Below are 72089 nucleotides of genomic sequence, written 5' to 3' on the forward strand. Positions count from 1 at the left end.
CAAATAAGTTGCAAATTCCTTCCACTCATTATTATTTTCCTTTTCACTTTTTAAATACAGATCAAGAGTCCTGGTCTGATTTTTATAATGAGTTTGTCGACAACAAATACAAGAATAATTTGGCCTTTAACCTTAAATCACCTTAAACTTCGTAATTTCTTGCTCAAAGTTTTCTGTACTACAATGTTGTACATTCTCTTCCACATTTCCTTCTATTAATGTATCAATTTCTGCACTGTCTTCCTCAGGACCAAAGTAACTAACCTGATTTTCATCACAAACGTTCATTACATCTGATACAGACCCACGCAAAAGAGCACTGTTTAACTTTTTTCATTAGTGCTGGACTTTTTGCATTATGCAATCTTCTGACTAATTTCCTCATTTGAGTATGATGTACTGCTAACATCCTGAAATGGTGAAAAACACTTTGACATACTTTTCTAGAAAGATAAGCCAGAGAATGACCTTGCAAACCAGTATTTTCTCTCACTCTGCAAGGGTCTAGTCCTTGCAACATCTTAATCTTTTGTTTAACACTTTTCTTAGTATAGTTACGTAAGAAATTGCGTGAAAAATCAATAGATTCCTGCCGTAAACTACAAATACTACTGCAATTCCAAGTGTACACTGGAGCTTTAGGATGTCTTCCTAAAACTTCATCAGCTAACACCTCTTCTGCATTTCTAGGAATTTTTTTCTCTTTCTCAATAGGACAACCATTTCTAACCTCATAAGCACGACCACTAGTGTCAACTGCATGCAACAAATCATTACTCTGAAAATAACTCTCTTCGTTATAAAAAGGCTCAGAACTTGGACTATGTTTCCATTCACCCAAAAAACCCTCCGAAAAATTACTTCTGTTAATTACTCTTCTCCACTTACTTTTGGCCTTCATTAAATGGATTGGCTTATCTAGTGATCGAATTCTATTGATTACTAAAATAAACAACTTTTTTTCAATTCGAAAGCTTTCTCAACTATATTTTCTATACCTTTCTTCTTCTGATAAAATGCTGTTTTTTTTTTACATTTCTTCACTTCCTTGATCAAATTCGACACAACTCTATTATAAAACATTATTTTTCTAATTTCCTGAAATTGATTCTTCCTCCTTCTACTATACACTGTTTTTTACAAGATGATTTCCCGTGGTTGTTCTCTTTTCTCTTGTTTTTCTTTTTTAGTTGCAGATACACTATTTGTATTTTTGACATTGTGCACAATACTCATAGTGTTTGATAAGTTCTTCAAAAAAATCTTCGTTCTCTTACCAGGACTTTTTTTCTTTTTGTTCACACATTGTTGTTCAGGTAAAATTTGTGGATGACTTCTCTTTAAATAATAAGCTTTATTATGTTGTTTCCTCTTTTCACTTTTTGAAGGCATGATACATTTCTTTCAGTGTTGATAAATAGAATCTGTTATAAAAAATATATATAACATTATAAAAATAAATATATGAAATATACTATTTGATCACTAAATAAATACAAAGTAAACTCACTAATTATAAAAAACAACTGTGTAACTGATAACAGAAATGCATATAAACTGAATAAATCTTTTAAGAACTACATCTCAAAGAAGAATACCTTAATGAATTTATCAGAAGTTCAACTTTTCAGCAGTGAATGGATTAGTATATGCTACTAAATGCATCACTAGAACAGTACAAGGGGAAACACATGCTATAACAGCGGAACTGAAGGTATAAAAGACAAGTTTACAGGTGCAAAAAAGACTGCATGCAAAGTGTATAGAGGTTTGAAGCAGTCCATGGCCTAAGGCCTACTTCAATGCAATGGGCACTGAATACATAATTAGAGTTCTGTAAGGAGATTCCCTGACTGAATGTATAAGTGCTTCAGTGTTAGTACAGTGAATGGATTACCACAGACTACTAAATTGGTCACTACTGTACTACAAAAACAGTCACAAAGTGTTTGGGGGAAGTATAAGCAAACAGAGTGGAGAATTGAAGATATAAAGCACAAGTGTACAGGTTAATAGAAGAATACATATACACTGCATAGAGGTTTGAAACAGTCCATGGCCTAAGGCCTACATCAGTACTTGAGTACTGACTAAATTATTACTGTTGTGTAAGGAGAGTACCTGACTAAATTCATAAGTGCTTGAGTTCTAGTGCACTAAAAAAATTTACCACAGACTGCTAAATGGTTCACTATAATAGTGCAAGAACAGTCACAGGGTGTTTGATGGAAGTATAAGGATACGGAATGGAGAATTGAAGATGTGAAACAGAAGAGTGCACATGGATACAAAAATGCATATATACTGGATAAGGAATTTAAGCAGTTCATCTGCTAAGGCCTACTTCACTGCATCAATACTTGAGTACTGACTAAAAGATTACACTTTTGTAAGGAGAGTGCCTGACTGAATTTATAAGTGCTTCAGTGTATGAGGACAGATGAGCAGTATGAGGAAACAGGGAAGAATATGAAGGAGAGAGGAGTGAGAATGAAGAAAAAGAGAGGAGTATAAGAACAAACGGTGTGTATAAGGAGACAGGGAAGCATATGAAGGAGAGAGGAGTGAGAATGAAGAAAGAGAGAGGAGTATAAGAACACACAGGTGTGTATAAGGAGACAGGGATGTGTATGAGGAAAGAGGGAGGAGTATCAGAAAATAGGGGGGAGTATGATGAGAGGACGGAGTATGAGGAAGGGGGACAAATGAGGAGAGAGGGTAGAGTAAAGAGGGGGAAATATGAGGACAGGAGTGAGTATGAGGAGAAAGAGAGGAGAATAAAGAGACAGGGGGAATATCAGGACAGATGGGGAGTATAAGGAGAGAGTAGCAGAGTGTGAGGAGAGACAGAAGAGTATTTGGAAAGAGGAGCGAGTATGAGGACAAAGGGGAAGTAGAAGCAAAGAGGAGTGTGTATGAGGAGAAAGCAACCAGTATGAGTAGAGAGGGAGGAGAATGAGGAGAAAAGAGAAATATAAGGAAAGAGGGGGTGTATGAGGAGAGAGAGGTATATGAGGAGAAGGGGGAGTATGAGGAGAGAGGGAAGAGTAAGATGATAGAGCGGGAAGGATGAAAAGAGCCGGGAGTATGATTTGAGATGAGGGAGTATCAGTAGAGAGGAAGGAGTATAAGGACAGAAAGGGGAAGTGTGAGAAGAGTGAGGGTAGTATGAGGAGAGAGAGAAGGAGTATGAAGACAGAGGGGGTACTATGTGTAAAGAGAAACAAGTATGAGGAGAAAAGAGGAGTATAAGGAGATAGGTGTCTGTATAAGCAGAGAGGGGGGGGAGTATGAGAAGAGAGGGGGAGAATGTGGAAAAAGGACTATAACAAGAGAGGGGGTGTATGAGGACAGAGGGACTACTATGTGAAGAGTGGGAGGATTATGTGAAGAGTGGGAGGATGAGGAGTGAAGGGGGTATGAAGAGAGAGGAAGGAATATGACTAGAGGGAGAAATATGAGGAAGGGGAGAGTATGAGGAAATGGGGAGTATAAGGGGAGAGGGTGAGTATAAGGAGAGGGGAGAGTATAAGAAGAGAGGGGGGATTATGAGGAGAAAGGTGGGAGTATGAGGAGAGAAGGGGGTATAAGGAGAGAGGGGGAAGTATGAGACAAAGGAAAATATGAAGAGAGGGGGGAGTATAAGGAGACACTGCAGTATGAGGGGAGAAGGGGAGTATGAAGTGAGTAGAGAGTATGAAGAGAGAAGGGGGAATATGACGAGAGAGGTGGGAGTATGAGGAGAGAAGGGATAGTATAAGAATACAGAGAGAGAGTGTGAAGAGAGAGGGGGCAGTATGACAAGAGAGAGAAGGAGTATGAAGAGAGAAGGAGGAATATGTGAAAAGAGGCGCAAGTATGAGGACAAAAAAGGAGCATAAGGAAAGAGGGGTGTGTATAAGGAGAAAGAGGAGAGTATCAGAAGAGAGGAGGGAGAATGTGGGGAAAAGGGGAGCATAAGGAGAAAAGGGGCCTATAAGGACAGAGGGTACAGTATGAGGACAAAGGGAGGAGTATAAACAGATGGGGGTTATGAAGAGTGAAAGTGGTATGAGGACAGAGAGGGGGATTATGACGAGAGGAGGAAATATAAGGAGAGGGGGGAGTATGAAGAGGCGGGAGTATGAGGAGAGTGGTGCAGAGTGTATGCAAGGAGAGAGGGAGGAGTAAGAGGAGAGAGCAGGGAGTATGAAGGGAAAGGGGAAGTATGAAGAGAGACGTGGGAAAATGAGGAGAGAGGAGGAATATGAGAAGACACAGGGAATATGAAAACAAAGAAGGAGTATGAGGACAGAGGAGAATATAAGAAAAAGGGGGTAGTATGAGGAGAGAGGGAGGACTAAGAGGAGAGAGGGGGAATATGAAGACAGGGGGGAGTATAAGGACAAGGGAGAGTATGAGAAGAGAGAGGTGAGAATGAGGAAAGAGGGGGAATATCAGGAGAGAGTGGGGAGTATAAGGAAAGAGAGGGGGGTGTAAGGAGAGAGGGGGAGTATAAGAAGAGAGAGAGGAGTATGAGAAGACAAGAGGGAGTATGTGCAAAGAGGTGCACGCATAAGAAGAAAGGGAGTATAAGGAGAGAGGAGTATGTATGAGGAGAGAGGAGGGAATATGAAGGAGAGAGAGAAGAATGTAGAGAAAAGAAGAATATAAGAGGAGAGTGAGTGTATAAGGAGAGAAGGGGTAGTATGAGGAAACAGTAAGAAGTATGAGGAGCGGGGTGAATATGAAGACAGGGGGGAATATGAAGAGTAGAGGGAATATGGAAAAAGAGGGGCAAATATGACGAGAAAAGAGGAGTATAAGGAGAGAGTAGTGTGTATGAGGAGAGAAGGGAGAGTATGAGAACAGAGGAGGGAGAATGTGGAGAAAGGGGGAGTATAAGAAAAGAGGGGGTGTATTAGAAGACAAAGGTACTATGAGGAGACAGGAAGAAGTTTGAGGAGATGAAGGAGTATGAAGAGTGAAGGAGGTATGAGGAGAGAGGTGGAAGTATGAGGAGACAAGAAAGAGTATGAGGAGAGAGAGAGGTAGTGTGAAGAGAGAGGGGAACTATAATGAGAAAGGGGTGTGATGAGGAGATAGGGGAGAGTATGACAAGAGAGGGGGGAGAATATGGAAAAAGGGGTGAATATAATTCCTTAATGTTCACAGACACACAGTGTGATATTAGACAAAACAATATGAGACCTGCATGTTACCAAAACACATTTACTACTGTAAAACGGTTAAGTGACTACACACATTCCATGTTTATAACTACTACATTTCAGTGAACAACCCTGACTCATTTTGCAAATACATATGCAATTTACTACATTATTTTTGCCAACATTACATCAAAAAAGTGACATAATAGAACAACAAAGACGCTAAAGGGGCTTGTAAATCTGCCCAAGAGTGTATGAAGGGAGAGAGGGAGGAGTAAGATGAGAGAGCAGGGAGTATGAACAGAAAGAGGAAATATGAAGAGACAAGGGGGAAATGAGGAGAGAGGAGGAATATGAGGAGAGATAGGGGAATATGAGAAGAGAAGATGGATGTGCAAAGAGGGGTGAGTATAAGAAGAAAGGGGGAGTATAAGAAGAGATCAGTATGTATCAGGAGAGAGGAGGGAATATCAAGAGAGAGAGAGAAGAATGTGGATAAAAGAGGAATACAAGGGGAGAGTGAATGTATAAGGAGAGAGGGGGTAGTATGAGGAGACAGTAAGAAGTATGAGGAGGGGGTGAATATGAAGACAGGGGGGAATATGAAGAGTAGAGGGAGTATGGAAAAAGAGGGGCAAGTATGAGGAGAAAAGAGGAGTATAACAAGAGAGGAGTGTGTATGAGAAGAGAAGGGAAAGTAGGAGAACAGAGGAGGGAGAATGTGGAGAAAGGGGGAGTATAAGAAAAGAGGGGGTGTATTAGGAGACAAAGGGTACTATGAGGAGACAGGAAGAAGTATAAAGAGATAAAGGAGTATGAAGAGTGAAGGAGGTATGAAGAGAGAGGTGGAAGTATGAGGAGAGAAGAAAGAGTATGAGGAGAGAGAGAGGGAGTGTGAATACAGAGGGGAACTATAATGAGAAAGGGGTGTGTATGAGGAGAGAGAGGGGAGTATGAGGAGAGAGGGGGAGAATATGGAAAAAGGGGTGAATATAAATCCTTAATGTACACAGACGCACAGTGTGATTCTTCACAAAAAAATATGAGGCCAAGCATTTTACCAAAACACATTTACTACTGTAAAACGGTTAAGGGACTGCACACATTCCATGTTTATAACTACTACATTTCAGTGAACAACCCTGACTCATTTTGCAAATACATATGCAATTTACTACATTATTTTTGCTAACATTACATAAAAAAAAGTGACACAATAGAACAACAAAGACGTGCAAGAGGCTTGTAAATCTTCCCCAGAGTGTATGAAGGGAGAGAGGGAGGAGTAAGAGGAGAGAGCAGGGAGTATGAACACAAAGAGGAAGTATGAAGAGAGAGGGGGAAAATGAGGAGAGAGGAGGAATATGAGGAGACACAGGGAAATATGAACACAAAGAAGGGGAGTATGAGGACAGAGGAGAATATAAGAAACAGGGGGTAGTATGAGGAGAGAGGGAAGAGTAAGAGGAAAGAGGGGGAGTATGACAGGAGAGGGTGGAGAATATGGAAAAAGGGGCAAATATAATTCCTTAATGTACACAGACGCACAGTGTGATATTAGACAAAAAAATATGAGACCAAGCATTTTACTAAAACACATTTACTACTCTAAAACGGTTAAGCGACTGCACACATTCCATGTACATACCTACTACATTTCAGTGGACAATACTGACTAATTTTGCAAATACATATGCAATTTACTGAATTATTTTTGCCAACATTACATCAAAAAAGTTACACAATACAACAACAAAAAGGCACAAGTGGCTTGTAAATCTGCACAAACGTGTATGCAGCAGTGTATGTATACTGACTGGAAAATGGTAGATTTAGAACACAAACCTAATTCTAAACAAGCAACACTATTAACTACACTACAACTGAAGAAGTGACTGCACACATTCTACATTTTTCGGTACTGCACTTTATTGCACAAAGGTGACTCATTAAACACATTAACTTACCAAATGATTTTATCACATATTTATTCTCAAATTCTCTTTGTTCTCTGAAGGCAGAGAGGCCTCTGCCTAGTCCAAACCAGTTCTGGTCAGTCCTGGAGCACTTTGTTGACAAGACTCCTTTCCTTTCACAGTGTAGGCCAGGGACATCAGACACCAGAGGAGGTGGAGCCAGCATTGTGGAGGGAAGGCACAGCCCTATTCAGGTCCCAGGTGCAACTCCTCCCATCTATCTACATGCATTTCTCTCTATTCAGTCTTGTGCTGGCTCACCCTGTCTCCTGGAATCCCCCAGCCCCTGCCACTCAAACTCCAGACAAGGAATACACAACCTTGCAGAGGCAGGCTTGCATAGTTAGGCAAGAAAATACCTACTTTCTAAAAGTGGTACTTTCAAACGCAGAATGTTTACACCAACTTCACTAAAAGATGATTTTTATCATTTTGAGTTCAGGCATAATGTATTCGAATTTCTACCATGTTGCCTGAGTCAGTTAGGATTATAAGATGTAATAATCACACTGCCCATTCTGGCCTATGGGGAACAGATATTCCTTGCAGTAGTGAAAAATTAAAATGGTTGTAATTCACTATTAGGACATGCCACACACACTAGGGCATGCCATACCTTAGCCTTACAATGCACCCTACCCTTGGGCCTACCTTAGGGGTGTCTGATATGAAGAAAAGGGAAGCTTTGGGACTGGCAAGTGGGTGCACTTGCCAAGTCGACATGACAGTCACAGACTGCACAAAGGCTCTGCAATGGCAGGTCTGAGACACACTTTACAAGCTGCTTCTGTGGGTGGCACAAGCAGTGCTGCAAGCCCACCAGCAGCATTTCATGTACAATCCCTGGGCACCCATGGTGCACTGTACTAGGGTTTGACAGGTACATCAAATAACCCAATCATGGAGTCACTAATCAGTACATCAATTTAGCATAGGAAGCACTTGTACTGTGGGACTGAATCGCTGTGGCACAGTGCCCAAAGCATCTAACCAGCAAAACAGATCAAAAAAAGAGGAGGCAATCAGAAAAAAGGGAAGGGAGACTCACCCCAATGATACCAGGTCTAACAGCGTGTCTGAATGATTTGAGTACTCCTAGTAGCTAACAACATGAAAAACACAATTAAAACATAATCACATTTCTAATCACAAGAGTTGCAATTATAGACCTTTGCACCTTCAGGCCACAATACCTGCAGCCATAGATTTAACCCCTAGAGCACGCAAAACTTCCAGCTGTTCCAGGAGAAGTTCCAGCCTTGGGAGTGTTTAGAATTCATGAGGAAATCCTAGGGAAATTAGTCTTTTTAAGTCCCACACATCTTAGGGTGGGAACTCCTCAAGCATTTTTTGAGGGGAGGCTCCCAGCTCCTGCAGGAACCCCTTCTCTTTCTGAGCTTGTTGGTGGTGACCCCCACATCCTGGAACCATCACAAAGGGGAGAAACAGTGCAAAAGTAGACAAACCCCACAGGGCAATATGGGGGGCTCACTCTCAGCTTGAATATCGTATTAGAGGCTTTTCCACTGTGATGGGGAGAGAATCTGCACTCTTCTATGCCATGCGGCTTCACACAGCAGTGTTCCTTTGATTTGAAAGTGCCCAGTCCCACCGGAGCACCCTCATAGTCCTCATAGTCCTAAATATTGGGGGCAAATGTGGAATCCCACCCCTCACTGTCCCACTGTCTACCATGCGGCCCACACCTCTGAGTACGGGTGCAGAGCTGACAGCTTACTTTTCCCTCTCTCTGTACTCCTGCGGGCAGGGTGCAATCTTTAGTGGTGGCTTCCCTGGCATTGGAAAGTAGCAACAATTCTAACTTTATCCCTGGTACAAGAGCACCCCTCAAATAACACGCAAGGTTAGCCATGGAAGTATTACACCATGAAGAGTTATCTCCCTCCAAACAAAGGAGTATTCCAAAAGAAGTTCCATAGTTGTGCAGACTAGCAAAATTCTCTTTGTGTTTGTGCATGCACCTATACGGAAAGGAAAGAAACCATGGAGCATATTTATATAGCTTTCACACAGTGCAGTGAAGTGCAATGAGCCACCTTGCTGACCTGCGTAAAAGGGATAGGGCAAGAATGTGCTGTATTTAATACAATGAAATGTATCCCTTTTCTTTGCTTGCACTGACACCATTTTGGCTACTTAGCACCAATGCAGGCACCCTTGCACCTTGGTTGGAAGCAGGATTGCTTTTTATGCAGAAAGGAGTCAAATACTGCACAAAACAATCCCCTGAGGTATTTTCCTTTTTCTATCTGTGTTGAAAATGCAGCACACATAGAAAGAGGAAGTAAGAAGGAGAAATACATATATTTCTCCTTGTTACACCTCCTCTAGGGAGGCGTAGCATTTTAATGCATTTGCAGGTTTACCAGAATTGGTAAATCTGGGAATGCTCCAAAGTCCATAGGTGGATGCGTGGTTAACACCCACGCTCCATTCACTGAATACCTCCCTGAGCCACAGTAACACAACGCTGCAATTTGTGCTGTGTTGTGTTACACTAGATTTATCAAGCCATGCAGTGCCACACCAGGTGGGCGCATTGCTAGATAAATCTAACGTAAGTGGGTTTTTTTTCCCGTAACTTTTTATTATAATAAAAGAAACATATAAAAACCAGACATGGCAATACAACAGTAGTACATCAGTCGGGCGAGTGCTCAAGGAGGACGGGAGATACACAGCAGTATGATACAGTAGTTGTTGTACACAGATGAGGGGGCAGGAAGCAGGAAACACAAATCAAGAACAAAATACGCTATATTATACCAAGAATGTTGGGTCAGGGAGACGGGGGGGGACTCGAGATCCCTGTGAGAGGGAACGTACATATATCTCCCCGGTACGAGTTCCATTGATTCCAAATTTTCTCTCTAAACATGCACCAGTCCATGTTCTCTTTCCAGGCCGCCACAGTGGGAGGCCTTTGGGATCCCCAAAGCTGTGCAATGTCTCTCTTAGCAATCATATTACCAAGGGACGTCCATCGTTACTGTGACACATCATGGTCATTTGGCCCCCATACATTCAGCAAACATCGTCGGGCCTCTGGCAACATCACAACACCTGTTACGTCATTCATCACCTCATGTACACAGTTCCAGAAAAGCACCATCACAGGACATTCCCATATTATGTGGAGAAAGGTACCAAGCAGACCACAACCACGCCTACACAAGCCATCCGTCGAATAGCCCATATGGATCAGGCGGGGGCCGGTAACATAAATCCGATGAAGGATTTTGAGCTGGACCAGGCGGAGACGGGCCGGGATTGCGACCTCCCTGGGAGAGGAGACCGCAGATTGCCAGTCCTCGTCGTCTAATTTAATACCATCCGCAGTCCAAGTCGCCCTGAGGCGCTCAAGCAAGCCCGAGCGATCATTGATCATCTTTTTGTAGATCAAAGAAATAGTGCTATCCGGCACATGACCATCTAATATACGATCTTCGAGGGGGGAGGATTCCGGAATGTCCTGCCCACTGGGAAAGCCGATTTCAACGCGTGGCGGACTTGAGCATAGCAGACGAATTCCCTATCACTTAGCTTGTATTCCGCCTGTAGTTCTGTGAAAGTCTTTATCCTGCCTTTAACCCAGAGATCACGCACTTTACTGATGCCAATCATGTCCCATTTCTCGAACCCTTTCGTTCTCCACAGGCAACCCAGTCTCGCAGAGGCGTAGAGCGGAGTCGCGCGGGTCAATCGATCCCTCCAGCCCATGGCCGCGGTCGCACTATGCCACACTCGTACAGCTATCCCCGTGGGGCTCGAAAGCTGCAAGCGAGAGGATCCAGAATAGAGCGCTCTGTTATAGTCACCTCCCGGTAACAGCCATCTATCCATTTCAAACGCTGGATTCAATGCTGGGCCATACATCCCGTGGTTAATTGCAGCAAGCTGGGAAGCCCAATAATACCGCCTGATATCCGGAATTGCTATACCACCGTCATACCAGGGAAGCGTTAACTTTGGGAGAGCGATACGCGAATGCCTCCCCCAATATCAATTGCCTCTGTAAGGATTCTACCTCTCGGAAGTACCTCGACGGAATCACATCAAATGTATTCTGGAGTGCATATAAAAACCTTGGTAAGGACATCATTTTAAAGAGAGCCGCTTACCCTAGTGGAGACAACGGTAATTTACGCCAACTCACTACGTCCGATCGTAAACGTTGAAGCGGGGGAAGTAGATTACGCTCGTAGCGGACCGCAGGGTCCAATGTTATAAAAATACCCAGATATTTAAAACCAGACTGCGACACCTGGATAGGACAGCCACGTGGTAGAAGGGGGATGCCACCAGCAAGCACGTATATATGAGACTTGGTCCAGTTAATAACGGGGCCAGAGTTTTTACGGAACGAGTTAAGCACATCGAACAATACATTTAACGATTTTTGAGGCGACGTGAGGTACAACAAAATATCGTCCGCATACAACGAAATGCGGTCCTCAAAGTTCGGAGTCCAGCGTATACCGCTCATCGAGGGCTCCCATCGTAGCCAGGCAGCAAGAGGTTCCAGAGCGAGGGCAAAGAGAAGCGGAGACATAGGGCAACCTTGCCGCGTGCCTCTCCCAAGAACAAAGGGCTCGGAGACCCGGCCATTTACCACAACCTGTGCCAGTGGTTTCTCATACAGAAGTTTTACCCAACTAATAAATCCAGCGCCAAAACCAAATTTTGCAAGTGCGGCCCGTAGATACGGCCATTCGATTGTATCAAAGGCCATCGTGGCATCCAGGGACACCAAGATGGCCGCTTCACGCAGTGACGCAGCCCTCGCGAGAACACCATGTAAGCGCCGCAAATTCAAGGCTGTGTTACAATTTGGGATGAAGCCCGACTGATCCGGATGGATCAGCTCACTGACCACTTTTATCAGGCGGTTTGCGAGCAGCTTAGCAAGAATTTTGGGTTCAGCATTTAGGAGTGAGATAGGCCTGTAGGATGTAGAGCGGTCCTGTGGCTTCCCCTCCTTATGGATCACCACAATGGTCGCAAGACGCTGATCACGAGAAAGGGAGCCAGTTTCCCGCGCAGCCAAAAACATATCTCGGAGATATGGCGTTAGCGTGTCAGGGCGCAGCTTATACAATTCGATGGGAAGACCATTAGGGCCCAGAGCCTTTCCGGAGCAAAGAGAGCGCACTGCGAGAGCTACCTCATCAATTGAGGGTGCCACATCCAACCAGTCCCTATCGGACTCAGACAAACAAGGCAACGCAATATCCCTCAGCAACAAGTGAGAATCCTCCTCGGGCCTATCAGATACCGGAGAGTAAACTCCTCGGAAATAATCTGCAAAGCATTCAACAATGTCAACCGGGTCAGTCACTCGCACACCATCAGATCTCTCAATCACTGGAATCACACGGCTTGCCCTCTCCCTCCTATCTAGCCAAGCAATCAATTTCCCCGCCTTATCGCCCACATCATACAATCGTCCCTGCTGTTCCCTACTCATCATCTTAGCTGAGTCGGTAATCAAATTCTTATATTCGAGTTGCTTGAGACTGAGGACGTGAAGCGTGTCTCGGGTACCATTCCGCTCCAAGGCACTCTCCAACTCAGTAATTCCAGTCTCAAGACGGACAACTGCCTCATTTCTACTTTTCTTAGGACACCCAATTAACGACAATGCTTGTCCCCGGATGACCGTCTTAAACGCCTCCCACAACGAAACAGGCAAAGACACTGACCCCACATTTTCTGCAAAGTACAAATCCAACGATTTAATCAGTTCAGTACAGGTTTTGGGGTTATGGAGATACCATGGGTTAATCGGGGCCACCCTCCCTTCAGCGCCTATCTTCATATTGATTTGAAACCATAGAGGGGAGTGGTCCGATACACCCCAAGCTGGATGTCTAATCTCCCCAATTGACGAGGACTGGGCCGCCGGTATCAGGATATAATCCAACCTAGAAAGACTACCATGTGCGCCTGAGTGCAAAGTGTATTGCGCCTGGTCTGGATTCATCAACCTCCAACAATCCACGAGCCCCAACGCTTCTATAAAGTTGCCCAACCAAGATTGTGCGCTCAGTTGGTCTCTGGGGGGATAGCGATCCTCCCTCCCGGAGACAACTGAATTAAAGTCACCACCCAGTATCAGGACACCATCTGGGAGACCCAAAACAACTCGACCCAAGTCTGCAAATGTAGTGGTTTGTAAGCCAGGGGGGATGTATACCGATATCAGTGAGACAGTTTTCCCCTCCCACCTGCCTGTGAGTGCAACATATCGCCCCCTAGCGTCCAGAACTATGTTATCGATCACCAGGGGAAGAGAAGACCTGACCAAAATACCCACCCCTCTAGAACTGGAGGTGAACCCAGAATGAGCAGCAAGACGATATCCCCGCCTGTTCAGAGCGTAGCAAGCATTTCCAACCAAATTAGTCTCTTGCAGTAGCACAACATCGGGGGAAAGGCGTCGCAACATCTGCAAGACCACCTCCCGCTTTATCCGGTCTCCCAACCCATTCACATTCCAGCACAATAGTTATAACCCCCTACCCACCATTCAAACCCATGATGGTCTCCCACCTCATAGCAAGCACCACACCAAAGTCCAAAGTCAGAATAGTTTGTTGCCTTGAAGAAAAAAGAAAATGAAACGTTCCCAACATACTTACCCCCCTCCCCCCACTATACCCCAGCACAACTCACCCCACCCTGCACCCCTGCGTAGCCTCAAAAGCCATCTCAACTTGCAGTGTGCCTGTCGCCCTAGCAAAAAACTAATCTACACAAAGAAACCCAGAGGAGGAAAGGGTCTCTCTGTCCCCGCCACCTCCGGGAATGTACTCAAAAGCAGACGATCACAGAAGGTAACAAGCCACAGTTGTCCATTGTGTTCATTGTCTGGGACTCGGGTGCCATTGTCATTCTTGTTCCAATAGTCCCCCTTCAGCACCACCTGTTTGGTCCTCACGATCACGACGGGCAGGCAACGTATCCATCCAGTCACTCACTCCCTCCGGGCGATCAAAGAAGAGTGTCCGATCCTCATACTCCACACGCAGCCGGGCAGGGAACAGCATCGCATACTTCAAGTCCATATCCCTGAGGCGCCTTTTCACCCCCTGAAATCCCATCCTTTGCTCCTGGGCGGACTGGGAAAAATCCAGATAAAAGTTCACTGTGGTGTTTTCGAACTGCGTAGGTCCACTCGACCGCGCAGCCTGCAAAATGGCGTCCCGGTCTCTGAAATTAAAAATTCTGGCGATGATCGACCGCGGGGGGAAACCTGGCTTCGCTTGTCCTCCCGGCACTCTATGTGCGCGCTCCACCGCAAAGAATTTACTCAGTCCCTTGGGGGCGAGGTGATTGAGGATGAGATCCTCGACACGTAGATCGGTGGACAGTGATCCGGAGTTCTCCGGGACCCCAATAATACGCACGTTATTGTGCCGTGCACGGCCCTCAAAATACTCCAGACGACGAGCAAAGAAGTCGTTGGCGGATCTCAAGTTGCGTACCTCCGTTTGCAAGTCAGACATGTCCATCGTGAGGCTGGAGGTCTTCAAATCTAGAGATTTGACCTTCTCATTTGTCTTCGCCAAATCTGTTCTGATAAGATTAACGTCGATGGCCACCGTGTCTAGCTTCAGGGCCAAGGCCTCATATTGCTGGCCAATAGATGTCTTGATGCCAGCAATGGCGCCCATGATGTCTTGTAACGTTACATCCGCCGACACAGTAGGGTCATCAGCCGCCTCCTCCCGGACCTCCGGTATGCCACCGGGGGATCCTTTAGGATGGATGTAACGGGCCATAACATTCGTTTGGGATGCACCTCCTCGGAAGGTGGTCTTGACTTTCCGTTTGTCACCCTCGGGCTTGCCTGTCATGGCGGACTGGGTGCCCCGGAGGGGCGCCCGAGATCTGGTCCAAATGGTTCCTCAAAAGTCACCCACGGGATCAGCAAAGGCAGATAAAAGCCAAAGTAATATCACAGCCAAGCACTCGCCGGCCCCAGGTCCAAGCGATGAGCACTGGAGTCAGCTGTGCCCAGTGTCTGTCTCGGTGAGGAGGAACGCCAGACAGCAGAAACAAAACCGAAAGTGAATTCGGGCCGTGGTCTGGACCCCTTTAGCTGGTGTTGTTGAATTACTGCCCGGGTACAGCCGCGACTCAAGGCCCAGGTAGCTCCATGGGGTAGGCCACAAAAGTGCAGGACGGCGTATCTCAGGAACCCAAAGTCCAAATCGATTCCTGAAAGCAGCTAGTACATCAGCTGGGCTGTGCCCTCAATAACCCATCTTCGGAATCAGGATATTATACAGGATAGATGCGGGAGGCGGCGAGGGTCTCGGGAGCCCTGTGCTCACGCGGCCATCTCGGATGCGCGCGAAGCTCCTCCTTCTCTAACTTAAGAGTTGCTTTGCTCGTGCGCCCTATTGTGTGGCGTAAGGATGACACAACTCTTCAATAAATATGTCCTCAAGCTTCCCGTAAAAAATGTTTACCTGGGGGCAGAGCTAGCTCACAACCAAGATGGCTGCTTGAGCCTGGTGCTCCATTACGTCGTAAAACAATCCTCAAATTATCCTGCAGTATTTACAAGTATCTGCACACCACGCTGTAGGAACAGCCAGCGGAAGGAGAGCGGGAGCAACGGAGCCGTTTGGGTCTGAAATCCGATGAGCACAGCTGAACACACTGCGTGTAGTAGTGGAGCGGCTCGCAGGCCGCTAATCCCCGGACTAGAGTGCCGCCAGGAGCGGGTCTGCATCGCCTGACGTGCGGCTGCCAGCCGAAACTCGTAATGTGCGCTATGGGAGGTCTCGGTGCAGAGAGACACTGTGCGGTAAGAAGTAGACTCACGTCTTACTGCGTAGTGCGAGTACGGCGGCCACGTGAGTTGGAAACTTGGAGACCAGGCTGCCAGACCTATATGAAAGGTCAGTGCTGAGGACACAGCAGTGGAGGTGATTTGAAGGAGTAAAGCGCTCGGACACATGGGCACAAGAGGAGAAGATTAAGGCGGAGTGATGTGCCTACACCCCGCCAAAAGAGAGCAAAGAAATTCCCACTCACAGTTAAACAGCACAGGGGTGTTTGGGGCACACGGAACGCTCGAACTAGCAGCTCGGAGAATAGAAAGTAGGGAAGGAAGGCCAACATCGTTGAGTGCAGAGAGGCGGAGAGCAAGAACACAGGCATTGCACCACGGTGTGGTAGACCCACAGGCAGCATATCTCCTGGACGCCCCATAGCCCAGAAGGTGCCTTCGTGCTGGTGGAGGGGGGCAATTAAGGGCAACCAACGTGACTGTGTAGGACTGGGACCAGTCAAGCTGAGCCCTGCTGAACAGGGGGAACACCATACAGAGTGACCCTACTCACTGTGAACAGGCGTGGCAGCAGCGGTGTAAACGCATGGATAGCGTTTGCGCTGAGAAAGCATCAAGAAGAGGTAACTGGGATTGTGACCCCCCTGCGGAAGGAACTGCCTAATCATCACAATGGGACGGGGCGATTAAACGCAAACCAAGTTGTCATTTGAGCAGAAGCGATCAAAATCACATGACGCCACTATGAGTGAGGACACAAGGGTGCAGGCCCCAACGAGCGACGACTCTGACTTGGACATACGCAGCATGCTCAAGTCGATGGGAAAAAGGCTGCACAGTGGCATCACCTACCTGGGCACAAAAATAGACGCCCTTTCTTAAAGAATAGATAGAATGGCAGACCGTCTTGATAAGCATGCGGAAAGACTAGATATGTCCGAAAGACGACTAACAGAGGTTGAAGAATCGTATACCTCTCTAGATGCGGACCACAAACAACTCGGGAAGGTCTAGAAAGCACTGCAGGACAAGACGGAAGATTTAGAGGTGCATTTATGTCGCTGTAACTTAAGAATCACAGGCCTGCCGGAATCTACCCACACTGGGAATATGGAGCACTTTGTGGAGAAGCTGTTGGTCACATTACCAGGAGATGGAGTCTTCTCTACGATGTTCATGGTGGAGCGGGCTCACAATTCCTCGGGTCCCAGACCGCCCCCGGGTGCCCCTCCATGGCCAATAATTGCGAAATTGCTTAACTATCGAGACAGGGATACAGCGCTCCGTATAGCATGAGAGTAGAAAGTCCTTACGAAGGCTCTGAGATATCGTTATGCCCAGATTTCACCATTCGTGTGCAGGAAGTACGCAGACATTTTGTCCCTTTAAAGAAGCAGCTTCGGGAACTAGGTCTAGATTATGCCATGCTGTACTCAGCAAAACTCAGAGTTAACAGACAAGGACGATCACACATTTTTACAGATCCCAAAGCATTACAGCAGGCACTCAAAGGTTGGTCTAATAAACAGCGCAGGAGTCCGGAGAGACAGCCACAGGACGAAGCAGCTGGGGGCTTGTTGGATGATCAAGACTGATGCAGAGAAATGGGGCAGGCAGGTACAGCGGAAGAGAAAATATCCCTCTTCGCGGACGATGTCTTTTTGTACATCACACGCCCGGACACTACAATCCCAGCACTGTTTTCGCAACTGGCCCGCTACGGGGACCGAGCAGGCTACCAGTTAAACTGGCATAAATCGATTCTCTACGATCCCCAGGGAGGGGAGGGATGGCCCACTTTGCCTGACAGGTTGCAGACGACGAGGGAAGGTTTTGTGGACCTCGGTATATTTGTAACAAACGACAGTGCCATTTCCTATGACAGGAATATTAGGAGAATACTGACTAACTTTACAGAGGACGCGACACGATGGAAACTACTTCCCCTCACTATGCTGGGTCGGGCAGCGATGTTTAAGATGATATCGCTCCCTAGATTCCTGTACGCCTTCCAAAATGAATATTTCCCCCTACAGCGTCGAATTTTTATAGACATACACGGGGAACTGAGGGCCTTTTTGTGGCTGGGGAAAAAACCCCGGGTGGCGCTGACGACTTTACAATGACACCAATATAATGGAGGAATTTCGCTGCCCAACATAGAAGCATACTACTGGGCGGAACATCTGGTGTCCGTAAACGAATGGATTCATGCCCCGGCCACCCATCCCACATACGCGTTAGAGAGACACACCATGGAGAAACACACATGCATATATTACCTGTATGGGAGCAGGGGGAGAGACAGACTGATTCCAGCCACGAGAGCCACATTGGGGGCCTGGACGAGGGCAACAAAAGCTATGGGGTGGGAGAGAAAGCCGACGAAACAAACACCATTATGGCACTGCACATGGTTGAGAGGGATCAGTAAATTGAAAGGTTTTCAGAGTTGGGATGCCATTGGAATATCCACACTGGGAATTTGATAAAGAAGGGGAGCGGCACTAAGAAAGGAATTTGGGCTACACCGCACGCAATATTTTAGATAAACGCAGCTAAGACACACCTGGAGGGCGGAGAGGGCTTTGGCAGAGGCGCTCCCAGAATATGCTCCTTTGGGGGGCCGCCTGCTGCAAGAACAGATCACTGGTAGGGCGGTGTCCCTAACATATAGAACCTTGATGAATAATATGCCGGAGGGGTTAAGAAACCTCAGGGCCAACTGGGAGCGGGAGGTGGGGGAAATGGATGAGGTAGATTGGGGCACGGTCTTAATGCCCCAGAGGGAGGTGGCAATTAAGTCCTGTTTAAGGCTTATCCAATATAATGTCCTTCACAGGACCTACTTTGATAGAGTGCGACTGCATAGGATCTGGAGGGCTACTGATCCACGCTGCTTGCGCTGTGGACACAAAAGGGGAGACTTCTATCACACCATCTGGTTCTGCCCGGAAATTCAGAGTTTTTGGAGAGAGGTGTTGAAAGAGCTGGGTGAGGTGTTAGGGATTACCCTCCAGTTAGACCCCAAATTGGTCCTCCTAGGCATGACGAATGACGTGGATCTGGCCCGCCCACTGCTGATTTTCCTGGTACTGGCATTAGTGATGGCCAAGAGGGATGCCGCCAGGAAATGAGGGGCACCCGAGCTGCCGCAATTAGAGGATTGGAGGAGGGGTTTGGATCTATATATGGCTGCCGAAAGAGTCACTTACAAGGCGAGAGGATGCCCCAAGAAGTTTGGTAAGGTCTGGGTCAAATGGCGCCACTATCATGGTCTTGATGGAGGGATTTGATCTGGGCGGAATGCACGGGTACATGGACCTAATGGATCAGGAGAGGGATAGAGAACACAGAAATGCATTAGTAAGGTCTGGGGAGAGTGTTCTGTTCATATTCGAGGGCAACGAGGACTGTGTCTTGGTTTTAGAGGTAGTGGGGGGTGGGCAGGGGGCTGAGGGAAAGGGTATGCTGATCGAGAATGACATGCTTGTTTTGTGGTTTGCTATGGAAAAAGTCAATAAAAATATATTTAAAAAAGACTGATGTAGAGAGACAGTGTATTCAAGATGAGTAAGGGGGGTGAGGACGGGGGACTGGGGTCGGGTGTGTGTTAGGCCACCCACAGTATGCTTTGCCGGAACTGTTAATCTAAAGAGCGCCCTTGGTCTACAATGCCAAGTAATGAAGGTCAATTTATATGGACTTAGTAGAGTTGGACTTCAGTTACCGTCAGAACAGTCCGACCCAAGCGAATGATGAGACAGGGATGAGGGGGTTGTGAGGCAATGTGTCAGGCCCCTTGAGAAGGGGAACAGAAAGAGGGAATGGAGGAAAGTAACAATATATTGACAGGGCCTGTTCAGTGGTAAATACTGTAAACTGTTGTGGACGACATACATGGGACCGGGTAGCGGAGAGAGAGCGAAGGTCAGTGATAGTGTTTGGTATGTGGAGCTACCGCCGCCCATGAGTGCCATGCACAACTGTAAAGACATGGGAGGGAGCACACAGGGTCTGCACGCGACCAAGTTGGGGGAGGTCAGATGTGGGTGGGGGGAGGGTCAGGAGGGGAGGCGTTTCTTGGTCACAGGTTGTAGGGGTGGTATGTTTTTGTTTTTTGACTTTGGAACACTATGTATGTGCACACAGCACGCCAGATTTTTAAGGAATGTTCTGCGGTGGGTGTTCCGTTTTTTTGTTTTATCATGCATCACACGTTACATAAGCACACTGAAAGAAGGACGTTATTCAGAGACATACATTGCTAATGGCGAACGGCACTGAGAGTAAAGCGCCGAAACCCGGTAGACTCACTGAGTGCAATGACTTGAAATGTTAGAGGACTCAACGACTTCCATAAAGTACGTAAAGTGTTGAGTTTCATGACCAGGCACAACATTGATGTAGCCCTACTGCAGGAGACGCACCTTCCACTAATGAATGCCATACTCGTTAGTGGAAGTAAGGGCCTACTAGGAAATATTAAATCAGCTGGATACACAACTCACGCCAGGGGGGTATTAACATGGGTTAATCCCAAGTCTGATGTGGATCCCAATGGCCGCTATGTCATATCCAAATGCCGGGGTAGGGGTATCGACTGGATTATTGTAAATGTGATTGGCCCTAACTATGACTGTCCTGAATTTTTCTCGCAGTTAGCCACAGTGACACAACGATATCAGAACGCACATTTTTTATGGGGTGACAACTTAAACATGGTCAGGGACCCAAGCCTGGACAGGTCAGGAGGCCGGCTGCGGCTGCGAGAGAACTGGAGAGAGTGATGACCTGTATTGAGCTCGAAGATGTGTGGAGAGTGCGGAACCAGGGCCCAGGTGGTTATACTTATTACTCAGCCTACCATAATATACACACACGTGTAGATTATTGGCTAGCCTCGACGACGCTGGTGGAACATATTAGATCTTGTAAAGTTCTGCAGCGCACACTCTCGGATCATTCACCAATATTGTTGGTTTTAGCAACGCCCAAGAAAATTTTGCCACCGTTTACATGGCGTTTCCCCCTTACTCCCTGCTTGATCCTACTTTCAATGGGGAACTGGCCGAGGCAATAGAAAAATGTTTTGAAGTTAACATAGGCTCGGTGGATAGCTTCCAAATAGTGTGGGAAGCCTTTAATGTATATATACGTGGAATAGCGATGTCCAAACATTCGGGGGTGCTAAAGGCTATAAGGCAGAGATTAGTGGACCTGGAACAGAAGCTAAGACACCTGGAAGAAAGGCAAGGGACGGAAGGGGACAGGGAACGAGAGGAAGAAATTAAGGCATTGCTGGAAGAATATCATGGGGCTGCGTACAGCAAATTAAAACATCTGGGCAAATACGCAACAACACGCACTTATGGTGAGGGAGATAGGCCAGGTTCTGTACTGGCCCAGATTATGAAAGCGAAACGCGGGGGAACGCTGATAATGCAGGTGAGATCTGCAGAGGGCGAAATGCTCACGGAAGAAACAGAAATAGCAGAGCGGTTTCAACAATACTAAGCAGATCTATACACCTCGTGCTCAGGGGACATGGATGATGAAATACAGGACTATGTAGAGCACATCTAGCTGCCCTACCTTTCGAATGTACACAGAAAATTATTGATGCTTCCCATCGAAAAAGATGAGATACTGGAGGCTCTAGCGAGCATGAACTTGAAGAGCGCCCCTGGGACAGATGGCCTTACAGCTGATCGATATCTTGCTCCCTCACTTACCCACACTCTTCGATGATTTATGCATTACAGGTAGCATGTCGTGGTCCATGAGAGAAGCGGTATTGGTAACTATCCCCAAAACAGGGAAACCGCCGGAGGAGTGCGGTTCTTACCGCCCACTATCATTCTTAAATGTAGATACTAAGATATTTGCAAAAATATTGGCCAAACGCTTGGCATCCCTATCCCCGTTATTAGTGGCACCAGAACAGGCATGAGTCATCCCTAGCAGATATCTCACATATAATATCCGCACAGTGTTTGGCACCATACAACATGTAAAACAGGATACTAAGGCAATGGCGGTACTCCTGGATATAGAGAAAGCATTTGACTCGGTGGAGTGGGCTTTCATGCGCCGGGTTCTGACAAGGATGGGGCTGGGGTCGGTCTATTTGCTGTTGAGCAGCGCACTGTACAATAAGCCTACAGCAAGGGTCTGCATAGGTAATTTAGTCACGGACCGGTTCGCCATCTCCAGAGGTACTAGACAGGGTTGCTCACTGTCCCCCTTGTTATACACCCTGGTTGCGGAACCATTGGCGTGTACCCTCAGGGAATATCATGGTAATGAGGACATAGGGTTCCCGTTGTACCGGAGAGTGGTGTCAACTTATGCATACGACACTCTGCTGTATGTGCGTAACCACAAACACAACCTGTCTGCTGTACTCAGGGAAGTGGTGCATTTTGGTACATTATCAGGTCTGAAAGCTAACTGGGCAAAGTCCACAATTTTCCCGCTGACCACGATCACGAAAGAATTTGACATGGAATATCCGCTGCAGTGGACTTATGACTCTGTTTGATATTCGGGTATTCGATTACATACAGACTCTGAGACGATTCTTAGGGAGAACTATGGCACCGCCATTGATAAACTGGAGGATGATGTGGAGCCCTGGTTCAAGCCTCCGCTGTCATTGATGGGACGGATTTCGATTATGAAAATGGTGGTCTTACCCAGGCTCCTGTTTCTATTCACAAGCATCCCGATTGTCCTGTCATGATCCTTTTTCCAGAGACATAACCAATTGATGCTAAAATTGGCGTGGGCAGGCAAGCAGGAGAGGGTACAATGGCGGGTCCTCATGCTACCCTACCATATGGGAGGCCTGGGAGCACCGGACTTTGAACTCTACTATAGGGCGGCGTGGAGCGTGCATCTCCACACTTGGATCCGTGGTGATCCACGTATCCCGTTTCTGCACATGGAAACCTTATTCGCTGCTCGCTTCCGCCGCCGGCTACGATTTTTGAAGCGCCGGACCGCAGAACTGGGTTCCTGGATGCAATGAATGATACCCAACATGCGTGGCATAGTATACTGCAGCAACAGGCAGGCGCTTTGCTATACATGCCGGTTATGCCAATTGAGTAGGCACTCTGGTTGACTCCGTGTAAAGATAGAGGAGTCATTAAAGCCCTACAGACATTAAACATTAAGGTTGTGCGGGACCTATTCCGGGAAGGAGTGGCGAAAAGTTGGGAACAAGTGGAAAGGGCGGTGGGAAAAAGCACTCTGCTGCTACGCTTTCAGTATCACAGGGTGCGGAGTGCTATGCTGGAAATGTTTGGAGAGGATATGACTGAGCCACCGGAAGTCCTGGGATTAACATATGTCATTAAATCCAATTACCCCCATAAGATAGTCACAAACATAAATAAAATAGCTTTGGCACACAGAGCAAATCGCTAAACGACAGACAGACTGGCGTGGCAACGGGATTTGCAAACGACTATTGACGATAAGATGTGGCAGTATTGTTGTTCGAACACAAGGCGTGTCTCGTTTCATGGCAAGCATAGGCTCATACATTTTAAGTTTGACAACAGGGTCTATTACACGCCAGAACGTTTGTGCAGATACAGGCTCGGGGAGAGGCGTCTTGCGAACAATGCCATACCCCTGCTGCAGATTTCATACACTTTGCCTGGTACTGCCCGGGTGTGTTTGCATTCTGGGAAGACATATTCAGAGAATTGGGGAGAATAGTTGATATAGAGATGACCCCGGACCCTACAGTGGCTTTACTAGAATACTCTAAAAATCTACCTAAGGCAATACTCAGACTTGTAGATATGGGACTGCTCATTGCAAAATGGGTGGTGGCACTGTGCTGGATGAGGGGCCCTGTACTAACAGTTAAAAGTTGGTTGCATGATATGTTATATTGCTGTGTTCAAACAGAGAATTATAGTGAATTGCTTTTCCCCCGCAGCAGACTGGAGAATTTTTGGGGGTTGTATATGACATATAAACATAGGGGTGATGGGGAGGCGGGCGTAATGACAGAGACACAGACAATTGACATAGATACACACGCCAGCGAGACGGCAGAAGGTTAGGTGGACGTAGTGCGGAGTATGAGAAGTACCATCGAGAAATGGGAATGCCAGATTTAAGATGCATGCACAACAGGTGGGGGAAGGCGTCCTGGCAGAATTAGAGAGGGAGCGCTGATGGGACACGGGGTGACAGGCTGCATACCTATTCACAGCAGTTCAGAGAAGAACCGGTAACAGTGGCAAAAACACCAGGGGTGAACTGAGACTAAAACAGGGGATACCTTCAGGCGGGTGTGAAAGATTATGACCCTCAAGTCCGAATAGAGTTGAGTAAAGTTGATGTTGCTGCCTGCCCAAGTTGGGTTGTTGGCTTAAAGCTGTGTATACAGGAGGTGCTTAGGATTTTTCTTATTTGGGATTGTAAATGTTTGTTGCATGACAATTGTAAGTTGTTGCGTTTATATGCAATAAAAACTTTCTTTTAAAAATAAAAAAATGTTTACCTATGTCCACATATTTGTACCCACAGGAAAATGTTGTATACACAAGGTGAAAAGAAAGGTCAAGATAGGGAGAGAAATGGACCAGTGAATCAGCAAGATGGCTGAAGGAGTTTCAGTTATAATAAAAGGCAATGTTTCTAACCTTTCTATATTAAGCATCATGTAGGTCGATTCTTTCCTCACCATAACTGTCTGCATGCATGTCAAATTATAAGGCAAAAACAAGTCAGTTGCATTCAAATACTCCCATGGCACTCAATTCCATTTCAGAAATTGCAATGTCCAACTTCATTGTAAAATCAATGTTATCTGAGTTTGGTTATTTTGAAGCACAGACATTCTGAATAATATAAATCCAGAAGAAAACAATATTATCCAATCAATATACATGAGTTGACAATGTGGTCATTCCATTATAGACAACTGACAATGCCTTTCCAAATTGTTCCTATTATTTTGTCTTAGCCTTTCTGCATCTTCTATTTGAGAAATGTTCCAAAGATCAATATGATTGGCACATATAAAATGTTTTGAACAAGGAGCTCTGGGACCTAGTAAAAGATCTTGTTAATTCATATAATCAGAAAGCTGTGTTAAGTGCTCTTTAACTGCAGAAAAGGTGGAATGTTTTAATCATCATTCCTACTCGATAGGTAGGAACTACTGAGTGTTGAGACTGAATATACCGGGGGTCTGGCCTGCTTGCAATAAACCTCGGGGAAGAGTTTTAAAAACAGGCCTTACAGCCATTGGTATCAATGGAGTATAATAACCACCCACCTGACCTAGAAAATGACGAATTGTAAGTTCTGTTTCACACATCCCATTAAGCTGATGTTCTGTGAAATTATCAAACTGTTGCCATTTAACAAAATTTGCAACAGAAGAAATGTTTGGTGTATTTACCTTTTTCATATTACCCAGCCAAGACATGTAGTCTGGTGCATTGTTTTCTTTAAAAATATAATTTGGTGAGGACTCGGACAAGCCAAAAACAAAGCATCTGTGCCCTGGACCTACCTGTGTCGGGTTCCCCTAACAGATTTAGGCTTAATATTAGTAATAAGTTGGGACATAGACAAATTGGCATAAATCAGTTTTGTTTGAATGAGCATATTTTTCTTTGCTGGTGAAGATGTAAGGCTATAAATATATGAATAGGATCTGTAGGGACATGTCAAAGTAACACAAGAAGGGCGAGAAGAGGTAATGCTCAAAAGAGCTGAAGAGGTGGACACGTCCTCCTCAAGTTATTTTGTCAAAAAAACAAAGGGATCCACCCTTATGGGAATGTATAGAAGTGTTCCTCCAGGACTATGTGTGTCTCCTAAATGATGGAAAGCACACAGCTTTGTTTACATACCTCTCACCCACCAAAAGGACCCTTGGTGGCATGCTTTGTCATTGGGGTCTTCCCGCCCCACTGCAGGATGGGGCGTGCAGCAACCTACAACTACGTGGAAGCACTGGTTATGAAAAACAATACTATGTGTAGTGTAGGAGTGTGAGTGGAAGGGTCAGAAGTGAGTAAATGGTGAAAAATATAAAAATACCTGGCTCAGTGGAAACAATATTTTTTTCCACTGAGCAGCGGTGAGGCAGTGTCCTGTGAGGAGGTAACCTTGATATTTGTGTGACTATAGGTACCCCTTCCCTCCCATTTTGAAGGCTCACGGGGCATTATCTGGGCAATATAAGAAACCCATTTAGCAATACACCTACTGGGGTATAGTATACCGTGCATGTTAAATGTAGGTGCACCACTTAGGATTATATGTAAATATACAGTTGTTTTGATTTGAGTGTAGAAGGGATCTCTTGTGGAGTGCTGGCTCATTGTATATAGTGCTGTGCATAATTATGGGAACAAAATGTTTCACCATAATTTGCAGAGTTCAACTGTAAATACTAATTCTCAAATACAGTGTACTACTCTAATTCAGAAAGCATATTAGGTATTTTAAAGCCATGTACGGATTATCTGGCACCACCCTCTGAGTGACATAAGCGGCCTGATTCAAAGCCCCTTAAAATTGTTTACTGTGGAGGAGGTGGTTGTAGCAATAGGTAAGCCTACTGCTTTGAAAGCTCCTGGTCCCAATGTGGTTCCAGTAGACATTTCTAATGCCGCTATTGACTTATGGGCTCCAGTCCTTGCAAATGTTTTTAACGCAGCTGCCTGTGGGACCATCCTTCAAACCTGGACTGATTCTATTCTTGTCCCCATATTTAAAAAAGCAGACGGGGGGATCCCAAGTATTACTGCCCGATATCCCTCCTGGACTCCTCGGCTAAACATTTGGGAAGGATTGTTTTAGATCGATTGGATGGTGTAGAACCATGAGTTGACTGACATCCAATATGGTTTCAGGAAGGATATAGAGTCTATGGTTAGTAAATACACACTAGTGTGAGGAGGGTTTTATTTATCTCTTTCACAGATTTCTCCAGTGCCTTTGATTTAGATAATCATTCAACCCTTTGGAAAACTTTGATAATGGTGCCCCAATAGATATTATTACTATTCTTTCCCAGATGTACTCTTTAATGACCTCACATGTAAGATTTGGGTTGGGGGGAAAGTGCACACCTAGATTTAGTGTTAAAAGAGGGCTAAGACAAGGAGTGTTATAGCTCCCATCCTACTCTCCCTCACATAAGTAGGCTTGACAAGGAGATACCGAAGTTAGACGCTGACGCACCAGAAATTTGACTCCCACCCACTCCGGTGCTCATATAATGGCGACGATGCAATGTTAATGTCTAGAACTGCAAATGGTCTTCAAAAGCTGATCGATTGCTTCACCACACATATGGAGCACAAATACCTTAAATTAAAACTGGCTAAGACTATTATTATGGCGTGTGGAAGAGGTAGAGCCAAAAAGAAATCCTTCTTTCGTTAGGGACATAAATTAGTAGAAGTAAGACAATTTTCCAATCTGCTTGTACTTTTTCAAGCTCTGGATCCTGGAACCCCCACTTAAAACTAGCACAGTCACAACTTGCTAGATAAACTGAGGCCTTGTTTAGGTTTGCAAGGAAGGTTGGCAATAAAACTATTTGTGATATGTTTCAACTTTATAGGAGCAAATGCACATCTTCAGCCATATATGAAGCCATTCTTTCAGGGGCAAGCCAGAAAAATATTCTGCAATCCCATGAAAATCAATTTTTGGCTAGGCTAGTTGCTGTACTGTATACTATAACTACCTTTATTACTCCCAGAGAATTAATTGTTACATTTGTGGAGGACATAATTGATTCAAGTGCGATAACAGGTTGTCATAACATTTGGAGTAAACCAGGCATGATAAATCTCAAGAGAAGTAATCAGCAACTGCCTTGCCCTCCCTGGTTTACGTCAATAGGATAATAAAGTAAATTGACTTGGAACTCCAAATTAAGAATCCACCAATATATCACAGTTTGGTAAGAAAGAACTAAAAAATATATTTATCTATAAGCAAGCAGCCAAAAAAAGAGTTTAAAGATAGGCAGAAAACTTCACTAAGCAAATACTTAGAAAGGCCCTTACAATCTGGGCTGCGGGGCTTCCTTGTGATGGTTATAGATGTTTATAAAAGATTTTATCTGACCAGGCTATGTTTTATTATTAAATAATTTTATAATATATCAGGAAACCTATAAGTTTTTATATAGCCTTCACGCTGATTATATTTGCCATGTTGTTTCCCTTTTTCAAGCGTGTTATAAAGGTACGGAAAACCCTTACTTTGTATGACCAATTGGTGTATGAATATGACTAGCTATGTGGTTATATATTGTGTTTTATTTTTTATATGATACCATTTGTGTATTTAATATTTGTAAATCTTCTTGTTTTTATGTGTTTTTAATTGTGGATTTTAATACCAACATAATAAAATCTTGATAGATGAGCTTAACTATGTATACTCTTATGATTATCGAATTATGAAATCAAATAAAGCTAATTTTGACTTTGACTTGGCATATTAGGAAGTCATAACATCACATTGATCAGAAACGGAACCTGGGGAAATAATTTAATCCATAGGAGCTTTGAAAACACGTAGAATTTCTACTGTTTCTGTTGGACCCAAAATGTAACAGGGAACTTTATCCCAAACAACACCATCATGGATAGGAAATGCAGTAATGTTGACCAGGGACAAGTCTTTTCAGACCTTATGTGATGAAGATGGGAGCATAAGCTACCAGTTTTGGTGAAGTTTGATCTGGTAGATAGTGCCCATTCAATAGTAGAAAGACAACCGTAATAAATACAATTCAAAGGAAGAGAAAAAATAAGGAAAGAAAAATCCAGCAGTAGGCCCAAGGAGGAATCAGATACGTATGTTTAAACCCAAGGAAAAATGCATGTGTACCACATACAAAGGTGGGTGAAGAGCCAGAAGAAGAATAATCAAAGGTGACAAAATTACAAACCGCAGCAGTCTGAGTGAAAACAGGGTCCTCGTCGGGCAAAGGAGAACAGGTAGGCACCTCCAAAGTTGGTTCATAATTACATTTCATTGCAAGGTGCAGCAGTGGAAAGCAGGAAACAACATTAGACACACATCCTTTGTGATCACCATTAACTGGGAAGATGGAAAGTTCAGAGTCTGAAGACCCCAGCTAGGGGGTAGAAAAATTAGGACTGCCCCAAGCATGTAGAGGGATTTGCTTCAGGGTAGGGAGACTGTGCAGGAACTACCCAGAAACCCTGTGGCCTACTGTGTAGAACTGGCCACACGGTGTAGCTTGATCAAAGCAATTTAAACGAGTCCATTATATATACATCCAGCAAGTGCTGGCAAAATCACAGATCAAGTACCTTTGATAGCAAGGACAGGCACAGGTGCATGGAAGGATGGGCCATCCTTTTTTTTAGCTGCAGTCTTCTCTTGGACTAGATCTCCAACTTTAGGAATCTAGCCTGAAACTGCTGGTTGTTCCTTCACTTTTTCAGTGGTATAACGTTTAGAATTCAAATTAGACTGCTCATCTTGGAAACCCACATCATACAATCGTCCCTGCTGTTCCCTACTCATCATCTTAGCTGCGTCGGTAACCAAATTCTTATATTCGAGTTGCTTGAAACTGAGGACGTGAAGCGTGTCTCGGGTAACATTCCGCTCCAAGGCACTCTCCAACTCAGTAATTTCAGTCTCAAGAAGGACAACTGCCTCATTTCTACTTTTCTTAGAACACCCAATTAACGACAATGCTTGTCCCCGGATGAACGTCTTAAACGCCTCCCACAACGAAACAGGCAAAGACACTGACCCCACATTTTCTGCAAAGTACAAATCCAACGATTTAATCAGTTCAGTACGGGTTTTGGGGTTATGGAGATACCATGGGTTAATCGGGGCCACCCTCCCTTCAGCGCCTATCTTCATATTGATTTGAAACCATAGAGGGGAGTGGTCCCATACACCCCGAGCTAGATGTCGAATCTCCCCAATTGACGAGGACTGGGCCGCCGGTATCAGGATATAATCCAACCTAGAAAGACTACCATGTGCGCCTGAGTGGAAAGTGTATTGCGCCTGGTCTGGATTCATCAACCTCCAACAATCCACGAGCCCCAACGCTTCTATGAAGTCGCCCAACCAAGATTGTGCGCTCGGGAGGTCTCTGGGGGGATAGCGATCCTCCCTCCCGGAGACAACTGAATTAAAGTCACCACCCAGTATCAGGACACCATCTGGGAGACCCAAAACAACTCGACCCAAGTCTGCAAATGTAGTGGTTTGTAAGCCAGGGGGGACGTATACCGATATCAGTGAGACAGTTTTCCCCTCCCACCTGCCTGTGAGTGCAACATATCGCCCCCTAGCGTCCAGAACTATGTCATCGATCTCCAGGGGAAGAGAAGACCTGACCAAAATACCCACCCCTCTAGAACTAGAGGTGAACCCAGAATGAGCAGCAAGACGATATCCCCGCCTGTTCAGAGCGTAGCAAGCATTTCCAACCAAATGAGTCTCTTGCAGTAGCACAACATCGGGGGAAAGGCGTCACAACATCTGCAAGACCACCCCCCGCTTTATCCGGTCTCCCAGCCCATTCACATTCCAGCACAATAGTTATAACCCCCTACCCCCCATTCAAACCCATGATGGTCTCCCACCTCATAGCAAGCACCACACCAAAGCCCAAAGTGAGAATAGTGCGTTGCCTTGAAGAAAAAAGAAAATGAAACGTTCCCAACATACTTACCCCCCTCCCCCACTATACCCCAGCACAACTCACCCCACCCTGCACCCCTGCGTAGCCTCAAAAGCCATCTCAACTTGCAGTGTGCCTGTCGCCCTAGCAAAAAACGAATCTACACAAAGAAACCCAGAGGAGGAAAGGGTCCCTCTGTCCAACGCCGACTCCGGGAATGTACTCAAAAGCAGACGATCACAGAAGGTAACAAGCCACAGTTGTCCATTGTGTTCATTGTCTGGGACTCGGGTGCCATTGTCATTCTTGTTCCAATAGTCCCCCTTCAGCACCACCTGTTTGGTCCTCACGATCACGACGGGCAGGCAACGTATCCATCCAGTCACTCACTCCCTCCGGACGATCAAAGAAGAGTGTCCGATCCTCATACTCCACACGCAGCCGGGCAGGGAACAGCATCGCATACTTCAAGTCCATATCCCTGAGGCGCCTTTTCACCCCCTGAAATCCCATCCTTTGCTTCTGGACGGACTGGGAAAAATCCGGATAAAAGTTCACTGTGGTGTTTTCGAACTGCGTAGGTCCACTCGACCGCGCAGTCTGCAAAATGGCGTCCCGGTCTCTGAAATTAAAAATTCTGGCGATGATCGACCGCGGGGGGAAACCTGGCTTCGCTTGTCCTCCCGGCACTCTATGTGCGTGCTCCACCGCAAAGAATTTACTCAGTCCCTTGGGGGCGAGGTGATTGAGGATGAGATCCTCGACACGTAGATCGGTGGACAGTGATCCGGAGTTCTCCGAGACCCCAATAATACGCACGTTATTGCGCCGTGCACGGCCCTCAAAATCCTCCAGACGACGAGCAAAGAAGTCGTTGGCTGATCTCAAGTTGCGTACCTCCGTTTGCAAGTCAGACATGTCCATCGTGAGGCTGGAGGTCTTCAAATCTAGAGATTTGACCTTCTCATTTGTCTTCGCCAAATCCGTTCTGATAAGATTAACGTCGATGGCCACCGTGTCTAGCTTCAGGGCCAAGGCCTCATATTGCTGGCCAATAGATGTCTTGATGCCAGCAATGGCGCCCATGATGTCTTGTAACGTTAGATCCGCCGACACAGTAGGGTCATCATCCGCCTCCTCCCGGACCTTCGGTATGCCACCGGGGGATCCTTTAGGATGGGTGTAACGGTCCATAACATTCGTTTGGGATGCACCTCCTCGGAAGGTGGTCTTGACTTTCCGTTTGTCACCCTCGGGCTTGCCTGTCATGGCGGACTGGGTGCCCTGGACGGGCGCCCGAGATCTGGTCCAAATGGTTCCTCAAAAGTCACCCACAGGATCAGCAAAGGCAGATAAAAGCCAAAGTAATATCACAGCCAAGCACTCGCCGGCCCCAGGTCCAAGCGATGAGCACTGGAGCCAGCTGCGCCCAGTGTCTGTCTCGGTGAGGAGGAACGCCAGGCAGCAGAAACGAAACCAAAAGTGAATTCGGGCCGTGGTCTGGATCCCTTTAGCCGGTGTTGTTGAATTACTGCCCGGGTACAGCCGCGACTCAAGGCCCAGGTAGCTCCACGGGGTAGGCCACAAAAGTGCAGAACGGCGTATCTCAGGAACCCGAAGTCCAAATCGATTCCTGAAAGCAGCTAGTACATCAGCTGGGCTGTGCCCTCAATAACCCATCTTCGGAATCAGGATATTATACAGGATAGATGCGGGAGGCGGCGAGGGTCTCGGGAGTCCTGTGCTCACGCGGCCATCTCGGATGCGCGCGAAGCTCCTCCTCCTCTAACTTAAGAGTTGCTTTGCTCGTGCGCCCTATTGTGTGGCATAAGGATGACACAACTCTTCAATAAATATGTCCTCAAGCTTCCCGTAAAAAATGTTTACCTGGGGGCAGAGCTAGCTCGACAACCAAGATGGCCGCTTGAGCCTGGTGCTCCATTACGTCGTAAAACAATCCTCAAATTATCCTGCAGTATTTACAAGTATCTGCACACCACGCTGTAGGAACAGCCAGCGGAAGGAGAGCGGGAGCAACGGAGCCGTTTGGGTCTGAAATCCGATGAACACAGCTGGACATACTGCGTGTAGTAGTGGAGCGGCTCGCAGGCCACTAATCCCCGGACTAGAGTGCCGTCAGGAGCGGGTCTGCATCGCCTGACGTGCGGCTGCCAGCCGAAACTCGTAATGTGCGCTATGGGAGGTCGCGGTGCAGAGAGACACTGTGCGGTAAGAAGTAGACTCACGTCTTACTGCGTAGTGCGGGTACGGCGGCCACATGAGTTGGAAACTTGGAGACCAGGCTGCCAGACCTATATGAAAGGTCAGTGCTGAGGACACAGCAGTGGAGGTGATTTGAAGGAGTAAAGCGCTCGGACACTTGGGCACAAGAGGAGAAGATTAAGGCGGAGTGATGTGCCTACACCCCGCCAAAAGAGAGCAAAGAAATTCCCACTCACAGTTAAACAGCACAGGGGTGTTTGGGGCACACGGAACGCTCGAACTAGCAGCTCGGAGAATAGAAAGTAGGGAAGGGAGGCCAACATCGTTGAGTGCAGAGAGGCGGAGAGCAAGAACACAGGCATTGCACCACGGTGTGGTAGACCCACAGGCAGCATATCTCCTGGACGCCCCATAGCCCAGAAGGTGCCTTCGTGCTGTTGGAGGGGGGCAATTAAGGGCAACCAACGTGACTGTGTAGGACTGGGACCAGTCAAGCTGAGCCCTGCTGAACTGGGGGAACACCATACAGAGTGACCCTACTCACTGTGAACAGGTGTGGCAGCAGCGGTGGAAACGCATGGATAGCGTTTGCGCTGAGAAAGCGTCAAGAAGAGGTAACTGGGACTGTGACCCCCCTGCGGAAGGAACTGCCTAATCATCACAATGGGACGGGGCGATTAAACGCAAACCAAGTTGTCGTTTGAGCAGAAGCGATCAAAATCACATGACGCCACTATGAGTGAGGACACAAGGGTGCAGGCCCCAACGAGCGACGACTCTGACTTGGACATACGCAGCATGCTCAAGTCGATGGGAAAAAGGCTGCACAGTGGCATCACCTACCTGGGCACAAAAATAGACGCCCTTTCTTAAAGAATAGATAGAATGGCAGACCGTCTTGATAAGCATGCGGAAAGACTAGATATGTCCGAAAGACGACTAACAGAGGTTGAAGAATCGTATACCTCTCTAGATGCGGACCACAAACAACTCGGGAAGGTCTTGAAAGCGCTGCAGGACAAGACGGAAGATTTAGAGGTGCATTTACGTCGCTGTAACTTGAGAATCACAGGCCTGCCGGAATCTACCCACACTGGGAATATGGAGCACTTTGTGGAGAAGCTGTTGGTCACATTACTAGGAGATGGAGTCTTCTCTACGATGTTCATGGTGGAGCGGGCGCACCATTCCTCGGGTCCCAGACCGCCCCCGGGTGCCCCTCCATGGCCAATAATTGCGAAATTGCTTAACTATCGAGACAGGGATACAGCGCTCCGTATAGCATGAGAGTAGAAAGTCCTTACGAAGGCTCTGAGATATCGTTATACCCAGATTTCACCATTCGTGTGCAGGAAGTAGGCAGACATTTTGTCCCTTTGAAGAAGCAGCTTCGGGAACTAGGTCTAGATCATGCCATGCTGTACTCAGCAAAACTTAGAGTTAACAGACAAGGACGATCACACATTTTTACAGATCCCAAAGCATTACAGCAGGCACTCAAAGGTTGGTCTAATAAACAGCGCAGGAGTCCGGAGAGATAGCCACAGGACGAAGCAGCTGGGGGCTTGTTGGATGATCAAGACTGATGCAGAGAAATGGGGCAGGCAGGTACAGCGGAAGAGAAAATATCCCTCTTCGCGGACGATGTCCTTTTGTACATCACACGCCCGGACACTACAATCCCAGCACTGTTTTCGGAACTGGCCCGCTACGGGGACCGAGCAGGCTACCAGATAAACTGGCATAAATCGATTCTCTATGATCCCCAGAGAGGGGAGGGATGGCCCACTTTGCCTGACAGGTTGCAGATGACGAGGGAAGGTTTTGTGGACCTCGGTATATTTGTAACAAACGACAGTGCCATTTCCTATGACAGGAATATTAGGAGAATACTGACTAACTTTACAGAGGACGCGACACGATGGAAACTACTCCCCCTCACTATGCTGGGTCGGGCAGCGATGTTTAAGATGATATCGCTCCCTAGATTCATGTACGCCTTCCAAAATTAATATTTCCCCCTACAGCGTCGGATTTTTATAGACATACACGGGGAACTGAGGGCCTTTTTGTGGCTGGGGAAACAACCCCGGGTGGTGCTGACGACTTTACAATGACACCAATATAATGGAGGAATTTCGCTGCCCAATATAGAAGCGTACTACTGGGAGGAACATCTGGTGTCCGTAAACGAATGGATACGTGCCCCGGCCACCCATCCCACATACGCGTTAGAGAGACACACCATGGAGAAACACACATGCATATATTACCTGTATGGGAGCAAGGGGAGAGACAGACTGATTCCAGCCACGAGAGTCACATTGGGGGCCTGGACGAGGGCAACAAAAGCTATGGGGTGGGAGAGAAAGCCGACGAAACAAACACCATTATGGCACTGCACATGGTTGAGAGGGATCAGTAAATTGAAAGGTTTTCAGAGTTGGGATGCCATCGGAATATCCACACTGGGAATTTGATAAAGAAGGGGGAGCTGAAGACTTTCCCGGCACTAAGAAAGGAATTTGGGCTACACCGCACGCAATATTTTAGATAAACGCAGCTAAGACACACCTGGAGGGCGGAGAGGGCTTTGGCGGACGCGCTCCCGGAATATGCTCCTTTGGAGGTGTAAAGTTGTAAATACACCAGAAAATGTGGAGTTGAACAAATAAGGTTTATTCATTAACACCCTCACCATCAGCTACCAGGCAGTAACTGTCACATTAGAATCACATTCATCTAGACATTCCAGATTCCATGGCATGGGCCTAAGATAGACATACAGAGCATACTACACATCCTCTTTCTTATAATAAGATAAAACTTTCTAATAAAATACAAATGAAACAACAAAATAATAAAGCATCAAAATTACAGCTTGGTACAAAATGCAGAAAAGAGATCAACTCATATGATGGAAAAGATTTTTCCCTTTTCTAGGAGGTGTAATCACTGAGATAAGAAGGTACCTTCTTAACACGTGAGCTTGATCTAATTGCAGGTACCATAGTGCCATCAAAGGAGTTAGAACGATGTGCACCAGTATCAATATCAGCATTGCATTTTTTAAATATAGCAACACGATTCAAATTCCATATTTTCCCATTCTCTAACTTCACAGAATTATTAAAACATTTGATAACCTTCATGGGACAAGAGTACTTGGACCATGACAAAGCACCTACAGGAGCCTTGACCTTTACTTCATCTCCAACCTCAACTCTCCCTTCTTGCACTCTTTTCCTTTCATCAAAACACTTTTTATTTTTCAGACGTAGCTCTAACTCTCTCGTTCTCCATTCACCAATGGTACTATCCTTCATCCCCTTTCCCCAGAACATCCATGCCGGACTCAAACTGGTATTGGGAGTTCTTCCTTTGAAAAGCTCAAATGGAGTCTTCTTGGTTGACATCTGTGGTGAAAACCTATGCGCCAAAATACACTTCTGCAACTCTACCTTCCAATCCAATCCATTCACCCTTGAAAGCTGAAAATTCTCCTTTATCACCCTATTAAATCTTTCTACTGTCCCATTTGTCTCTGGGTGATAGACAGAAGATCTTTTATGCTTAATTCCACAAGACAACAAAAAGTCCGACATCAAACCAGAGCAAAATTGTGGACCATTATCAGACAAAAGACATTCAGGAAAACCCTCCCTTTTAAATATTTCTTTTAAAAAATCAATGACAGATGAAGAGGTCACCTCGGAAACTGAAGAGATCTCAACCCACCTTGAATAAAGATCAATCACTACAATCAAATAGGGGGTACGATGCTCACCTGAGAGAGGACCCACAATATCCATGTCAATTTCCTCCCATGGTCCACATGGAAGATCACGACAGATCATTGGAGCAGTGCGCGATACTAAAATTTTATCACTAACCTTACACTGCAAACATTCCCGCACCTCCCTTTCAATTTCCAAATCCATCCCTGGCCACCAAAAAGAACAACAAATCCTTTCTTTAGTTTTCACTATTCCCATATGTCCTTGATGAGCCTCTTCAATCAACCTTTTCCTCAAACTACTCGGAGGAATTAACTTAGAACCTCTTAAAAGAACACCATTTTCCACCGATAACTCATCCTTGACCAAATGCCACACCTTGGGCAGATCTTTTTTTTAATTAATATTGATCGTCAGAGAAGCAATCACACCATCAATCTCACCATCTTTATTACACTCCTCCAACCATTCCTCTTCAAGAATGACCCCAGAGGTAATTTCACAAACATTGACCGCACTTTCACCATCCAATTCTTCTTTATTCACCACAAGAGAACAATCAACAAGACGAGAAAGACAGTCCGCTGATACATTCTCCACACCAGGTATATAGTCAATTTCGAAACAGAATTCTTGTAGACCAATCACCCATCTTCGGATCCTTGAAGAGACATTATCCAACCCTTTCACCATGAAAATCTCCTTCAGTGGTTTATGATCAGAACAAACTTTAAACTTCTGACCCCACAGAAAATTTCTGAATTTATTTAAAGACCAGAATATGGCCAAAGCCTCTTTTTCAATGACTGAATAGTTCAGTTCCGCTCCTCTCAAACTTCTTGAAGCACAGGCAATGAGCTTCTCATGTCCATTCCTTCTCTGCTTTAAAATTGCCCCCAAACCCTTTGAACTGGCATCAGTGATCACGTAAGTCTCTTCAAAAGGAACAAATGCCTTTAAATCAGGAGCTACAACTAAATCTTCCTTGATGCTCTCAAACTCTCTCTGACATACATCTGTCCACTTAAATTCTTTATTTTTTCCCAAAAGTTCTCTCATTCCCACAGTCTTACTAGCTAAATTCCTGATAAACTTCCCATAATATTCCACCATGTCAAGAAAAGAAACAGTCTCCTCCTTATTCTTTGGTGATACTAAGTTCCTTGTTGTATCAACTAGCTCTTTCTTTGGTGAAATACCAACTGCAGATATTGTATGACCTAAATAATTCACTTCAGAGACTGAAAACTTACATTTTTCAAATTTTAAAGTCAAACCCGTATTTTCTAATCTTTTAAGAACCATTCTTAAAATTCTATCATGTTCCTCTTGATTCACACCATAAATCAACAAATCATCCTGATAACATTTCACATTTCTTATACCCTTCAAAATAGATGCCATGAAACGTTGAAAAACCGACGCAGCGGACACAAGACCAAACGGCATCCTCTTATACTTGAAAGCACCCATCGGAGTGATAAATGCCGTAAGATCCTGTGAATCCTGCGTCAATTCGATCTGATGATAAGCCTGTGTTAAATCAAGTGTTGTGAAAATTTTGGCATCCCCTAAAGATGATAGCAACTCATCAATATTGGGCAAAGGAAATTTGTCCACTACAACTTCCTTATTGAGAGACCTCAAATCACAGCATAATCTTATATCGCCATTGGGTTTGCTTGCGACAACAATAGGGGCCAACCATTCAGTTGCCTCCACAGCGGTAATTATATCTTGTTTTTGTAATTTTTCCAATTCTTGTTCCACTTTTTCCTGCACCGCTATTGGAATCCTCCTAACTTTAGCAATCACTGGAACAGCATTTTTCTTTAATTTTATACAATGTTATAGCCTTTCAGTCGACCTAAAACAGATTGAAAAAGTTTTGGAATCTCCTCCATAAAAGAATTTTCCTTAGACACAACCTCCTGAATATGGATCTGAGGATTAGCATTTGGATTGAGTATGACACCTAACATTCGTTGATGAGGCCACCCAATTAAACAATCACCCACTTTTGAAACATAGACCTTTCCAACAATAATTCTTTCCCTGAATTCAATGGCAGCATTGAAATATCCCATCATGCTTATAGGTGCACCACCATATCCTCCTGCACATACATCCATTTTGCTTAATTTGTTTCTATCCTTTAAACATCTCTCATAAAACTCTTTAGAAACAATTGTTATGCGTGCACAAGAATCAAATTTAATTTCCAGTTCAATTCCATCAATCTTGACTAAATCTGTCGGATGATCCTTTCCTTCTTTAACCTTCACTTGACATATAACTTCTTTAATTTCTTTGGTTACATTTTTCTTTTCCTTGGATTTGCAAAACTTCACAAAATGCCCCTTTTTCCCACACCCATGACAGAGAAAGCTCATCGCAGGACAGAACTTCGAATTCGCCTTATGACCAGCTTTTCCACATCTATAGCAAGTAACTCCTGACGATGAAGCTTCCTCTTTACCTTTATCATTTACTAAGGGCTTGCTTTCTTTCACCTCCTTTACCTGCGTTACATCCTCCCTTACTTCTAACTTTTCCACCTTTTCCTCAGACTTCCCTTTATCATGCTTCAATTCATCAACACATTTGATCATGTGTTCAACCCTCTTGGCTATACTTACAACTTCCTCCAGAGGTGGTTCATCTTTGAGCCACAATTCCTCTCTGATTTTACCTTCTCTACATTTCAATACTAGTTGATCCCTCAAACGTTCCTCATTTGCTGGACCAAACTTGCAAGTAGAAGCCAATTTTCTCAAAGCAGTTAGATATTCCTCAAAATTCTCCTCCTTACCTTGCTCTCTTCTTCCAAAATGATATCTTTCCATTATGGTACTAACACGAGGCAAATAATGTTTGTCAAGTTGCAACAAACAAACCTCATATTCATCCAACCCCCTCTGTTCTTGATGGGACAAAGCAGGCAAATTTTCTAGAACCTCCTGCCCTTCCCCACCAAGACAATGGATTAATAAAGAGTATTTTCTTTCAGCACTTAAATTTGCGCCACAAACTCTCGCATAGTGCGCAAAAATCTTTTTCCATTTGCTCCATTTCACCCTAGGCTCACCCGGATCACTTAAGAAAAACGGAGGAGTTGTTACATTCTGCATGCTTATAACCTAAACAATAAAAAATAACATGCACTAAGTTCAATGTTCGTTTTCTCTTCTTTTTTTTTTTTTTTACCTTCTAACAGCCTTTAAACTAAATGTAAAGTTACTTTCTTCCCGAAAAAGATGTGAAAATCTTTTTTGCCCCAAAGCACATTACCTATACCTATTACATAGTTAAGATAAGACTTTAAGCAAATATGTAAGTTTTCTTTTCCTTTATACAAATCAATGATTTGTAGATGAACACTTAGTCATTAAATGTATCACCGCAGATGAATTCCCTTTTAGTTTCAGCCAAACATTTCTCTTCCTTTCCAGAACGATGAACCAGTTTACAAGAAAAGAAAAAAAAAAAACCTCTGTCACTTTTATATTTTCACGAAGCACAGCGCTGACGGATTGTTTCTCTTTCCTCACGATGAAAAGGCTTCTGCTCTGACTCAAATGCGTGCCCTTTGAACTCCTGTCAGAGAGCACGCAGACGCTCGGACTCTTTCGTTGCTCACACGGGCCCTTCGCCAACTCCCATTCCTCTGGCTACGACGTCATCACTTCAAGAGGAACGCTGACAAGGAAAGAGCTCGCCTCACGGGATTGCATTCCCTCGCCGAGCAAGAACGGTAATTAATCAACAACTCCTTAACTTTCTCATTCACCGAGTGACATTCAAACGTTTACAACCATGTTTCTCCAGATAAGTTTATTTTCCTTGCCATCCAAAAATAGACAAACTGCCGCTGGAGAAGTCGCAATTCACTTTAAATGAAATTCTTTTTGAAATGTAAAATTGTATCTATATTACAAACTTCTCTTTACACAATACAGCCGCTGGATAAGGAATAACATAACCATTTTCCTCTTATATTTAAAATAACGCTTCACATGTCTCACCAAACACTTCCACTGCAATTTCCAACTGCCGCTGGGGAACCCTTTTCCCTCTTTTAAATCTACTGCCGCTGGGGAAGTGCAATATTAGTTAAAACGTCAGATATTTGCTTCCTTTTTTTTAAAATTCCTTTAAGAGCTGTTCATTAAATTTCTTATTTACTCCTTCTTCCAGAAAGACCATAAATGTTTTTTTTTAAAAAAAACAAGTCCATCCACTTAGCTTGACGTTAGGGTGTTCTTCCTCTTCCTTCTCACTCCATCCCGTCCTCGTCGCCAATGTAAAGTTGTAAATACACCAGAAAATGTGGAGTTGAACAAATAAGGTTTATTCGTTAACACCCTCACCATAAGCTACCAGGCAGTAACTGTCACATTAGAATCACATTCATCTAGACATTCCAGATTCCATGGCATGGGCCTAAGATAGACATAAAGAGCATACTACAGGAGGGCCGCCTGCTGCAAGAACAGATCACTGGTAGGGCGGTGTCCCTAACATATAGAACCTTGATGAATAATATGCCGGAGGAGTTAAGAAACCTCAGGGCCAACTGGGAGGTGGGGGAAATGGATGAGGTAGATTGGGGCACGGTCTTAATGCCCCAGAGGGAGGTGGCAATTAAGTCCCGTTTAAGGCTTATCCAATATAATGTCCTTCACAGGACCTACTTTGATAGAGTGTGACTGCATAGGATCGGGAGGGCTACTGATCCACGCTGCTTGCGCTGTGGACACAAAAGGGGAGACTTCTATCACACCATCTGGTTCTGCCCGGAAATTCAGAGTTTTTGGAGAGAGGTGTTGAAAGAGCTGGGTGAGGTGTTAGGGATTACCCTCCAGTTAGACCCCAAATTGGTCCTCCTAGGCATGACGAATGACGTGGATCTGGCCCCGCCCACTACTGATTTTCCTGGTACTGGCATTAGTGATGGCCAAGAGGGATGGCGCCAGGAAATGAGGGGCACCCGAGCTGCCGCAATTAGAGGATTGGAGGAGGGGGTTGGATCTATATATGGCTGCCGAAAGAGTCACTTACAAGGCGAGAGGATGCCCCAAGAAGTTTGGTAAGGTCTGGGGCAAATGGCGCCACTATCATGGTCTTGATGGAGGGATTTGATCTGGCCGGAATGCACGGGTACATGGACCTAATGGATCAGGAGAGGGATAGGGAACACAGAAATGCATTAGTAAGGTCTGGGGAGAGTGTTCTGTTGATATTCGAGGGCAAAGAGGACTGTGTCTTGGTTTTAGAGGTAGTGGGGGGTGGGCAGGGGGCTGAGGGAAAGGGTATGCTGATCGAGAATGACATGCTTGTTTTGTGGTTTGCTATGGAAAAAGTCAATAAAAATATATTAAAAAAAAGACTGAGACAGTGTATTCAAGATGAGTAAGGGGGGGTGAGGACGGGGGACTGGGGTCGGGTGTGTGTTAGGCCACCCACAATATGCTTTGCCGGAACTGTTAATCTAAAGAGCGCCCTTGGTCTACAATGCCAAGTAATGAAGGTTAATTTATATGGACTTAGTAGAGTTGGACTTCAGTTAACGTCAGAACAGTCCGACCCAAGGGATGAGGGGGTTGTGAGGCAATGTGTCAGGCCCCTTGAGAAGGGGAACAGAAAGAGGGAATGGAGGAAAGTAACAATATATTGACAGGGCCTGTTCAGTGGTAAATACTGTAAACTGTTGTGGACGACGTACATGGGACCGGGTAGCGGAAAGAGAGCGAAGGTGTTTGGTATGTGGAGCTACCGCCGCCCATGAGTGCCATGCACAACTGTACAGACATGGGAGGGAGCACACAGGGTCTGCACGCGACCAAGTTGGGGGAGGCCAGATGTGGGTGGGGGGAGGGTCAGGAGGGGAGGCGTTTCTTGGTCACAGGTTGTAGGGGTGGTATGTTTTTGTTTTTTGACTTTGGAACACTATGTATGTGCACACAGCACGCCAGATTTTTAAGGAATGTTCTGCGGTGGGTGTACTGTTTTTGTTTTATCATGCAACACACGTTACATAAGCACACTGAAAGAAGGATGTTATTCAGAGACATACATTGCTAATGGCGAACGGCACTGAGAGTAAAGCGCCGAAACCCGGTAGACTCACTGAGTGCAATGACTTGAAATGTTAGAGGACTCAACGACTTCCATAAAGTACGTAAAGTGTTGAGTTTCATGACCAGGCACAACATTGATGTAGCCCTACTGCAGGAGACGCACCTTCCACTAATGAGTGCCATACTCGTTAGTGGAAGTAAGGGCCTACTAGGAAATATTAAATCAGCTGGATACACAACGCACGCCAGGGGGGTATTAACATGGGTTAATCCCAAGTCTGATGTGGATCCCAATGGCCGCTATGTCATATCCAGATGCCGGGGTAGGGGTATCGACTGGATTATTGTAAATGTGTATGGCCCTAACTATGACTGTCCTGAATTTTTCTCGCAGTTAGCCACAGTGACACAACGATATCAGAACGCACATTTTTATGGGGTGACAACTTAAACATGGTCAGGGACCCAAGCCTGGACAGGTCAGGAGGCCGGCTGCGGCTGCGAGAGAACTGGAGAGAGTGATGACCTGTATTGAGCTCGAAGATGTGTGGAGAGTGCGGAACCAGGGCCCAGGGGGTTATACTTATTACTCAGCCTACCATAATATACACACACGTGTAGATTATTGGCTAGCCTCGACGACGCTGGTGGAACATATTAGATCTTGTAAAGTTCTGCAGCGCACACTCTCGGATCATTCACCAATATTGTTGGTTTTAGCAACGCCCAAGAAAATTTTGCCACCGTTTACATGGCGTTTCCCCCTTACTCCCTGCTTGATCCTACTTTCAATGGGGAACTGGCTGAGGCAATAGAAAAATGTTTTGAAGTTAACATAGGCTCGGTGGATAGCTTCCAAACAGTGTGGGAAGCCTTTAAAGTATATATACGTGGAATAGCGATGTCCAAACATTCGGGGGTGCTAAAGGCTATAAGGCAGAGATTAGTGGACCTGGAACAGAAGCTAAGACACCTGGAAGAAAGGCAAGGGACGGAAGGGGACAGGGAACGAGAGGAAGAAATTAAGGCATTGCTGGAAGAATATCATGAGGCTGCGTACAGCAAATTAAAACATCTGGGCAAATACGCAACAACACACACTTATGGTGAGGGAGATAGGCCAGGTTCTGTACTGGCCCAGATTATGAAAGCGAAACGCGGGAGAATGCTGATAATGCAGGTGAGATCTGCAGAGGGCAAAATGCTCACGGAAGAAACAGAAATAGCAGAGCGGTTTCAACAATACTATGCAGATCTATACACCTCGTGCTCAGGGGACATGGATGATGAAATACAGGACTATGTAGAGCACATCGAGCTGCCCTACCTTTCGAATGTACACAGTAAATTCTTGATGCTTCCCATCGAAACAGATGAGATACTGGAGGCTCTAGCGAGCATGAACTTGAAGAGCGCCCCTGGGACAGATGGCCTTACAGCTGATCGATATTTTGCTCCCTCACTTAATCACACTCTTTGATGATTTATGCATTACAGGTAGCATGTCGTGGTCCATGAGAGAAGCGGTATTGGTAACTATCCCCAAAACAGGGAAACCGCCGGAGGAGTGCGGCTCTTAACGCCCACTATCATTCTTAAATGTAGATACTAAGATATTTGCAAAAATATTGGCCAAACGCTTGGCATCCCTATCCCCGTTATTAGTGGCACCAGAACAGGCATGAGTCATCCCTAGCAGATATCTCACATATAATATCCGCACAGTGTTTGGCACCATACAACATGTAAAACAGGATACTAAGGCAATGGCGGCACTCCTGGATATGGAGAAAGCATTTGACTCGGTGGAGTGGGCTTTTATGCGCCGGGTTCTGACAAGGATGGGGCTGGGGTCGGTCTATTTGCTGTTGATCAGCGCACTGTACAATAAGCCTACAGCAAGGGTCTGCATAGGTAATTTAGTCACGGACCGGTTCGCCATCTCCAGAGGTACTAGACAGGTTTGCTCACTGTCCCCTTTGTTATACACCCTGGTTGCGGAACCATTAGCGTGTACCCTCAGGGAATATCATGGTAATGAGGACATAGGGTTCCCGTTGTACCGGAGAGTGGTGTCAACATATGCATATGACACTCTGCTGTATGTGCGTAACCACGAGCACAACCTGTCTGCTGTACTCAGGGAAGTGGTGCATTTTGGTACATTATCAGGTCTGAAAGCTAACTGGGCAAAGTCCACAATTTTCCCGCTGACCACGATCACGAAAGAATTTGACTTGGAATATCCGCTGCAGTGGACTTATGACTCTGTTTGATATTCAGGCATTCGATTACATACAGACTCTGAGACGATTCTTAGGGAGAACTATGGCACCGCCATTGATAAACTGGAGGATGATGTGGAGCCCTGGTTCAAGCCTCCGCTGTCATTGATGGGACGGATTTCAATTATGAAAATGGTGGTCTTACCCAGGCTCCTGTTTCTATTCACAAGCATCCCGATTGTCCTGTCATGATCCTTTTTCCAGAGACATAACCAATTGATGCTAAAATTGGCGTGGGCAGGCAAGCAGGAGAGGGTACAATGGCGGGTCCTCATGCTACCCTACCATATGGGAGGCCTGGGAGCACTGGACTTTGAGCTCTACTATACGGCGGCCTGGAGCGTGCATCTCCACACTTGGATCCGTGGTGATCCACGTATCCCGTTTCTGCGCATGGAAACCTTATTTACTGCTCGCTTTCGCCGCCGGCTACGATTTTTGAAGCGCCGGACCGCAGAACTGGGTTCCTGGATGCAATGAATGATACCTGACATGCGTGGCATAGTATACTGCAGCAACAGGCAAGGGCTTTGCCATACACGCCGGTTATGCCAATTGAGTGGGCACTCTGGTTGACTCCGTGTAAAGATAGAGGAGTCATTAAAGCCCTACAGACATTAAACATTAAGGTTGTGCGGGACCTATTCCGGGAAGGAGTGGCGAAAAGTTGGGAACAAGTGGAAGGGGGGGGTGGGAAAAAGCACTCTGCTGCTACGCTTTCAGTATCACAGGGTGCGGAGTGCTATGCTGGAAATGTTTGGAGAGGATATGACTGAGCCACCGGAAGTCCCGGGATTAACATATGTCATTAAATCCAATTACCCCCGTAAGATAGTCACAAACATAAATAAAATAGCTATGGCACACAGAGCAAATCGCTAAACGACAGACAGACTGGCGTGGCAACGGGATTTGCAAATGACTATTGACGATAAGATGTGGCAGTAATGTTGTTCGAACACAAGGCGTGTCTCGTTTCATGGCAAGCATAGGCTCATACATTTTAAGTTTGACAACAGGGTCTATTACACGCCAGAACGTTTGTGCAGATACAGGCTCGGGGAGAGGCGTCTTGCGAACAATGCCATACCCCTGCTGCAGATTTCATACACTTTGCCTGGTACTGCCCGGGTGTGTTTGCATTCTGGGAAGACATATTTAGAGAATTGGGGAGAATAGTTGATATAGAGCTGACCCCGGACCCTACAGTGGCTTTACTAGAATACTCTAAAAATCTACCTAAGGCAATACGCAGACTTGTAGATATGGTACTGCTCATTGCAAAATGGGTGGTGGCACTGTGCTGGATGAGGGGCCCTGTACTAACAGTTAAAAGTTGGTTGCATGATATGTTATATTGCTGTGTGCAAACAGAGAATTAAAGTGAATTGCTTCCCCCCCCGCAGCAGACTGAAGAATTTTTGGGGGTTGTATATGACATATAAACATAGGGGTGATGGGGGGGCGGGGCGTAATGACAGAGACACAGACAATTGGAAAGATACGTCTAGAAGTTTATTGATAAACTGTGCGATTATTTAAAATCATTACAGTGTATAAATATGCAGTTTGATTCAGATAAAATACAATAAAATACAGTAAAATACGCCCCCCCCTGCTCGACCTACACCGGTCGGGGACCATTGGTGCAGCTATGTGGTCTCGATACTGACTGTGTTCACTGGTACTATACATTATTAATATTAAAAAGAATTAAAGTTTTTAGTGTCATCATGAGACCTTGCTACTAGAGTCTGGAAGGGGTGTAAAAGTTCGACATCCTCAGTTGCACTGTGGGCTTTATCGGCCCCTGAGTCGGCCCCAGCTTTTCGGCGACTCCCACACAGACAATTGACATAGATACACACGCCAGCGAGACGGCAGAAGGTTAGGTGGACGGAGTGCGGAGTATGAGAAGTACCATCGAGAAATGGGAATGCCAGATTTAAGATGCATGCACAACAGGTGGGGGAAGGCGTCCTGGCAGAATTAGAGAGGGAGCGCTGATGGGACACGGGGTGACAGGCTGCATACCTATTCACAGCAGTTCAGATAAGAACCGGTAACAGTGGCAAAAACACCAGGGGTGAACTGAGACTATAACAGGGGATACCTTCAGGCGGGTGTGAAAGATTATGACCCTCAAGTCCGAATAGAGTTGAGTAAAGTTGATGTTGCTGCCTGCCCAAGTTGGGTTGTTGGCTTAAAGCTGTGTATACAGGAGGTGCTTAGGATTTTTCTTATTTGGGATTGTAAATGTTTGTTGCATGACAATTGTAAGTTGTTGCGTTTATATGCAATAAAAACTTTCTTTTAAAAATAAAAAAATGTTTACCAATGTCCACATATTTGTACCCACAGGAAAATGTTTTAAACACAAGGTGAAAAGGAAGGTCAAGATAGGGAGAGAAATGAACCAGTGAATCAGCAAGATGGCTGAAGGAGTTTCAGTTATAATAAAAGGCAATGTTTCTAACCTTTCTATATTAAGCATCATGTAGGTCGATTCTTTCCTCACCATAACTGTGTGCATGCATGTCAAATTATAAGGCAAAAACAATTCAGTTGCATTCAAATACTCCCATGGCACTCAATTCCATTTCAGAAATTGCAATGTCCAACTTCATTGTAAAATCAATTTTATCTGAGTTTGGTTATTTTGAAGCACAGACATTCTGAATAATATAAATCCAGAAGAAAACAATATTATCCAATCAATATACATGAGTTGACAATGTGGTCATTCCATTATCGACAACTGACAATGCCTTTCCAAATTGTTCCTATTATTTTGTCTTAGCCTTTCTGCATCTTCTATTTGAGAAATGTTCCAAAGATCAATATGATTGGCACATATAAAATGTTTTGAACAAGGAGCTCTGGGACCTAGTAAAAGATCTTGTTAATTCATATAATCAGAAAGCAGTGTTAAGTGCTCTTTAACTGCAGAAAAGGTGGAATGTTTTAATCATCATTCCTACGCGATAGGTAGGAACTACTGAGTGTTGAGACTGAATATACCGGGGGTCTGGCCTGCTTGCAATAGACCTCTGGGAAGAGTTTTAAAAACAGGCCTTACAGCCATTGGTATCAATGGAGTATAATAACCACCCACCTGACCTAGAAAATGACGAATTGTAAGTTATGTTTCACTCATCCCATTAAGCTGATGTTCTGTGAAATTAACAAACTGTTGCCATTTAACAAAATTTGCAACAGAAGGAATGTTTGGTGTATTTACATTTTTCATATTACCCAGCCAAGACATGTAGTCTGGTGCATTGTTTTGTTTAAAAATATAATTTGGTGAGGAATCGGACAAGCCAAAAACAAAGCATCTGTGCCCTGGACCTACCTGTGTCGGGTTCCCCTAACAGATTTAGGCTTAATATTAGTAATAAGTTGGGACATATACAAATTGGCATAAATCAGTTTTGTTTGAATGAGCATATTTTTCTTTGCTGGTGAAGATGTAAGGCTATAAATATGAATAGGATCTGTAGGGACATGTCAAAGTAACACAAGAAGGGCGAGAAGAGGTAATGCTCAAAAGAGCTGAAGAGGTGGACACGTCCTCCTCAAGATATTTTGTCAAAAAACAAAGGGATCCACCCTTATGGGAAAGTATAGAAGTGTTCCTCCAGGACTATGTGTGTCTCCTAAATGATGGAAAGCACACAGCTTTGTTTAAATACCTCTCACCCACCAAAAGGACCCTTGGTGGCATGCTTTGTCATTGGGGTCTTCCCGCCCCACTGCGGGATGGGCGTGCTGCAACCTACAACTACGTGGAAGCACTGGTTATGAAAAACAATACTATGTGTGGTGTAGGAGTGTGAGTGGAAGGGTCAGAAGTGAGTAAATGGTGAAAAATATAAAAATACCTGGCTCAGTGGAAAAAATATTTTTTTCCACTGAGCAGCGGTGAGGCAGTGTCCTGTGAGGAGGTAACCTTGATATTTGTGTGACTATAGGTACCCCTTCCCTCCCATTTTGAAGGCTCACAGGGCATTATCTGGGCAATATAAGAAACCCATTTAGCAATACACCTACTGGGGTATAGTATACCGTGCATGTTAAATTTAGGTGCACCACTTAGGATTATATGTAAATATACAGTTGTTTTGATTTGAGTGTAGAAGGGATCTCTTGTGGAGTGCTGGCTCATTGTATATAGTGCTGTGCATAATTATGGGAACAAAATGTTTCACCATAATTTGCAGAGTTCAACTGTAAATACTAATTCTCAAATACAGTGTACTACTCTAATTCAGATAGCATTTAAGGTATTTTTAAGCCATGTATGGATTATCTGGCACCACCCTCTGAGTGACATAAGCGGCCTGATTCAAAGCCCCTTACAATTGTTTACTGTGGAGAAGGTGGTTGTAGCAATAGGTAAGCCTACTGCTTTGAAAGCTCCTGGTCCCAATGGGGTTCCAGTAGACATTTCTAATGCCGCTATTGACTTATGGGCTCCAGTCCTTGCAAATGTTTTTAACGCAGCTGCCTGTGGGACCATCCTTCAAACCTGGACTGATTCTATTCTTGTCCCCATATTTAAAAAAGCAGACGGGGGATCCCAAGTGTTACTGCCCTATATCCCTCCTGGACTCCTCGGCTAAACTTTTGGGAAGGATTGTTTTAGATCGATTGGATGGTGTAGAACCATGAGTTGACTGACATCCAATATGGTTTCAGGAAGGATATAGAGTCTATGGTTAGTAAATACACACTAGTGTGAGGAGGGTTTTATTTATCTCTTTCACAGATTTTCCAGTGCCTTTGATTTAGATAATCATTCAACCCTTTGGAAAACTTTGATAATGGTGCCCCAATAGATATTATTACTATTCTTTCCCAGATGTACTCTTTAATGACCTCACATGTAAGATTTGGGTTGGGGGGAAAGTGCACACCTAGATTTAGTGTTAAAAGAGGGCTAAGACAAGGATTGTTATAGCTCCCATCCTCCTCTCCCTCACATAAATGGGCTTGACAAGGAGATACCGAAGTTAGACGCTGACGCACTAGAAATTTGACTCCCACCCACTCCGGTGCTCATATAATGGCGATGATGCAGTGTTAATGTCTAGAACTGCAAATGGTCTTCAAAAGCTGATCGATTGCTTCACCACACATATGGAGCACAAATACCTTAAATTAAATCTGGCTAAGACTTTTATTATGGCGTGTGGAAGAGATAGAGCCAAAAAGAAATCCTTCTTTCGTTAGGGACATAAATTAGTAGAAGTAAGACAATTTTCCAATCTGCTTGTACTTTTTCAAGCTCTGGATCCTGGAACCCCCACTTAAAACTAGCACAGTCACAACTTGCTAGATAAACTGAGGCCTTGTTTAGGTTTGCAAGGAAGGTTGGCAATAAAACTATTCGTGAGATGTTTCAACTTTATAGGAGCAAATGCACATCTTCAGCCATATATGAAGCAATTCTTTCAGGGGCAAGCCAGAAAAATATTCTGCAATCCCATGAAAATCAATTTTTGGCTAGGCTAGTTGCTGTACTGTATACTATAACTACCTTTATTACTCCCAGAGAATTAAGTGTTACATTTGTGGAGGACATAATTGATTCAAGTGCGATAACGGGTTGTCATAATATTTGGAGTAAACCAGGCATGAAAAATCTCAAGAGAAGTAATCAGCAACTGCCTTGCCCTCGCTGGTTTACTTCAATAGGGTAATAAAGTAAATTGACTTGGAACTCCAAATTAAGAATCCAGCAAATATATCACAGTTTGGTAAGAAAGAACTAAAAAACATCTTTATCTATAAGCAAGCAGCCAAAAAAAGAGTTTAAAGCTAGGCAGAAAACTTCACTAAGCAAATACTTAGAAAGGCCCTTACAATCTCGGCTGCGGGGTTTCCTTGTGATGGTTATAGATGTTTATTAAAGATTTTATCTGACCAGGCTATGTTTTATTATTAAATAATTTTATAATATATCAGGAAGCCTATAAGTTTTTATATAGCCTTGACACTGATTATATTTGCCATGTTGTTTCCCTTTTTCAAGCGTGCTATAAAGGTACGGAAAACCCTTACTTTGTATGACCAATTGGTGTATGAATATGACTAGCTATATGGTTATATATTGTGTTTTATTTTTTATATGATACCATTTGTGTATTTAATATTTGTAAATCTTCTTGTTTTTATGTGTTTTTAATTGTGGATTTTAATACCAACATAATAAAATCTTGATAGATGAGCTTAACTATGTATACTCTTATGATTATTGAATTATGAAATCAAATAAAGCTAATTTTGACTTTGACTTGGCATATTAGGAAGTCATAACCTCACATTGATCAGAAACGGAACCTGGGTAAATAATTTAATCCATAGGAGCTTTGAAAACATGTAGAATTTTTACTGTTTCTGTTGGACCCAAAATGTAACAGGGAACTTTATCCCAAACAACACCATCATGGATAGGAAATGCAGTAATGTTGACCAGGGACAAGTCTTTTCAGACCTTATGTGATGAAGATGGGAGCATAAGCTACCAGTTTTGGTGGTTTGATCTGGTAGATAGTGCCCTTTCAATAGTAGAAAGACAACCGTAATAAATACAATTCAAAGGAAGAGAAAAAATAAGGAAAGAAAAATCCAGCAGTAGGCCCAAGGAGGAATCAGATACGTATGTTTAAACCCAAGGAAAAATGCATGTGTACCACATACAAAGGTGGGTGAAGAGCCAGAAGAAGAATAATCAAAGGTGACAAAATTACAAACCTCGGCAGTCTGAGTGAAAACAGGGTCCTTGTCGGGCAAAGGAGAACAGGTAGGCACCTCCAAAGTTGGTTCATAATTACATTTCATTGCAAGGTGCAGCAGTGGAAAGCAGGAAACTCACATTAGACACACATCCTTTATGATCATCAATTAACTGGGAAGATGGAAAGTTCAGAGTCTGAAGACCCCAGCTAGGGGGTAGAAAAATTAGGACTGCCCCAAGCATGTAGAGGGATTTGCTTCAGAGTAGGGAGACTGTGCAGGAACTACCCAGAAACCCTGTGGCCTACTGTGTAGAACTGGCCACATGGTGTAGCTTGATCAAAGCAATTTAAACGAGTCCATTATATATACAACCAGCAAGTGCTGGCAAAATCACAGATCAAGTACCTTTGATAGCAAGGACAGGCACAGGTGCATGGTAGGATGCGCCATCCTTTTTTTTAGCTGCAGTCTTCTCTTGGACTAGATCTCCAACTTTAGGAATCTAGCCTGAAACTGCTGGTTGTTCCTTCACTTTTTCAGTGGCATAACGTTTAGAATTCAAATTAGACTGCTCATCTTGGAAGTCTTGTAATTCCTGTAGGACAGCGAAATATTCATTGATGTCAAAGGGTGCATCTCCAGCCACTGTGCCGGAGTAATCAAGATCTGGTACATACCTTTTGACCCCGAAGGTGTTCGATCTCCCAAAGACCTTCCAGGCTGAATATCTACAGCTCTCTGGACTCCTATGACCTGAATCTAACACTTTTGCTGTTAAGCACCGTCAAATTTTGCTCAGGATGATAGGGGCAAAATAATGCAGAGCAACACCCAGGGTGCCCATAGTATCCCGGTGTGATGATACAGACAGTCATACATTGTGATAACTTGCATTTACCGTTGACTCCATTTTGTCTTAACTACATTTTGTGGGCATGGTTTCATCTTGTGTCTGTCTGACCATGCCTTTCAGCTGCGAACACAGACAGACCCAGGTTACTTGCGTGCACAGGTTATTTATGTTTCTCACTTTACCGAGCAAGAGAGTTAAGCTGCTAAAACATAAGGCATGGGATGCGTACAGTGTCCAAGGATGAGAATGTGAAGAATTCTGCCCCAGAACTCTAATTGGACCCTAGGCAGCTCTGTCGAGTGATCTTGACACAGAGAGTGTAGCCAGCACCTACGGCATGGATGAAGGGAGAGGAGGGACTGTGAAGGACTCCTTGGAGGATTTCACACAGAATGAGATTAGTGATATTGTAGACAGACTCCGATGGAGTGTCGGGTGAAACAATGATTGTATGGATGGTGTGTTTTTTTTATTCAGGGCACAGGGAGTAGAGATGCGGCATAGTTTTGTATACTAAGCAGTCATCCTGTTGTGCAAGATGAGTTTAGGAATTTTCAGGGAAAAGTGCAGATCGCATTACTATAGTTGGTGGCAGATAAATGTTCATGCAAATACCCAACGGAGTCAGATTGGCCGCCAAACTGATAAGCCCTGGTTTACACTAAGGTATGCAATGCAGAGAATGAAAGAGGATGCAAAGAGATTTGCAATTCTCATAGGTGCTCCCCATGATTTGATAAATGGACTGCTAAATATATCATTGCAAAATAAGATAATTTGTTTAGCTCCCCCAGCCTATAAACATGTTATAATGATGATGCAGTTGATTAATCAAACAGGCAATCTCTTGTCTCAGGTGCTTGAAGCAGTACATAATTTGCCTAAGACCTGGTGGAGAGGAACAAACCTGAGAGGGCCTCCTGGTCTGAAACTCATACTGATAACAATAGAGTGTCCCGGAGAGAAATTTTTATGGCATCGTTTAAAGACAGGGTGTCAGAGGAAGAAATTGATGGCATAGATACCAAGAATGTGGGAGATAATAAATGGGTGAATCAGAAACAGGTGTTGTCAGAGGTGAAGGAGGAAAGAGCTGATAAGGACCGAGAGAGAGAGAGAGACGTACAGGGAAAAAAAGAGAGAGAGACCTGTTTGATGGGAGGGAAAGAAGTGAGTTATGACCCGGCAGAAGAGGTCAGGAGCCGCAGTGGGGGCAGAGATGAGGAGTTTCCTGAAGATTATTAGAGAGATTATCTTCAGAAGACAAGAGACATGTATGGTTTACTGATAGCTCAGCCAGGTATGTGGGGGCTAAGAGGCATTGGAACGTGGTGTTGTACAAAACTGTGACCAAGAAATTGTTAACTGCTACCGTAGAGGGAAGAGTAGCCAGTTTGCAGAACTATATGCTGTGTGTCAAACTTTTAAACAAAAATTACCTGGAAACTGTCATATTTACACAGACTCATGGTCTACTGCCAATGGGTTAGTTGCCTGGGTTCTCACAAGGCATGCCCATAACTGTATGATACATTCAAAAGAGGTGTGGGGTGAGGAGTTGTGGCAAGAGATCTTGGAAAAGTTACTGCAAAGCACACTTACTGTATGTCACGTAGATGCACACTGCACTACAGACTCATTTGATTGGAGGTGTTATTCCTTTGTAGATCAAAAAGCCAAAATAATTGGAGGCCGAGGTGGCAACAGAAAGTTCTGATTTGGTGGGAATGGTTAAGTTGGAACACCAAAAATGTGTAAACCTGGAAGAGAAAGCCACTAACAGGAGGGCAGAGACTAGAGTTATGCATATTCCTCAAAACTGCGATTATGCAATACCCCATTTGTCAGCATATACAACACAGAACAGTTCCACAGGTGGTGAGAGGTAAGCTAGGTAAGGGAGAGCTGCCAGGGCAAATATGGAATATCGACTACATTGAGCCATTGCCTATTAGTCAGGGTTGTCAGTGTGCATGTACAGTGGTGGATACTTATTCTGGCTACTTGATAGCCTTTCCGTGTAAATGCCCCACTCAGCAGAATACTTTGAAAACACTGAATCTACTTGTTTTGTATTATGGTATGCCATTGCATATGCTTCTCATTTCAAAGGCAAATTGGTGCAGGATTATTGTGCACAACAGAGACTGGACTTATCATATTCCTCACTACCCACAAGCTGCTGGACCGATTAAGAGAATGAATGAATGGATTGTTGAAAGTTCAGCTAAAACAATTGTCTAATGCATCATTAAAAGGTTGGAAAGATAACTTGCATGATGCATTATTAGTTTTGAATAACATACATTTGACAATACAGAAACTCCGTTAATGTGAATGTTGACACTAGCCTTGCAGATACAGCCTCACATGGCCACTAATATTACCTTGTACTGAGGGACATATCCCAGAGCCTTAGCTCCATATCGGGCCAACCCAGATGCTGCAGATCTTGATTTACATTTTTAACAGATCTACAGACTAAAATCCAGAGATTTGGCTTTAATTGAAACTGGGATTTAAGCTTGGATTCCTACGGAGCATTTTGGATTGATTGCCCCTCAATCCGGGCTTGCTTTGAAAGTTTTAGGAGGGATAATAGACTCTGATTACCAAGGAAAAATACAAGTGATACTGTTGAACAGTGGAGTCACTGATTTAGTAGTGCAACTCAGAGATTGAGTTGCTCAGATTATCATACTATCATCCCACCAGTTTATGGTGGAATTGTTAGGAAGAGGACTGCCCCAGCCTTTCTTACTGAATGAGGAAAGGGAAGATTAGGATCGAATGATAAGAACCCAGGACACAAAGTATGGATTGAATCCCCCAACAACCCCCCTAAACCCACTTAAATCATAGCTACAGGAAAAGACAACATCCTAGTTGTAATGAAACCTAGAGAAGAGAAATGGGAAGATGTGTCTACTGATAAATGATAATTGTGAAAATGCATTAAACTTGAGGTTTTTCTGGTCTTTCAGATAACAGCATGGCGTGTTAATGTCCTGATTGCACTGGCTGATGTGTATTCGGGCGTGTCCAGAGGGGAATGGGAGGGTCCACCAACATTAAGAGCACCCTCAACATTATCGCTACCTGTTTAGTTATAATTCCTACTCCTGTTGATGTTCTGTTACACATCTTTTTTACTACCAATATTGATGAGGTGGTGGAAGAGAGCAATGTCAGAACCCACCCCTCTTTACTCTTATGTCCTATCTTGTTCCTACGGGAAGAAATGCTGGTAGCAACTGTAGCCAGCATCCCCCATGTTTACCTATGGAGCAAGATAGCCTTACAATATTGAAAAACGAAAATGGCTGTAATTCACTACCAGAGCATGTCACCTGCATCAGCACATGCTCTACTTTTCACATACACTGCACCCTGCCCAGGGGGGTACCTTGGGCCTTCCATAGGGGTGACCAATGTGCACAAAAAGGGAAGGGTTAGGTCTGGTCAGTAAGGACACTGACCAGGAGGACATGGCAGTTCACAGACTGCACACAGGCACTGCGGTAGCAGGACTGAGACACAATTTTGGGGCTACTCACGTGGGTGGCACAATCATTGCTGCAGGCCCACTAGTAGCATTTGTCATCACCAGCCCTGGCACACTCAGTGCACTTTACTAGGGACTTCTTGGTGATACAAATATGCCAATCATGTATATCCAATCATCATAACAATTTACACAGGGAGCACTTACACTCTGGCACTGATCAGCAGTGGCTTCAAAATACAGGAGGTAGAGGCCAAAAAGACAGGGGAAACCACGCCATAGATGCCAGGTCTAACACAAGTTATGTGGGTTTCACCCTGAGATTACAGGAAACCTGTGGAAAAATAGAACTCATATCATAAGATATAATATCCGGGCCCAGAAGATCCACCTCCAGGCCAGAAGCTCCGCCTACGGGCCGGAATCTCCGGCCCGAGTGTGGACTTAAAGTTAGTAGTCGTAAATCCATTCTGTGAATACCAAAAGTAGTAAGTGCATTCTGTGAATACCAAAAGTAGTAAGTGCATTCTGTGAATACCAAAAGTAGTAAGTTTAGGGTTTTGTCTTAAGTTAATTCTGTGAATCGGGCCCATACATTCCAGCAAACCTGATGAGTGGACCATGTGCCTTAACAAGGTTAGGACTTATGATGTTTCCTTTCCATTCAGGTTTACGTTATCGTTATGCTAGAGAAGCATTTTAAGGTCTGAAGACTGATTATGAAATTACCTTGTTATGTAAAACTGAATATATTAGTTTAGCTTTAGTAGGCATTCCTGGGTTAACTGTGTATAATACTAGGATAATAAACAAGCTTCGCTGTTTAATGGTGAAAAATCTTATGGGGGTGGCAGGGATTATAACGTATGAGAAAGCGCAACGGCTATACAATCTAAGGCACAGGGATTTTTTAAAATACTTACAAGTTAGGTCGGTCTTATCAAAGAAATGCAGGGGGGGCGATATGCAAAAAATAGATGTAATTGAAGCTATAAGAAATGAGACAGGATGTAGCATATCACAACTATATGACGAAATGTGTAAATATAAAGAGGATGATTCTGAAAAAATTTATGAGAAATGGAGATCCAAATTAGGGCTGACAGGGAACGAGGCCGAGAAATCGTTAAGATTGTTAAACTCTGTGCTGAGGGCAACAAATGTACAAACACAACAATACAAAACACTGTTTGAACTATATCATACCCCCCATAGAGTGGCACAATGGGGTGGAACCAATGGTGTAACTTGTCCAAGATGCCATTCTACCCAAGCTGATACCATCCACATGTTTGCATCTTGCCCGGCTTTAGACAAATATAAACAAGACTTGGAGCAATTCTTTAAGAATTCGCTGGGAATGAATATAACATTACTAGACGAAGAGATGGTTTTGGGGGTAACAAAGGATAGCGTGGAAGTACCCCATTTCGAGTTTTTGTATATAGCCATGGCATTAAGCAGATTATGTATAGCTTCACTTTGGAAAGATCCAAACCCACCAACACTACATCAATGGATCTCTAGGGTATTGGCCATATTCACGCTGGAGTGGGCTCTAGTGGAAAAAAGGGGAAGGGTGAGAAGAGAGATTGCAAAACGGATATGGGCCCCAATAACAGAGTGGAAGCTAAGATTGGGGAGTCAGTAACTAGATATACAATAACCCAAATGATCTCGATTTTGTAAAAATAAGCACAGCAAACATGTTAAGGGCAAAATGCTTCATATGAATTAATTGGTAAAAAAAGGGGGGGGAAAGGGGGGGGGGAAGGGAAAAAAATAAAAATAAAATAAAAAGGTACTATGTTATGTTAATTCTTTCGTTTTTTTGTTTTTCCTCTATCTGTTACTATGCATTCTCTTGTGCAATAGGTAATGAAAATGTATTCTTGATGATGATGAATAATAAAAACATTTAAAAAAAAAAAAGAAACTTCTACTGCTTTTTATGAACTGATATTGGATGTTCGGGGAACAAGAAAAGCTGCTTTACAAAATAGGGCTGCTATTTTCTTTTTACTTTTAAAACATAGACATGGCTGTGCAGATTTTGAAGGATCGTGTTGTTTCCGTCTGTCGGATCATTCCACGTCCATCCATTCACATCTTAATGCACCGCAGGAATTAGTCAAGGGAGTGAAGCACGATGTAGACAAAGGGTGGTGGGATTGGTTATTTGGATGGTTACCTAACTTTGGGCACTTCGCTATATTTTACGTGTCATTTTTATTATAATTTGTATCTTCGCATCTATTTGTTGCTGTGTGCGATGTATGCCCATCTTTATATTTGTAATTCGTCATAGAGCTATAATGTTTAAACCTGTGAGTTATGCTAATTATTAATCAATGGCCAAATAGTGGAGTGTAATGCTATAGGCAGTTATACATTGGGAAATTGTGTATTGACCATTTAATCTATTTTGCCTTAACTACATTTTGGGAGCACGGTTTCATCTTGTGTCTGTATGACCATGCCTTTCAGCTGCAAACACAAGTAGGCCCAGGGTACTTGCATGCACAGGTTGTTTATGTTTCTCACTTCACCGAGTAAAAGAAATAAGCTGCTAGAACATATGGTGTGGGATGCGTACAGTGTCCAAGGATGAGAATGTGAAGAATTCTGCCTCAGAACTCTCATCAGAACCTGGCCAGCTCTGTTGAGTGAACTCGACGCATAGAGTGCAGCCAGCACCTACAGCACAGATGATGGGAGGGGGAGCTTTTAGAAGCCTCTCTCCGTGTTAGTAAAATGTATAAAGATGGAGAACTCTTGGCACTTTGACAGAAACTCTCCTGCACAGCGAACGTGCCACTCAGAGCCTTCTTTGTATGCCCGGTTGAGATCTCCTGCCTGAGATTGTCAACTGGTTTCCCAGTCGTACTGGCATGGATGATGCCAAACAAACAGCCGGTGAAGTATTTTAAGTTCTAAATATTTACTCTAGTGTATATACATTTAATACATGCATTTATCTTATTTGTGTATTATTGTCATTTGATACATAGGAATTTGCTGCAATAAATATTTCCCTTTACTTTACAAATAAGTGTTGAACTTTGTTCACGTTTTGGTTCACTAAAGTGTCTAGAGTTCTAAGTGTTCATGTTGTGCCCTGGAAGTTTGAAGTCTTACCCCGGTACTCTGAAAAAAAAGTAAGACATCCGGTACGCCTTAGAGGCGAAAGCTGGTCCCTGGTCCGAGTGGAATGCTGCTACTGCATATGTATCATTAAAGACTTGCAATTCTTTAAGAACAGCTTGAGCATCAGCTGATCGTTGTGGTCGTACCCATAAAAACAATAAATAATTGTCCCTAAGACATATTTAAAGGCACCACCCAAATTTAGTGGTCTGTAATGATTTGAATAGACAGATTGTAATGGCTTATTTGAAGCTAAAAGAGGTGTCTACAGTGGACGTTCAGCAGTAGAAGTTTTAATTCGTTAACAAATGTCAAAATTAGGGACATACCTTGTAGTCTGTTAATTAGGACCCAGCCACCAGTAGTGTTTCTGTAGTAAAGAAATTATAGCTGCCACACCAGCATGGGGAGACAGTAATTCCTCAAGAGCATCTATTGTTAACTCTAATCTGCGGTTTCGGTTGGGTATCACTCGATCACCCACCCCAGGTAGGCACGCTAAGAGGATATTTTGAGGACTCAATAGATAGGAGCATTTTGCTGAATAGCCTTTAGGAAGGGGCTTGCCACTAGCCAAAGCAGTGACTACAGCCAGGATGTCAACATCCTTCCTTGTACGTGAATGACTAATTACAGCTACAAGAACAGTGAATGATTTTCTGCAACATGTCCACAAGACAGCTGTCTGAACTGCAGTAAAGCACATTTTTTCTGTTGAGGCAACATTGATTTTTCGTACAGGAATATACATGTGATTTATAAGCAATCCGCACTGTTTCTTGTTCATTAAATAAAACATATGTATCCACTGGAACCCGCAAATATGCAAATTACCACGTTGGTGGTAGTAACACGAGTATGTAAGTGTGTAGACGCAAACATGTCAGTCTGTACATTTCTGAGAATATCAGTATGTTTAGTAGTCCATTGTTTATTAGAAAAATCTGGACAAATTAAATTGTACAACGGTTTAATTCATTGTGCATAGTCAGGTATGTATGTTCTGCCAAAATGTAGGACTCCCTAAAGCGACTGAATCTTGTAAAAAATATTAGGTATTTGCAAGCGAGCACATTTCTCTAAGAAATGTGGTGCTAAGTTTTGCCTTCTTTCGGTAACTGGTATCCCCGAAACAGAACACTGAGAAAAGTAATTTTAGATTGTGGAAAATTGAATTAATAGCCATGTTGAGAGAATCCCAGAATTATGCCACCCACTGTGGTCAAATATGTGTTCAGATCATCATCTGTGAGGCAAATGTCATCAACATATGAAAGCGCTTGTGAATCAATTTCTTGTAAGACTGATGTTACACGGGCAGCAAACAGACCTGGAATGTTCATATACCCTTGCTGGAGCCTACAGAACCTTCTCTGGGTTCCTAGTGCTGTGAATGCAGTCAAAGTGTGTCTTTTAGGTGCTATATTTAACAGAAAAAAACATTGCAACTGTCCAAGATAGTTTGGTATTTCTTATGAACATTGTTGTTTATTAAGCCTGTCCTATCTGGATTTTGCACCACAAAATTTTGTGTGTGATCGTTTAATCGTCTATAGTCTAAGACTATATGATTGGAATGATCTGGTTCAAGCACAGGAAACATATGATTATTCATAGGGGAGACACAAGGCTCAATTACACCTTGATATTCTAATTGTGCTAGAATTTCCCTTGTAGGGCACTTGGCCTCATGAGTAATAGCGTAGCGCGCTTGCGGGCTGGACCTCATTGGCATAGCATGATAAGGTGAGTCCCTATTCAAACTTGCCTGGTTACGATATAATGCTGGGGCTTGAGCAGGAGCCCATTCTGTTGCACATGCTGCTTTAACTTCCTTAGGAACAATAACAGAAAAGGAAGGCATGATTACTATGGGTGTGCAAAAAGTTCCTCTTGGCCAACGGAGTTTGCAGAGTTTTGCCCACTCTGTGTTCCGCTTGGATGCAGAGTTCAGGCAAAACTGTGCCAACGGCCATGTGGAGTATTTTCTGGCCTATGACTAACCAATATTAAGTTGGCAAGCGCACACAAGAACTTGTTTTCCCTAGCATGATTTTTAAGTGCTAGAATGCCTCCCAATGAGATTTCTCAATGTGGGCGGCAAAAAGAAGCAGTGCACACTAGTGCGCCACGTGGTGCCTTCATGCTGATTTTATGGTGTGGAACAAACTCCTGGTCTAAAAATCACTTTGAGCAGCGTAATGTGCAGAATTCTGCCTGCTCATAGAATTCCGTGTAATCTTGCTGAGTTTTTAAGTAACTTTGAAGGATTTCATGGCGTGAACCTGCACGAGTTATGCCCACCCCTAATGATTACATTCTCTCCTTGTGGGACTTTTTGAACAAAGTCTGGTGGCCAATCAGTCTCAACCAAGAGAACGTGTATTCATTGGTTAAACCTCTGCCAGGATTTTACTTCAACAGTATACATTAGTCACACTCGATTTGTATCGGTAAATCATAGAGTATAGCAGGAGGGTGTAGCTGATGATTTGGAGTTTCTACTTGAACGTAGACATTTGTCCGTCTCACCACCAGAAACTCTTGAGGAGTCTGATGAACTATGGTGACCTCTGATGTGCTTTTGGGCAGAGTTTTCGCTCTCATTTTGTTCCAAAAAAGAGATCTGAGCAATTGGGGCATATTTAGCCGATATTCCTGCCAATTTATTCTTTTTAAATTGGTCTTTTTTCTGTGAAATGTTCCCTTCCTTTTTTATGATGATATCACAAGAGTGCTGTGAGTCCGTATTTGATTACATACATTCGTTCTGCCTTCGGTCATGTCATCCACCTTTCTATGATCTTCTGTTTGAATACTCCTGAAAGAAATGAGAAGGACGTGTATCAGTATACTGATACTGATCAGACTGTTTAATTGTATAATGGCTATGTAAATTGTAACGTTTTCAGAAGACTCCGGTTGCGGAGATCCAGTCCATGTTTCAGTTTTAGCTTTGGTTTTGTCCTCAGGTGTCTGCTTGTTAACTTCGGCATCAGAATTGCCTTTAAGTTGTGGCTTTTTATGCCTGGTTCCCAAACTACCAGAGCCTACAGATGTAAAGGTTTCAGAAATTATTTTATCAAGCTTACATTCTTGGTATGCTGTTGGAACTGTAGCAAGCCGTTGGCTTATGAACAAAAAAGCTGCAGGAAAATCAACCCAGGGATAAAAAACTTCACATCTGTATGCTTTGTGTGCCTCAACCATGAAGGTAACTTCTCCACTGCCATTAGCGAGCCCATGTGACAATAAGTAAGCAGTTACTGCTTACTCACAATTTACAGAATTAACCGCTGGCTGCACCATGACTAATAAATGGAATTTACTGAAAGGAAAACACAATAGGGGACACTCCTTTGAAACAATCATGCTTGATTAATCGACAGACATAAATAGGTGCTTTCTATTTAGCTAAAGGATGATAAAATCATTATCATCACAGACATCTCCATATAGAAGTAATAAAAGAGCTTTAGGAAATGTAAGTAAATTACTCAGGAAACACAATAGATAGGTACCAAACATATAATGTTGGTGACACATGTTATATGGTTCCTACTAATCTAGTAGGACTGTGTATTTAGAACAACAAAACTTCATAATATAGAGACTGAGTCTTCCTATATAATTAGTATATGTTGCCCTGTTTGGTTATCTCACAATACCACATCTAAACTCCTAACCTTTCAGAATTACAGATGCTAACCTCGAACACGACGCTCAGATTCCCAAGGAAATCAGTTAAACAGTATGAACCCTTTCGTTTGTCACTTTTGTAAGGCCAAAGTGTCACAAGGCAAAGATAGAATATAGCATTTTCAAACGTTTATTAAAAAGCTCTAATCTTAGTAAATAACACATTGTTACAAGCATTATTAGAATGGTGAAAAACGCAAACAATTCAACCATGTTAATTGTTTGTAATGTTACTAAAAGTACTCCTCTCTAATACTAAGTTAAATGTGCTAAAGGGAGCATGTTGGGGGTACCCAAATGCCAGGCATGTTGAAATGACCTAACCTCATACCTTGGTACTGTCTGTCAGGAAGCCAGTCATAGTGCACTAACGAATGTACCACCATCTGTGTGTAGAGGTTTGCACGCTTTTCTTCTTTCTCAGCATGAAGGTCCGAGACAGTGGGACTACATCTCAGGCCCAGCAGCGTTCCGTGATGACTCCGGGGGGAAGTGCACCTCTAACCAACTTCAGCATGGAAGATATCTATACTACTATTATAAAGCGAGAACTGTGAACCTTTGAGGCGGGTAAACGCCAGAAGTACACCACCAATCACAACACCCAATACAGCGTTGGAAAGGGGAGGTCCAGGAGATGGACATAGGCTATAGAGCACCACACCATATACATTAGGGGGCTAAGAATGTTAGGGGAAAAGTAGTCCGTTGGGGCATGGGCGTATGCATACAGTGATATGAATGCGGCTTGCAAGAGGCGCAATGGCGTGTGGGCGTGGCATTAGGTAAACGCGGCGTTTGGGGTCATGGACGTCTGTATACAATGCTGCCAGGAGCGCAGAACCGACAAAAAAGGGTATATTAATAACAAACATTTAGTAGGGGACACGAGCGCGGGGAGGAGCGTCGACATCCACATGCCCAGGTGTGCAAAAATGCTGCTGGAGTGCCCATGTCCGGGGTGCGCGATGCTGGTGAGTACCTTTCACCTCGCAAAGCCTTCCCGGACAACGTCGGGACGGGCTGCTAGTTTAAATAATAATATGACAACAGTATCACATGGTGCCAAAGGTGCAGAACAGTATCTTACTTTGTATTGGGAGAAAAAGTTGCATACAACTAACAAAATTAAATGAGGCAGCATGTTGTAAATTGTGCGACCCAGGAACTAAATAAGCAGACTGCAGGATGACAATGCCTATCAGAAAGAAATGTGTGCATAGGCCATTTTCGCAACACAAAAACATGTGCAACCTACTATTAGAAAATGATGCTGAGTTAAAATGAGAAACTAAAATGGAGCCTGAATGTAAACTACATAACATTGGCAGCCCACGAGGAAGGGTGTTACATATTACAGCGTAGGTCATGCTACTTTTATACTTTACATGTTCTAAAAGTGAAAACTCAAAATTGCCATTTTCACTCTAGCAAGGCTGGTGGCTCCATTGGCTAATATCAAGTCAGTATCCTGTGCATTAAGTGATAACTTGCATTTGGGAACCACCAAGCTTAGTGCTCCAAGATATAGCATTCATGTTTACAATACACATAACTTAATGCTGAAGTCAGATTTATGGTCAATTTTAATACAACGGTGACTTTAGAAAGTTACCACTTTCTTTCACTAAACTTCTAGTAGCTGCTTCTGATTAACTGCAGCAGTTTTTACCCTTGACAGTCTGCTTTACTCCTGCTGAGAGGTGTGAAGTTCTCCTTGGAAGGTAAACAAAGGGTCTACTAGAGGGAGGAGGTGTGACCTACTCCTGCCAGGGTGGACTAAGAGTGGTAGCCACAGAGGGTCTCCCTTTAAAGAGGCTACCATCACTGAGAAACTAATGTAAGTCATACCTTAGGTTGCCCACTCCTTTGTGTAAGAGATGGGGCAAGTATATGTTGTTGAGTTAATTAAAACTCACTAGTTAAAACAACCGGGGTGTTAAAAATCGATAAAATGATCCTTATCTCAAATTATACTTTGAATTTTAAAATACAGTCTTTTGTATTGAGCATATTAACATTATACTGTCAGTGGAGGTCATATCAAGCCCTAGCTTTATTGACTATTCAAGCCTGTTGAAGTGTGTAAAAAATAGATAAAGTGTTTGTGCTTTAGGGGGTAAACATGGATTGGACAAGGCTGGCCCACATGTAGTTTGGACTATTAACGTGTTGTTTAAAAGTAGTCCAATTGCTTGCTATTCTCCAGTCGCCTGTGCTCGAGTCTTTCATCCACTATGTCAAAATACTTTGTAAGTCGTCAGTTTAGCTGTATCTCTTCTGGGTTAAAGCACAGTTTTACGGCCTGCCTGCTGGTCCTCATGCCCTTCTGGTTGAATATTGGTCGAAGTGAAGCACATCTCATGTCCATCAGGCTTTGGGCAGATGCAAATATTGTGCTCTAAATCCTATTTTCCTGTTCCACAAACACAGCAGGATTCTTTCCAAGGTGGTAGGTGAGGGAGGATTGGTAAAATGCCAAATCGCAACTTAATTTTTTTTCCTTTATCTTCAGCTTGACGCCCATTTTTAAATAAGCTTATGGCATAAGAGCTTTATAATCGTTAAGCACTATCCAACCATGAGCCCTCTTGGCCAAAGTTTCATTATCTCATGTTATGGATATCATATAGAGCTAGACCTCTGACCTCCTGGTCAGAGACCTGCTCTCCCCCCGCAGCTCTGCTGTCAAGTGCCACTGCTCCGGCACTGTGCTCTGTGCACTGTTGCTCAGGTAGGTGTTTGAGGCCCTCCTTCACCCAGCGAGCGCCTGCCTGCGCCTCATCCCTGGTGGTCTAGTGGGAGAGCCTTGCTCTTCTGCTGGCCGCTGTTGTCTGTGTCTGTCTTTGTGCTGTTTTTCTGTCTTTTTGTGCCCATTCTTGGTCTTCCTTCTAGCCTCCTCACTCTATCTCTGTTGTGTATTGTATTGTGCCAGTAATTGTACCTGTGTTCTCTCTGTCTTTTATTGCGCCTGTAATTGTACCTGTGTTCTCTCTCTTTAGGGCTTTTTTTTGTCTCCCTGCCCGTTTGCCCTCTGTGCCCTTCCTGCCGCTGCTGCCATGTGCCCCCCCTGCCGGGGTCCCACTTCCTGCCTCCCAGCTGCGCTTCCCTCACCCCTCCCCTACTGATTGGCAGCCGCTGTGCAGCTGCGCCAAAATCTCACCAGAGGCAAACCAATCTGCACCCATCCGCAACGCGACTGTTGCCAGTGCCAGGAACCTGGATCTACGACCCCCTCACCGCTACAGCTCTGCCACCCTCCTCGCACTCAACCCTGGAAGGAAAAACAACTGCCAGAGATTGACGCAAAACACCACCCACAGCCAGTTCTCCTGCCAACCCTACCGACAATCCTTCATCATCAACAGACTGCTGGACCCACGCCGATAGCCCGTACCACCGAAGCCCTGACATGCATCCTCCTTAATGTGCGCCCCCTACACAGACACGTCATGGAGATCTGGGACCTGCTCGACACCCTCCCGCCAGACATCGCCTTCTTCAGGGAAACCTGGACCAATGTCACCGCCGCCCCGACATCGCCACCGCCATCCCCAAAGGATACAAGATCCAGGGAAAGGACCACCCAACTGCCCAGGAGGAGGACTTGCCATTGCACACAAGAGCTCCCTCCGACTCTCCACCACCAGCACAAGCGATCCCCACTCCAACACAGAGTACCTTCACTTCCAGATCTAGACCAGCCCCAGAACCAGGCTGCGCAGGACCCCCTGGGCCTCATGACTCATCCGCCACCACCATTGCCGACCTCGTCCCACCCTACGCCATCGCCTCCACAGACTACATTCTCAACTGAGACCTGAACTTCCACCTCAACAACCGCAGAGACCCCGACTCCACCACCCTCCTGGACAGCCTCACCAACCTCAGACTAAAGCAGCTCATCACCACCCCCACCCACAGAGCCGGACACATCCTCGACCTCATCTTCGCAGGAGAGACAAACATCCACTTCAGCCACACCACACAGCCCCTCTCGACAGACCACTACTTTGTACACTTAACCTTCAACACCACCACTGCACCCAAACCCGCCCGCACCTGCCACGAAAGAACTGGAGTAAGATCACAGAGGAACATCTCAACACCACCCTCTTCCACAAACCCCCCTCTGGCGTGACCGATACCAACTCTGCAGCCAACGAACTACACTGCTGGATCCCCAGCTGTGCAGACAAGCTCGAAACCCTTCCGCCATCTCGTCGGACAACTCCCCCTGAAGGCCGCCACCAACCTCCAAGAAGCCAGGGGCTCCTGCAGACAACTCGTGAAACTCTGGAGGAACAGGAAGACCAGAACACCTACAGGAACGCCATGACTGAATACCACCAGCGCATGAGGGCCACCAAGTGGACCTATATCAAGAACAAAATGGGGTTGGCTATGCTACACGATGGTGTTGCCTTTATTAATGGCTGCAATAGTAACCTTAAAACTATTTCATGGAATGTAGCTGGCTTGCGTAAAAAGTTACCTCTCCCGGACTGGAATAATTTTATAGATAAATATGACCTGTGTATTTTCCAGGAAATATGGTGTCTTGAGCCAATGTACAAGTCTGGCTTTTCTTCTTTCCATGTGCCAGCTATCCCCTCTGGGCGGGGCCGTCCGTCGGGAGGATTGTTAATCTGGGCTAAAGTTGCGCTCAATTGTAAAATCACTCACCATCATAGTGCATTAAAGGACTTGATGAGGCTAACAATTAGGGTTTCGAAGGCTAGTTTGACCCTGGAACTGTTCAATATTTATGCCAGAGGCCTGCAAGGGGGGGCTAAATCTCCGACTATTTCTGCACAGTCTGAATTACTTTTATGTTGCCCTACTGACTCCCTGGTCTTGATCGCCGGTGATTTTAACTGCACCTTCGAACTGTTGGCTGTCGACGGTGCTGGTGGATTTTATGAAATGGTCACCGATTGTCATACAAATAAATGCTTTAATAATGGAGCATGCACTAGTAGCAGTCAATGGGCGCACGCCGTCCGACTACTTGGGAGCTCATACATATAACAGGGTCTCCTGTCCAAGTAGAATAGATTACATCTTGGTTGACAAGAGGCTGTGGAGATTTGTGTGTGACATGTCTGTCATTCCATCTATCCATAGCGATCGTAACCCCCTGTCCCTTTGTATGCGGAATTTGTTTCCAAATAGGGAACTTCAGATTAGTAGTAGACCGAGGATGCTGACCAGGGAAATTACCCCTTCCAATTGCAGAAGGTTTAATAAATGGCAAAAATTCATCTTGGATGAACAAAAAACTAGTGCCCTCGAAGAGGTCGCAAGAGATCAGACTGCGAAGCTTTCAGCAATTTGTACCAATGAGCTGGGACCCTGTCGGGTGGATGTAATCTATGCTGAAATAATCGATATGATGGGTGCTCTCCTCCTGAATACTCGGGCTATAAATCAGTCCAGGAGTAAGAAACCTGCAGCCAAGTGGTACAATCAAGATTGTAGGGGGCAAAATCAAAATTAATTTCTGCCATCAAATCCTGTAATGCTGCCGAGGTTCGCTTAGCGCGATTTCAGTACAGGCGAGCATTATCGGTGGCAAAAAGGGCATGGGAGGACCAGCATTGGGATGAGTTGAAGTCGGCAAGTCAGTCCAAGAATGGTGAGCTGTTTTGGGCTCTGGTTAGAAGGTCAAACGGTGGTGATACTGATCTAATACCCAACCATATTACTGATAGGGAATGGTTTAACCACTTTAGGAGTTTGTATGAAGGGGCTGAGCTGACAGGTAATAGAGGGTCTCCCGAATATGTTCCATTGTGTGGGTCAACTATTCTGCACTCCTTTGATCCTGTAGGGCAGAAAGAGGTTGAGGTTGCCATTAATAAAATCGTATCTGGGAAGGCACCAGGTCATGATGGCATTCCAGGCGATATATACCATGCCAACATTGAGCAATGGGCCAAATATTTTTCCCTCTTGATTAATGCCCTTCTCCGGGGCTCTCCGGTTCCAAGTTCTTGGAAAGGGGTTGAAGTGATCTCTATTTACAAGATGGGCCCTAGGGGTGACCCTGCCAACTATCGCCCAATCAGCCTCATTGATGCTGGCCAGAAGGTGGTTGGCAGGGTACTTCTGGAGAGGATTCTTTCGTGGGCGGAAGAGAACAATATTATCTCGCAATTCCAGGCAGGCTTTAGGGCTTCTACAAGTACTGTCAACCAGGCTTTCAGGCTGGTTTTGTTGCACTGGAAGACAGTAACCATTGGCAAGGGTGGTCTTTATTTAGCATTTATCGATTTGAAGACCGCAATTGACTTGGTTCCTCGAGAGTGCCTGTGGACGGTCCTGCGGGAGATGGGGTTTCCCTTGCCTATCTTGAACTTGTTGGCCCGTATGCACGATGGAAATTATGCATGCATCCGGTGGGGTACCCAGGAGCAGAAAACTGACAAAATCCCGGTAAACAGTGGTGTTCGCCAGGGATGCGTCCTGGCGCCGACCCTCTTTACGTTGTTTGTGAATGGGGTTGTCTCATTTTTGCCTGAAATCAACGCCGATGCCCCTACTCTGGCTGGTGTTAAAGTTCCCGCTTTGCTTTTTGCGGATGATACGTTATTGGTATCAAAAACACCAGCGGGCCTTCAGAAGCTTTTAGATCGTTTCTGTCTCTTCTGCAACTTAAAGGGCCTGGTAATCAACACAACCAAAACCAAGCTCCTTTATTTTAACCCTAGTAGGAATGCCAAATCCACGCTCACACTTGATGAGGTGCCACTAGAGCGTGTTAAAGTCTTTGACTATCTAGGGATTAGACTATCAGACCAATTGAAATGGCAGCCACACACTGAGAAAATGGCCTTAAGCCATAAGCGTGTTCTGGGAGTCATTGGGAGGGAACACAGAGCCTCAACATCCAGACCCATTGTCCCTGCACTGGAGATTTATGCTGCAAAAGCGGTAGGTTGTGCGTTGTATGGAGCTGAGCTCTGGGGTTTTAACAATGTTGATGTACTTGTTACGGCAGAAAACAAGTTCTCTAGAGAGCTCGTTTCGCTTCCTAGGGGTATTCCAACTAAGCCACTCCGGTGCGATTTGGGTTGCCTCTCACTCAAAGATCTAATTGTTTTGCGCCCGCTTCTCTATTGGGCCCGGTTGTGGCGCACACCCGAGCTATCTTGCTATGCAGACAGCTTAAGAATGAATTTGCAGGGTTCCCATAAAATTGTCTGGCTTGCTAGGGTAAAAAAGCTTTTACTGGCTATTGGTTTTAATATTGCATGGGAGTCAGGTGTCTCGGTTTCAAAAGTGGAAATTAAGAGAGCCTACTGGGCATGGGTAGATGCTCGAGATCTCAGAGATACTGACTTGGGGAGGTTGACAGATGAGTTCCGCTTGCACAAGACAGTACATCGTCTTGAACCCTATCTGGACTTCATTAGGAAACCCAGAGATAGGGCACTTTACATTCAATTCAGAATGGGAACTCTTCCCGTTCGTGAACGTACATGTAAGTGGAAAGCACCAAACCAAACACCTATTGACTGTCCATTCTGTACCGGTGTACCTGAAACTATCCCGCATTTTTTCTTTGTGTGTCGCGCTTATAGCAAACCTAGGTCGAAATGGTTAAAACCTGTCTGCCGTCAGCTTGAGACCAAGAATTACTCTTCTGCCCTCAGAATTTTGCTGACAGATCCTAACACCACCCTAGCTTGTGGGGTGGCTAAATTCCTTAGTTGGGCATGGGTGATCAGATTGAAAGACTTACGTTGACTCTACAAGGCGACTACCTTTTAATTTTGTCCAAAGCTGTAATTGGTTTAATACATTTTTATCATATTTGTATTTTTGTCAAAGAGCTTTTTAATGTATGTTTCAAATGAATTGTGATTTTAACTGTAGATGTGCTTTTTAAGATATTTTATATCGAAATAAAGCTTTGTACTATATATATATATATATATATAAAGAACAAAATCCACACCAATGCCAGTATTGCAAAAGAACTCTTCAACGTCATATAGCAGTTCACCAAACCCCAGCAAAGCCACGGGCGTCACACTATCCCAGGACATCTACAACAAGCTCAGCTTCTACTTCCACCTGAAAATCAAGGCCCTCTACAACAACTTCAGTGAACAGACTCCAGACACCAACCCCTCTCTCCACCACCGACAACCAGTCCACCATCACCACCTGGAAACCGGCTAGCTCCGAAGACACCACAACGACCATGAAAAACACCCACTCAGGAGCCCCCATGGACCCCTGCCTGGCACACATCTACCACAGAGCCACTGCCGTCGTAGCGCCCGAACTAGGCCAGACCATTAATACCTTCTTCGAATCCGGCATTTTCCCCGATGACAGGAAGCAGGCACCGGTCAGGCCCCTCGGCTGACCCAAAAGACCTGAAAAACTACCGGCCCATCTGTCTCCTTCCCTTTGCAGCCAAAGTCACTCAGAGATTGGTCAACCCCCAGCTGACTACCTTCATAGAAGAGAATGCCATCCTTGACTCCTCTCAGTCCGTATTCCGCAGCAACCACAGCACTGAGACCATCCTCCTCGCCGCCACCGATGACATTTGCATGCTACTCGACCAGGGCCACACTGCAGACCTCTGCGGATCCTTCCACACCATCTCCCACTGCACTCTTGCAGGCAGACTCCAAGACGCCGGCATACGAGGAACCGCCCTCGACTGGATCCGCTCCTTTCTTACCAGCAGAACCCAAAGGATGAGACTCCTACCCTTCCTCTCCGAACCCACAGAGACTAACTGCAGAGTACCTCAAGGATCCTTGCTCAGCCCCACACTTTTCAACGTCCACATGGCCCCCCTCACCACCATCGTTAGACAGCATGGGCTCAGCACAGTATCCTACGTTGACGACAGCCAGCTCATCCTCTCCCTCACGAAGAACCCTGAAGACACCAGACTCAGCTTCTAGGAAGGAATGAAAGATGTTGCAGCCTGGATGAACAACAGCTGCCTTAAGCTCACCTTGGAGAAGACAGAGGTCCTTGTCATTGGACCCTCCTCCACCACCTGGGACAACACCTGGTAGCCTTCCTCCCTCAGAAACCCACCCACTCCAACAGACCACACCCAAAACCTCAGCATCATCATAGAATCCTTCCTCATCATGACCCCCCAGATCAACTCCGTCGCCTCCACCTCCTTCAACTCCCTCCGCA

This window comes from Lissotriton helveticus, chromosome 4_1, assembly GCF_964261635.1.
Source record: "Lissotriton helveticus chromosome 4_1, aLisHel1.1, whole genome shotgun sequence".
NCBI classification, from domain to species: domain Eukaryota; kingdom Metazoa; phylum Chordata; class Amphibia; order Caudata; family Salamandridae; genus Lissotriton; species Lissotriton helveticus.